Source organism: Euprymna scolopes, chromosome 26 (assembly GCF_053919585.1).
Source record: "Euprymna scolopes isolate OS-2025 chromosome 26, ASM5391958v1, whole genome shotgun sequence".
NCBI lineage: Eukaryota > Metazoa > Mollusca > Cephalopoda > Sepiida > Sepiolidae > Euprymna > Euprymna scolopes.
In genome coordinates, this window is record NC_136507.1 from 13093457 (window position 1) to 13165545 (window position 72089).

The 72089-nt window shown below is 34.5% G+C and overlaps 1 protein-coding gene across 1 annotated transcript; it reads right to left on the reverse strand.

Moving 5' to 3' along the window:
* Positions 1 to 34997: 34997 nt before the first annotated feature.
* Positions 34998 to 36210, reverse strand: LOC145247864 (serine/threonine-protein kinase Nek3-like). The gene has a single exon (XM_080109482.1). The coding sequence runs from the start codon at positions 36093 to 36095 to the stop codon at positions 35169 to 35171; it is 927 nt and encodes a 308-aa protein (XP_079965608.1). The 5' UTR covers positions 36096 to 36210; the 3' UTR covers positions 34998 to 35168.
* Positions 36211 to 72089: the final 35879 nt, after the last annotated feature.

Sequence of the window (72089 nt, forward strand, 5' to 3'; positions counted from 1 at the left end):
TCATCCATATTCCTCCCAGCTCTGTTTCTCCTTTTCTTTGATATTCACCCTGTGGTCAGCTGGAACAGCAAAGCCTACGATTTGACAGGACTATTCTTTCTTGCTAATCATTACGATATCCGATCTTATTGTTTGGGTGGGTTTTTCTATTTGTCTCTCCAAAGGATTTTGTGATTGTCGTTTTCAAATACTGTTGCCGGCTTATGCTTGTACCATTTGTCCGTGCGTTTGAGATGCTGTTGTTTACATAATTCCCAATGTACTGCTCTTCCCACTTGGCCGTGCCTGTTCTTGTATTCCTTTTGGGCCAGTTTGATATGGTTTATCTTTTCGTTTCTTTGTCCACAGTGTCTGCATTTGCTGTTTTATTGTGTTTTATCGATCTTTGCTTAGATGTGATTGGTTCTTATCGAGTTGTCTTGTACTTCAGTAATTAGGGATTCAGTTTCCCGGTTTACCTGTCCTTTTTGCATCCTTTTCGTTATTTTCATCTGTTGTCATCCTGTTGAATCTTCCGTGTAGTTGTTTCTCTTCTCGGTTTTTCTTTTCTCCTCTCATCCTTTGTCTCTCTATTTCTGTTTTGTGGATTTTTTTCGTTGTCTCTCGCTGCCATAATTATCCTTTTAGTGTTCTGTATTATGTATTTTTCTAGTCCTTGTTTGTGTCATTTACACAGTCTTCCACACTAACCAGTACTATCCCGCCTTCTTCCCTTTTTACGTAGAGTCGGTCAACATCGTCCTTTTGGGTGTAGTGCATTATGTATGGTCATGAGTTTCCTGGTCTTCTAGTCTTCTGTCTCAATTCTACTTTAGTGCGGTTCAGAGTATCTTGCTAATGATACTGCCCATGTATTTATACCTTTTATTAGGTTTCTGCGATATAATTTAGTTTCTAGGAGTTGTCTTGTTTTTCTGGCATATTCCTTTCCAATTCTCTCTTTCATTTCTGTTGCTTTGATGGTGTCTGCTTCCAGAACTCCCAAGTATTTATAGACGTCTTGTTCCGTTTGATTGAGTAGTTCCATGCTTTCTGTTGTCTCCAGTTTTCTCATTCTTATAACTAATAGTGCGCACTTTTCTATACCAAACTCCATTAGGATATCCTGGCTGAAGATCCTGGTAGTGTTTATTAGTATCTCTAGTTCCTTTTCGGTCATTGCAAAAAGTTTCAGACCGTCCAAGTACATCAGGTGGTTTATTTTTTCCTCTGTATTAGAGAACTTGTATCCAGCTTGACATTTTCTCAGTATATTGTTTAGGAGCATCATGGCTATGATAAACAATTATGGAGATAGTAAATCTCCTTGGAAGATGCGTCTTTGCATGTTAGCAACATGTTAGTTTCTGTAATGTGTTGTCCATCAGCTGTCAATTCCGGTCTCCATGTTCTCATTGCATTTTCTATTACGTTGCTGATCCTGCTTGGTATTTTATACATTTTTAAGCATTCTATTATCCCTGCTTGGGGGATGCTATCGAACATCTTCTTTTTCTTCTTTTTTTTTTTTTGTAATCGATTCATGCCAGGGCCAAATTCTTTCTCCTTCTTTTTACCTCCTTTAGGATCTTTTGATCTATATATAGCTGATCATGTGTGCCTCTTTTTCCTTTTTGGAATCCTTTCTGTTCCTCGGAAAAAAGTCCGCGGTTATTCAGGGATTGGTAGATTTGTTCCTTCAGTTGTACTGTTAGTATTTTCCACATAGTTGGTAAGCACGTGATGGGCCTATAGTTGCTGGGACGGTTCCTTTGTCTGTGTCCTTCTGTATCAGTGTGGTCCTACCTTTGGTCATCCAATCTGGTATGTTTGCTTCCTGTATATATCTTCTCAGGTTATTATTATTATTATTATTATTATTATTATTATTATTATTATTATTTCATGTATCTACAATAGATTTTAAGTATCTATTTTCAGTATTTACTTTAAAAGTACTGAATACGTGAGTAGAGCTTGGTAGTAAGTTTTGAAAATATATATGGCAATTTAGCTACGTAGAATTTTTCGCGTTTCATTCTCATGAGAATTCGTCAGGCTGTTGCATGTAATTGGTGTTATCGTATGTTTTATATATTCACGTTTTGACAGGACTATTCTTTCTTGATAAGATTCTTTGTTATTGACGAACCAATTTCTTAATATATAATTAATAATAACAAAAACAACAACAACAACAATAATAATAATAATAATAATAATAATAATAATAATAATAATAATAATAATAAACTAGTTTGAACAAAAATATAAGCAACATATCTGAACTAGGTCACCTTCTAACACAAAATGAAATCCAGCCTTGTGAAGTTCTACGTGATTAGTTTTTGTTGAAACGGTATAATCCAGGTTATTGTTAAGCTTTGTTGTAAGTTTGAACAATGTGGTTTTGTGCGTCTTCTCTACAATCCTTTTAAGGGTTCCATGACCTCTTTCAGGCGGCTTCGACTTATTTTATGTTTAGAGGAGAATGTCTTCCCTTCTTTTTCCATCGGTTGCCATCACCTTCAAGATAGTTCCTCTCGATTTGACCACCATCTCAACCACTTTCTGTTTCAGTACCACCTGCCATACGGGAACCAACAAACTGCCTTCTTTGAAAATTCGAAAATTTATCATTTTAATTTTTTTTTAATAAAATGCACCATCTGAAATAAATAAAAATAAATAAATTTAAAAAATTAATTAATGAAAAACAATAACCATAAATTTAAAAACAAATGAAACTAACATTTGGGTAATTTTTATTTTTCAATTTTTATAAGTGTTTTTCAAATTGATGCAATATTCACAAAATGTTTCCATTTAGTCAAACCTGTGTATCTACGCGTGTGTATATGCACACTCAACCGTGAATGTGTGTAAGCGAGTGCGTGTATTCGTGTGTATGTGTTCTTATTTGTTAGCGAAAGTGTGCATACAGTCGTAATTCTATGAATGGTTTTATCATTGCACGTTTTTATGGCCATGCATGAGTGTGTGTGAATGTTTGTCTATGAAATATTTGTGTATGTTAATGTTTGTTTATGCAATATTTGTGCATTTGAATGTTTGTGCATGCGAATGTTTGTGTATGTGAATGTTTATTAATGTAAATATTTGTGTATGTGAATGTTTGTATGTGAGTGTGTGTATGTGAATGTTTGTGTATGTAAGTGTGTGTATGTGAATGTTTGTGTATGTGAGTGGGTGTATGAGAATGTTTGTGCATGCGAATGTTTATGTATGCGAATGTTTGTTCATGTGAATATTTGTGTGTGAATAGTTTTGTATGTCAGTATTTGTGTATGTCAATGTTTATATAAATATGTGACTGTTTGTGTGTATATGTGACTGTTTATGTGTGTGTGTTATGTTAATGTTTGTGTGTATGAATGCGTATTGTGTATGTTAGTGTATATGTGTGTATATGAATATTTGTGTATATAGGTGAATGTTTATGTGTGTGAATGTTTGTGCGTGTGAATGTTTATGTATGTATGCGAATGCTTATGTGTGTATGTTAATTTCTATGCGTGTGAATGTTTGTGTATGTGAATGTTTGTGTATGTGAATTTTTATGTATGTATGCGAATGTTTACGTGTATATGTGAATGTTTATGTGTGTATATGAATGTTTGTGTATGTATGTGGATGTATGTGTATGTGAATGTTTATGTGTGTATGTTAATTTGTATGTGTGTGAATGCTTGTGTATATGAATATTGTGTTTATGCGTGTATGTGAATGCTTTATGTGAATACTTGACTGCATAAAATCGTGTGTGTAAGTGCCCTTACCAACGCGCACATGTTTGCGTATCTATTCTTGCATTCGTTCTGGCACATTTCCATCGATCCAATTCTGCTATGGAATTTCTTTTATTCTCCCTATCTTTATTGTTTTCATTTTTTTTTTTATATAATTTTTTCTTATGATTTTTATACATCGATTCAAATTTCAATAAGCATTTTAAGAGTTTCGAATTAAAAGTAAAAACCCAAAAGATTAAAAGAAAGAAAAAAAAAGAAAGGCAAACGCAAATTATTCTCTTTTTCTCTTTTTATTTCTCCATTTCTTTCTTTTGTTCTTTTTTCTTTTGTTCGTGTATTTTTCTCCTTCGTTTCCTCTTTATTTCCTCCTTTCTTCTTTTCATTCTTTCTCTCTTTCCTTCTTTTTCTCTCATTATTATTTGTACCTGGTACATGGTGTACCATTCGCCCTTGTTGTTTTGTAGTCTGTTTGCTTCGGAAAGAGGAAGTTTCTAGGGATGTTAATTCACAGGCTATTAATTGCACATATGTTTCAGTCAGAGGAATAACGACGTCGTTGTTTGTTTGTTTGTTTGTTTTTTTTGTTGCTGTTGTTGTCGTTTTGCAATTTCTATTTTGCAATGAAATGCACAGCTACACATTCATGAGTATGTTTCGGTCAGCCAGTTGCAAATAACTAGAAACATCTTAGTTAAAAATAAAATAAGTTAACGGCATTTAAATTAGTAAAAAAAAAAGAAAGAAGAAAAAAATGAGGGAATAAATAATATATAAAAAATAATAAAAAACAAACAAGAAAACGTAAAAGAAAAGAACAAGAAACAATAATAAAATAATATTTATTTATTATTATTATTATTATTATTATTATTTTAGTAGTAGTAGTAGTAGTAGTAGTAGTAGTAGTAGTAGTAGTAGTAGTAGTAGTAGTAGTAGTAAATGCCGTTAACTCATTTTAATTTTAGCATTCCAAAATGATTACCCATCTGGTAATGACCGGGCTCATAGTTGCTTCATTTCGGTGATCAAACTAAACTGGTGTGTCAACGTGATTATATCACCTATATGTGTATGCGCGGGCGTATGTGTGTGTGTGTGTGTGTGTGCGTGTGTGTGTGTGTGTGTGTGTGTGTGTGCGTGCGTGCGTGCGTGCGTGCGTATGTGTGTTAGCAAAAGTAATCTGAAAAATAAAAAAATATCCGATATGCGGAACGTTTTTGTTCTAGCATATTAAGAGAGGTGGAGTTGAGCAAACACTGCTGGGAACCATGAGTTCATATACTGTTTTGTTTTTAAGTTTGCAGAAACAGTGTTGTATGGTAAACAACCGATGATCCGTAAAATAATATTAGGACTGCTGTGAATTCTTGAAAGCAAATTAATACATTGATTGCAAGAGATTGACTTACAAGAAAAAATAGACTTTCAATAAAGGATTTGGGATTAAAAGACTCTGTCTGTGTGTGTGTGTCTGTGTGTGTGTGTGTGTGTGTGTGTGTGTGTGTGTGTGTGTGTGTGTGTGTGTGTGTGTGTGTGTGTGTGTGTTAAAATCGATAAAGGATTTGGGATTAAAAGACTCTGTGTGTGTGTGTGTATGTAACATTATTACGGACGTTTTGGATTCATACTGACCCAGAAAAGACGCCAATAATTTAAATTCTGTGACGTTATTAATTATTTTTAATTTATCAAAAGCAATAGGTTTTTGTGTATTAGAAAGTTCTTGAACACAATGATAAAAAATTAGACATTATTAGATAAGTTATATTCAATTTGCAGTTCATTTTCAGGGGAGGTAATTCAAATTAATAAATGATTATTATTTTATTTTTAAAATGTTATCTTCCTTTATACTATTTGCATGTCTGAAAAGCAAATATTTTATGAAAAAATATTTCGAACGAAATTTTAGGAATTTGTTAAAAAATGAAATTTTCTCAATGTGCCGTTTCTGTTTTTATATTTTTGTGGGTTTTTTTTTTTTTTCGTTATCTTTTAACTTAATTTTTTTTTTATTCAAGAATGATTTGAACTAATCTAACTTACGCATAAAGGTGTTCTGAAGAAGATTTAATATCAAAATTTTAAAAATACAACGTATAGCTTGTTCTTTGTTGTTTATTTTTTACATACTAAAGCTGGGTCCTCTAAGTCGCGAGTGATGCCGCTCAGAGTACTAATCATTGCCCTGGCAGTATTGAAATTCGACTTTGAAATCTAGTGGAATGATTTCTTTGTACCTTACAGCCTCTTTCTCATAGAAGAGACGTTGGTACTCTCTCTCTCTCTCTCTCTCTCTCTCTCTCTCTCTCTCTCTCTCTCTCTCTCTTTGTTGCGCTGAAAAAAAAAAGGTTCGTAAGGATAAAACAAACATAATATCCATTAACGTATTTTTAAAAATTATTTTCACAAGTCATACTTTTGGTTGTGATGTCAGAGAGGTTGTAAGAACAGGCCTTAGTAGAATGTTGTTTTGTATCGTAAAATCAAATAAGATGCGATGTGTCGCCATAATTTTATCTCGAGGATGTTTCCTTCAATAATTAGAAGAAACCTTCCCTACCGCCAATAGCAATGGCCAATGCCTCTTTATCTGAAAGTACATCTTTTAAACTCCTCGGCCTAGCGTTCACAGGAAACATGAATTGAAACAATTACATTGAGAACATTGCCAGGGCCGCTGCGAAGAAGGTGGGTTCTCTCTACCGTGCTAGAAAGCTATTAACGCCTGAAAGTATCCTATACCTCTATAAGGCCACCATTCGCTCATCTATGGAGTATTGTTGTCATATTTGGGCTGGTGCATCTGCCATTAGTCTCTCGCTCCTAGACAAGGTTCAAAAGAGAGTCGCCAATCTGATAGGTCATGAACTGTCAGCTAAATTTCAGCCTCTGTCCCTTCGACGAAATGTTGCATCCCTCTGCCTGTTCTACAAGTACTTTAACGGTGAATGCTCTGACGAATTGCAAACACTTGTGCCCCCTTGACGTAAATACCCCCGACAAACCCGAGAAGCAACTAAATCCCACCCCTTCACGGTAGAGATCCCTAGAGGCAAGAGAGCCTTTTACTTCAGTAGTTTCTTCCCCAGAACAGCTAGACTTTGGAATTCCCTTCCGGGTCCCTGCTTCCCCGACTGTAATGACATGCAGAAGTTCAAGCGCAACGTGAACCGACATCTTGCTGCCCAACTTCCTACACAGTACCCTTGATGCTTATGTCCCTGATATTAGCCCCCTACAACAAAGTGGCAATGTGCCTTGTTTGGGGTGAAAATGTAATTTAAAAAAAAATAAATAAAAATAAAAAATTTATAGTGTCTGCGTTAAGCGTGTCAACATTGTTATTATTGGTAAGCATGAGTTTAAAGTGTCTCCCAGCTTGAATATTCTATTATGCTCATATACCATTTTTATTAGTGAGAGCCAACGTCTTTTAAAATCTTAGTCCAGCTTTAATATGTTTGTGTTCATGTATGTTAATTTGCTTTATTTCCATGAACCAATTTTCCACTTATGTATATACTTATGTATATTCATATACATTTTAATTTATTTTGCATAATCATTTATACATAGAATATATACGCTACATATTCATGAGCATCTTTCAGTCAGCCAATTACTAGAGATACCTTAAGGAGTTATTACTAATACAAAAGTAGAGTCCGTAATTAAAATTGAAAAAAAAAATTCCAGCACATTTTAATCAGGAGGTAAGTCACATGATATTTAAAAATAAAATGAGTAAACAGCATTCAAATTAGTAGAAAAGAAAGAAAGAAGAAGAAAAAAATGGGGGAATAAAATAATGATACATAAATAAACAAACAAACAAGAAAAAGTAAAAGAAATAGAAGCAATAATAAAAATAATATTTATATTTCATTATTATTATTATTATTATTATTATTATTATTATTATATTAATAATAATAATAACAATAATAATAATAACAACAACAATAATAATAACAATAATAATAACAAAAATAATAATAACAACAACAATAATAACAATAACAATAACAATAATAATAATAATAACAACAACAATAATAACAACAATAATAATAATAATAATAATAATAATAATAATAATAATAATAATAATAATAATAATAATTCTGATTTCGTTTATGAACGTCTCTTTGGAAAGGGTTGCGATTCATTCCCAGAAGATTTCCCTTAATCCCGGCTTCAAACTAGGAGCTTCAAAGATCAAGGGTTTTCCTAAGGATGTTGGTGGTACTTATAATTGCAGAGGTTTGAAGGCCGCCTAAAACATCGGGGATTTATAGTTTTTTTCAATTGTCCTTCCAAACGACTTGATACTACTCCTAGTGTACCAACTACGATCGGGATTATTTGTGTTTTAACCTCGTGTATACGCCTTATCTCCAAGGCCAATGGAGCATAATTGCTCCACTTCTCATTCTCCTTCTCTCTCACAATCCTGTCCCAGGGTACTTAGAAGTCTACAATCTGCCAGTTTTTGAGACCTTGTGAATGACGACTAAATCCGGACGATTATGTTCCAATTGCTTGGTCGTTATGACACTTTTGTGCCACCATACCTCTACCTTGCCATCCTCACTTGTTCTCACTTCATCAGGCATCTCCTCAAACCATTTTCCAGCACACTTCACCCCAACTCTCTTACACACCTCCCAATATATCCGGAGTTCCGTGCGATCGTGTCTTTTGCGGTACTCTCTCTCTCTCTCTCTCTCTCTCTCTCTCTCTCTCTCTCTCTCTCTCTCTCTCTCTCTCTCTCTGGGCCAGTTCACTACACCCTGCTGCAAGGTGCGCAATTGACTCTGAGGTCTTACCACAAATCCGGCATTCTGCAGTAACTTCCTCTCCTAGAACCACTTTTTTGAACAATCGTGTTCCTAATGCCTGCTCTTGTGCTGCACAAACAAAAGCTCCAATACTCTTAGCCAGATACCCAGCTCTAAGCCATTGCCATGGTTTTTCATCAGACACTTCTGCTATATCCTGGAAGAACCTTCCATGCATTTTCTTCCTAACCAGTATCTCTGCCCTTTCTCTATCCATACGTTTCACATAATCAGCCTTGGTCTCACATACCTCCACTTCATTGGCCACAACCTTCCACTCCTCACTTCTAACTACATGCTCCTTCAACGACATCGCCTCGGTTCTAACACAATCTTTTACACTTTTTAATCCTCTCCTACCATCTTTTGATACTGCCTTGCTATGCTACTTCGAATGTGAAATATACCAAACATTGCTAAAACTTTTCTTGTTTTGATATACATGGCATGCAAATCCTTGTCAAACCATTCTAAAATTCCCGCACTGTATCTCAAAACACTGACTGCCCATGCATTTACTGCTTTCATTAGGTTTCCTCCATACAGTTTCGACTTTGCAATTAGTTTCACTCATCTAAGATACTCCTTCCTGACTTTTTCCTTCATTTCTCTGTTCATGATGCCTACACCCTCCAGCACTCCCAAATACTCATATCCTGTATCTTCTATTTCTTTCATGATTTCTCCATTTGGCAGCACTATTCCATTCGAATGAACCTTTACTCCTCTTTTTATCACCAGCGCCACACATTTACTAATCCCAAACTCCACCCCAATGTCTTCTGAGTATGTCCCCACAAGTTCTACCAGTCTCTCCATTTCCTTTTCATTTCTACCGAATATTTTCAAATCATCCATAAACAGTAGATGGTTGAGGCGTCTGTCACCAGATCCGAAGTTATACCCCAGATACTCAGTGGCATCATTATTATTACAAAAGAAGTGGCGATAACGAATCTCCTTGAAATATCCCACGTTTGATGCCAACCTGTCCCAGCTCCTCTCTGTTTGCTGTCAGCACCGTTTTCCATTGAGCCATACTTGTCTCCAAAAGCCCTGCCACATTCTCAGCAACCTTCATCATCAATAATGTTTCACGTATCCATGAATGAGGAACCATGTCATAAGCCTTTCTGTAATCGATCCATGCTATGCTCAGATTCCTCTTCTTATTATTCGCATCCTGCATTATTGCTTTATCAATTAGTAGTTGCTTTTTAGTGTCTCTTGAGCCTTTTCGGCACCCCTTTTGTTCGTCAGGGAAAACACCATTACTCTCAAGATGTTCATAAGTTTTCTCCGCAAATATTCCAGTCAACAATTTCCACATCAATGGCAGACATGTAATTGGTCTATAGTTATTGGCATCTGTTCCTTTTGCAGGATCTTCCTTAATCAGTGTTGTTCTTCCCTTCTCAAGCCAATCAGGGACATCTCCCGACTCTACAACTCTTGGCAAAGCAGCAGCTATAGGTGGATAAAGGCATGGAAACTGTTTAAACCAGAAGCCCATCACTCCACCTGGACCAGGTGTCTTCCAGTTTGTCATCCTTCGTATGCCATAACGTCATCGATGGTTATTTCAACGGTCTTCATCTGCTGCATTTTTTATAGCCTTTCTCTGACCTTTCTCAACCAGCAAGCCTTCTCATTATATCGCCCTTCGACAGACCAAATCCCACTCCAGAACTTCCTTGCATCTTTTGCATTTGGAGTGTTGTTATTTCCCGCCTGTTTACTACCATTTAATTCTTTATACAGCTGAGACTGATTGTTCCGGAAAAGGTTGTTCTGCCGAAATGCAATACTTTTTTCAACAAAGTTCCTAATTTTCATACCACCAGTGTGGCCCTTTTCTTTTAACATTGTTAGAACGTTCATCGTTCCTTTTTCCAGCAATCTATACCTCCTTTCAAGCTCGTCCTGGGTTTTCTGTCCTAGTATAACTCTTTTTTCTTATTTCTTCGATTCTACCAATATCTTTCCACCGCCGTTTAATACTTTCTTCAAGCCACCTCTGCCAGTGTGGCTTTCTATCCTTCATTTCTCCCTTTTTCCTCTGTAATAAGCCAAGACGATTCGCAATAACGTATGACGCTGTATACAGAAGCTTGTTAAGTTCCGTAATCGATATGTTCTTTCTTATGATGTTCTGAATTACTCCTTGAATTATTTTTACCTCGTTTTTCACTTTCCGCCTATCACTACTCTTCATACTTGGAATCTCTATGATATCGTCTCTAAGAAGAACTTCTCTTAACTTCTGAAGTACTTCTTTTTCTACAGAAGTCAAAGTTCGAACTTCATCACCACTTCTCCATACATCTGCTTCTTTCACTGGCTCCATTGTCTCAGTCAATGATCTCATCTGCCTTAGATCCTTCAAACTCTTTCTCATTACTTCCCCTAACCATAGAATTCTATATCTCCTCAATTTCCGCCTCCCATCATCGCTTACATTTCCCTTCTGCACTTCCACTCTCTCAGTTCTTTCATCAGAGCTAGTTTCATCAATTTTACTTTCGTTATTCATTTCATTCCTAACCATCCATTCAATATCTTCTCTTGCAATCACTGAAAGTAGGTTGCTATTTTTAATACGTTTTAACTAAGATACCTCCTCCTCTCGATTCTCATTCTTCCTTCACTTTTCGGATATATCCACCAGATTTGCTTCTTTCATTTCTTACAAAGCATTCCCACAGTACTCTTCTTTCCTCATCCGTCCACGTTTTTTTACATTTTTTGTTCCAACTCCCTTCGTGTCTTGGGACCCTCTGTGGCAATTCTCACTCCCCCTATATTCAGCCACATCCTCAGAATTTCGAACAGTTGTATGATGACCCACCCTGTTGACCAGTGGGACACCTACCTGACGTGAGACCATCACAAGATGTTCGAGCCTCATTCACGTCGTTATTTTCAATATTTTGATTTGACATTCTCCCATAAATGGGGTTAGTGAATTTAAGGTTACACCACCACCGATAGTTTTATTGAGACATTATCTCTAGGAGGGTTCCCCACCAAGATCAATTATCCCCCCCGACCTTTTTCCTCCATCACCACCACTATTCCCATTACCACCACTAACAGCAATAGAAATAAAATCTACAATAATGGAAACACTAATATCGGTAGCAATAATATTAACAGTAAAAAAAACAATAGCAATGACAGCAAAAAACAACACCTACAATTACAGCTACAGTAATAATAAAAACATACTACCACTACTACCATCACCATCACTAATACTACTACTACTACTACTACTACTAGTAAAAATATTAGTGATAATAGTAATAACCAATAAAGTAAATTTTGTTTTTTTAAATAATAACATTAATAATAATAATGATAATAATGATAATAATAATAATGATAATGATAATAATAAAAATAAAATAATAATAAGTAGAAGAACAATGACAATAATAATAATAATAATAATAATAATAATAATAATAATAATAATAATAATAATAATAATAATAACAATAATAATAATAATAATTTCAGTTAGAAGAACTTACTGTGTTCGTTTTTTTTTTAACTCCTCTGCCGATGTTGCTTTTGGCCTGAAAAATGTACACAAAAACAGAAACGTAAAACATCCAAAGATGTGAAAGGCAATTTCTTGTTTAACCGTGAATTCAATTTTTTAATTCTAATTTCAGTTAGAAACGCTTCTTCCCCCCACCTTGTTATTTTTTAAAAATCCGCCGCTGATGTTGCTGACGACCGGAAAAATGTACACAAAAACAGAAACATAAAACATCCGAAAATGTGTTAGACAATTTCTTGTTTAACTATGAATTTGAAGTTCAAATTAAGATTTCGGTTAGAAACTCTTACTTGTTTCGTTTGCTACTTTTTAAACTCCGTCGCTGTTGTCGCTTTTGGCCGGAAAAAAATGTACACAAAGACAGAAACATAAAACATCCGAACATGTGTAAGACAGTTCCTTGTTTAACCATGCATTTCAAGTTCAAATTAAAGTTTCGGTTAGAAACTCTTACTTGTTTTGTTTGCTATTTTTTAAACTCCGCCGCTGTTGTCGCTTTTGATCGGAAAAAATGTACACAAAGACAGAAACATAAAACATCCGAATAATAATAATAATAATAATAATAATAATAATAATAATAATAATAATAATAATAATAATAATAATTGTAACGGTAATTGTATATATATACATAAAAAAAACAGATGAACTTAATTGGACGATGATGATGATGATATAAAATGATGGTCGGCATATAAAATGATGATGCTGATGATAACGTAAAAGGAAGCGAAAGGGTCACCCGATTCGGAAGGAAAATCAGGCGATCCAAATGGACCAATAAGATGGGAGGAAAAATAAAAAAAATAAAAATATTGGCGTCGAAATTGAGGGGCCAAAAATCGGAAAACTTTGGAGGGCAGTTGCGGAGACGTTTCCAAAGATGATGGACGTCAATATATATATATATATATATATATATATATATATATATATATATATATAGGATACAGCGCGGCTCCGTTGATGGAATATCAACGATAAAAGAAGATTTAAAAAAAGAGAAAACGTTTATCTCAAATTAACGGTTAAAAGAAAAAAAGAAAAACAAGGCCCTTTGCGAAGGTGAGTCGGAATTTCTGTTATTGATATAAACTGTTATCCCCGCCAAAAACAAATAAAAAAATAAAATAAAATAAAAACATGTCATTCCGGCACTACACATCATAAAAAAAAATAGGAAAAGAAAAGGGGACAGAAATTGCAAAGAAATATATACATGCGATAAACAAGGGGAGAGAAACTATATATATAGGGGCCGATACATGTGTGAAAAAAAAAAAGAAAAAAAAAGGGGACGAAACAAAACAGATTTGATATAAGAAAAAGAGGAAAAGGGGTGGAGAAGACGAACTAACCTCCAAATTGAACTATGGCCAACTGGCTGGAACATTTTTCTTTCCCCTGTTTTTATGTCTTCGTTTTTTATACATTGTAAAAATAAAAAAAAATAAATAAATGGGGAAAGCTGTACATACAATGATGTGTTTGTTCTTTCTTTCCTTCTTCCACGAGATCTGGTCACGTTCGCCCACCTACAAATTCACCCTGAGCCTATAAGTATCGTTCCAAGTCAGAGATTGAATATACATACATACCCCATTCAAATAATCTTGCCTGACGGAGGAGGGAACAACGGAATGATACTTGGTGCAACCTTCCATTAACTCTCTCCTAATTTCCTAGAGAACACCAAGTAGGAATCTAGGGGGGAGGTCGTCAAATAATAATAATAATGATAATAATAATAATAATAATAATAATAATAATAATTATTATTATTATTATTATTATTATTATTATTATTATTATTATTATTATTATGACGACGACGACGATGATGATGATGATGATGACGATGATGATGATGATGATGATGATGATGATGATGATGATGATGATGATGATGATGATGATGATGATGATGATGATGATGATGAAATACACAGAGCTAGCCAGAGAGCTGAAAGGGATAAGGAAGATGAAGAAAGTCAAAATAATACCCATAATAGTATGATCACTGGGAACAATCCCGACAAACTTTGAAAGAAGAATGGGAGAAAATTGGAATCAAAGGATTGATTGGAAAATTACAACGAACAACAATAATGAAAACAGCTAAAATATTAAGGAAATGGTGACAAATAAGAGAGTCTTTGCTGGAGAAACATATCTGCTCTCAGCGGCCTTCGGTGGCTTCTGGTGAGCACACACTCAGACTAACTGAGTCTTCCTATTTATGTGTAATTACTTGAGTGTGGAGACTGACACACTGGAGTAACAAACGCGGACCAAACGAACTGCTGCATGGAACCAGGAACATTGAAGCCGCATATCTATAAGTTCTATAATTCCACCCTATTCTCTTATTACCACATCACCGTCCCCCTACAACAAAAAGTAAGACCAAATAGCCAAGTAGAGTCAAGAAGGAAGGAAATACCGAGGAGAGAGCACTGATCAGACCTCTGCTGGAAAAGTGTGAAAAGAACTGGAACTTTGGAGAGGCTTATTATCACCCAAATTCCAGTGAAGACCAATAGCCATTGCCAACGAGAAATCAATAGCAAGCAGCTGTTACTATAATGCAAATTTATTTGCAAAATACTATCGAAAGAAGCGGAGAGTACTGAAAATCTGGGGAGACTTGTTGTCACTCAGCTTCCAGGGAACATCACAGGCTGTTTTTAAGGAGAGATCTTTGATGACCTGTGTGAAAGCTCCTTGTGAACCATAATAATACATTGTATATCGTTATTTTATTCCTTCCTATTTCTTCTTTTTTTCCTTTTTTTTCTCTTCTTTTTTTCTTTTTTTTTTTGCCCTTAGCTTATTTTATTTTATGTCATTAATTTCATGACATTAACTTAATTCATCCTATTGTGGTCTTTATTTATTTACTTTGAGCTATTTGGGACCTTACACGTTACAATAACATTAAAACACTTTAATTAATAAACAATTGAAAACATGTTTACAACATAAAAACAATAACATATATCTTTAAAGTTACATTAAAATAATAAGGAATAGTTTAGTGTTTATTATTTATGAATAGTTTAGTGTTTATGATTTATGAATAGTCTGTGTGTATTATTTATGAATAGTCTGGAAAATGTAAATGACAACGTACATGTAATAAGTGATGAATACAATTCTTAAAAGGTTGTGATAATGTAAATAAACGAAAAGATAAATTTTTAATTTCAATTTTTACATTTGTAACAAACGCGCAGTGTATTATACTGAAAGAAGCATCAGGTTCGATATAATATGTAATCGATGAAAGTCATTGGAATATTTTTTATATGTAAATAACACAGATTAAAATTTACTTAAATAACTAATTTGCTAATTAATTAGAATTAAATATAGATTTATCAGATACGTTGCTATGTAGGTCTAACATTGAAAATGCTACTCTATTATGTATACGCGTGTGTATACCTGTTGCCGCCGTAAGTCTCTGCCAACGAAAGAATGTTGACATACTGAAAGCAAATGGCCCGCGATTATTTTTCGTTTTCCGTCAGCAAATATGAAGCCTGTAAACATGCAAATGTCCATTCCAATAATATGTCAATTGTTTCCGAGAGGGGTTTGTTTCGTTTTCTGTACGTCTCTCTTATTCCTCTCCCTCGTGCGGTATGGTCCCCCTTCTCATACCCTTTTCCTACTGACTCTAATTATGTATTTATATCTCTTTTTCTCTCTTAATGTCTCCTTCATTCTCCGGTGCTTATTTCTATGTCTGTCTGTCTGTCTGTCTCTCTCTCTTTCTCTCTCTCTCTCTCTCTCTCTCTCTCTCTCTCTCTCTCTCTCTTTCTTACACACACTTTTTTATTTATATGTCTTCCTTTTCGTCCTTAGTTATCTATCTTCAGCTCCTTATCTTCCTCCCTCCCTCTCTCCCTATCTCTCCCTCTCTCAAACTATTTCTCTCAAGCAATATATATATATATATATATATATATACATATATATATATATACATATATATATATACATATATATATATATATATATATACAGTGGTCACCACTTATCAAGGCCCGGAAGCCACTCAAGAATAAGGGTTATTGCAAGTACATTACGTTAGTGTGGAGATTTGATGAAGTGTTTACTTAAGGGGGCGGTTCATTAGGAATTTGTTAACGTTGGACTTGAAGACATCCAACTTGTAGTTAGGTGGGAAGCAGGCAGACGGAACAGAGTTCCACAGGCGTGCAGTTCTATATATATTTATATACGCATGCATATATATGTGTGTGTGCATGTCTCTTTCTATCTCTATATCTCTCTTTCTCACACTCTCTCTCTCATTATCTCTATTTCTCTCTTCTTTCTTTTTATCTCTTTTTCTTTTTATCCCCGTTTCTCCATCTTTAAATCTTTATTAATTTACTTATTTCTTCAGTTTTATCAATATCTTCTTCGTTTCCTTTGGCATAATCACATTGAGACACACCGGTTCCCGTTAGATTACCGAATTCGAGTGACGTTGAGCCTGGTTAACATTAAAATGGATTACCATTTGAGAACACCAGGTGCTGTATGTGCTCTCTGCTTATCTCAACATCTTTTAATTCTTTAACTTCTTCTTCCCACCGGAATCACATTCTAATGAAAGCATAATCGGTGTCCCAAGAGCCCATGCAAAATTTGGTGTAATCCTACCTAACAGTTTTTAGAAATATAATAATTATCATTTTTACAGGCAATTATTTATTAATCTGGGAAGATGATATCATGACAACAAACATCATAACCTGTATATATGCCTGGGATAATGTTATCACGACAACAAACAGATACGCATTTAAAAGATGCCTGGGTGTTTTCATGACAACAAAACAAATAATACATAACCCCTAAAAGAGCAAATGATGCCTGGGGTGGTGATATCATGATATGAGAACAGATACAATAGTAAACCTTTAAAGGAGGGAATAATGCCTGGGAGTTATCATAGCAACAAAACAAATAATACAGGGTGTCCCAAAAAAGTCACTGAAGTCTTTGGAACTTAAATAGATTCTTTATTTTTGATGCTTGATTCTGCAAGCTGGCAAACCTCGAAATGTCAAACCCCAAACCCTGCAAGCATTGAAGGAAAACATCAAGAACGAAATAAGGAAGTTAAATCGCAATCCAGAGATTCTACAATCTGTCATGAATAATGTTTTGGAAAGAGCACAAATATGCAAAGCTGAAAATGGGCAACATTTAAAAGACATTATTTTTCATAAATAAAGATTGTTTGAATTTTGCTTCTTTTTTTTTCTTTTTTTTCAAATTCCCAACGTCTTAGTCAGATTGTGTTAAAATTACAGAATCAAAAATAAAAAAAATTATTTAAGTTTAAAACCCTTCAGTGTCATTTTGGACACCTTGTATATTACCCGCAAGAGAGGTGATGCCTAGAATATTGATATCATGACAATAGAACATATACTATATTGCACCTTTCAAGGAGTAAGTATTTTCTGAGGAGTATCAAGATACGAACCCAAAACATAGTTAGATCTTTATTCTGTTCTCTCTTTTAATTTTACGAGTCATGTGTGAATTTTACTGTTAATTTCGGAAACGTTTGACATACAACGTCAATGTACTTGTTTGTCTTTACTTATTTTCTTATTTCAGTCTCATGCCTTTGCAAAGCCTTTGCAAAGGCTTCCCACGCATATCCGTTAGACTACTTTATTGTTGATTACAATTGGTCGTCTTCAAATCCAATGCTAACAAATTTTTAAATCAAATGTAGTATATATTGACTAACTTTTGTACTTCAATAGTATTCCTCATCTTTGGGTTGGTAATCATTAATTATTATTATCATTTAATATTGTTTTTACTTTGTTTTGGATTTTTTTTTTTTTTTTTTGCGGAGAATTTGAGTCAGTTTGAAAATATGACTTAGTTTATATTTCGAAAGATTTTGTGTTTGAGTCACATCAAATAAGCTATCATGCTAATTCCCTCACGTTCAGCTTTTGTGATAAGTTCAGTGTTGATTTTACATATGGCAGCAGTGGAAAGGTCTACTTGATGACAGTTTTCGGTTTTGAAATAAATAAAAAAAAAGTTATTATTTTATGAAAAAGTAATATTTTTGATTCATCGAACTACTGCTCTCATTTGGAATGCCATTTTCACAACGTTTCGGTCGATATAACTTTCGACCTTTTTCAGGTATATCTTGTCAAGCTCACAAATGTTATTAAATCATTCAAACCCTCCCAGTTATTATCTCCCCTTTTGGGATACTGTTCTGCAGTCATGATAACCCCCATGCATTATTTCCTCCTTTAGAGGGGTAGTATAATATCTGTTCTGTTGTTATGATAATCACCATTCCATGCGTCTCATTAACCCCTATCCTCAAATGGCTTTTGGTCTTGATATAAATAGTAAATATTTGTGTATAAATAGTAAAATAAAGAAAAAAAAGCATCATGAAATATATTCGGACATGCAGCTCGTTGTTAAGAAGGGAAATTAATTCGTTGGTTGGTTGGTTGGTTGGCTGGTTGGTTGGTTGGTTGGTTGGTTGTTTTTGTTTTACGACATATCAACCCTTTTCAGGTTATTTAATGCTGAATCCAAAGATTTTGAAGAAAAAATTTTTAATAGAATATATTTGTTGTTTTCAAGTCGATTTCTATTTAACCCATAGTTGGGGCCCTTACAGGTACTACCACTCCGGGTCAGAGTGGACCTGGAAGCAATGGTAATTAAAGGGTGGCACCACACTTGCCAAAGCCCGCAAGCTGGGGCCTCACCATTGGATATAGTTTAAGGTCATATCCAGGACCAATTAATTCGTGACGTAACTTGAACTCTCTGGGTGACGTAAGTGTGGCGATAAGCAGCGAAAGAAATAGAAGAATCACGAAAAGTGTGGCGGAGTTCTCTGGTTCACGGTTGATCTAAATTCGAAAATGTGATCGCGATTCGTACGTCATTTCATGCGACATTCCCCGGGGCCGCCGTGCATGAATCGCCATGGTTCAAGATATAGTGCAGGCTAGAGATGCCGGTTTAACCCAAAAAGAGTTACAAAAACAAAATATGTAATACGTTAAATATTACCGGGGAAAAAAATTATTTTTAGGGAAATTACATAAAATGTGTATTATATTTGTAAATACTAGCTATCCCTATTGACAGTGAAGTTATTTTAGATTGAACCTAGTCAGGACTAAATGGGTGACCATTCGGAATTTCAGTGTTCATACAGTGTTCTCCGCTTATCTCGGCATTGTTTCCAGTCGTCCTGGACTTCTCCTTGCCACTGGACTCAAACAGTGCTGATTCAGAAGAGGTGTGATTGAAGATTGCGCAAAATTTTCCTCACAATTACACACGCAGCTGCCCCTACAGGGAGTATCCTTCGTTCTTCGAGACTGAATGGAGGCATCATCGTATTTTAGATTTTTACATGTTTGTTCATTTTTTAACTTATAAAGTAAAAGAATTAAAATGTTGATTGAAAGGGAGACAACTGGAATAGAAAGGGTCAACCCCCCTCTCTCTCTCCCTTCTCTCTCTCTCTCTCTCTCTCTCTCTCTCTCTCTCTCTCTCTCTCTCTCTAGATATTTATAGAGATATGAAGGAATATTAAAGAGTTGTTGAATCAGAGGTGGTAAGTTAAATACATAAATAGTAAAGAGGGAGATGAGCGACGTGTTGTTAACTATAAATTACGATTTATTGGAACAATTAAAATAGAATTTCATTTCTAACACAATTCAATCATAGAACTATTGTTTAGCAATGTGTGATTTTAAGTATATAGGGAAAATCTAAGGAAAACAAAGGTTGATTAACTCAAGCTTAGTATAATAACAGATATCCAAGGTGGATAGATATTTTTAAGAGGTTGATGTAGTTTGCCTGAAGCATTATCTAGTGTGTATATAAAGGTAATTTATAGAAAGGTAATACAGTGCAGAGGTGTGACAGATAGATATAAACTGAAGCAAAATAGGGTATAAAATGGTGGAATAAGCTCTGTAGATTCACCTTAATACCATCTATATGTATTTTTCTTATATACTTATATTGTGTCCTTACTTGCGTCATATAGAGTTTCGTATTGTATAATATTTCGTAAAAATTTGCCTTCATCAAATATGTGTTTAATTTTACTTCATACGGTCATACTGGAGGCATTGGAAACGTGGCCAGTTAAAATTGAAAATTAATCGTATTTTTTAATCTATTATTATTATTATTATTATTATTATTATTTAAACTTAACTCGGGAATTTGGACGGAATTTCGAACGCTATCCTTTATTTACTTCACGGAGGTAGGATGTTCTTGTTCCATCGTCCATATAGTAATAAAAATTAGTAATAAATAGTGATATTTATAACTAGAAATAAATATAGGTTTAAGGCTCCTGAAATTCGCAAAAAAAAACCGTGGCGCAATGGTTAGAGGACTTGGAAAAATTAATTGTAAAAGGTGATATTCTCCTGAAGGTTAAAGGTTCAATTCTCAGTGTGGGTGACCGAAATTACAATTCCGAATTACTTAGGATCTCTATCCAGTCATGACTGATGGAACAAGAGCATGCTACCCCCATGAAGTAAATAAAGTGTTCTGTTCGAAATTCTGTCAAAATTCCTGAGTTCGACAGAAAAATTCCCGAGTTCGACAAGATAAACCTGAAGAAAAACAGAGGTTACCTCGACCGAAACGTTGTAAAAATGACACTCAATATGAGAACAATAGTCCGAAGAATTCAAATAATATGATTATTATTTATTTATTCATTTATTTATTTTAATTGTTCGATGTTTTGTATCGATGCAATTACTATGAACCGGAACTGATTTGCGGGCAATATCTGATTAATCCCATGTTTTATACATCGAATTCCTCGCATTGTGCAGCTAATATTACGCATTATCGACGAATTCTTGTGTTATGGAGGCGTAGAAATTCTTCATATCGAACTTGAGGGATTGGTTAATTATCGCTTCTGTGTTCTTCCATTGGCTGGCTTTTAGTATATTTCGTAATTTATTGCATAATTTGTCTAGCATCATTTTTGGCAATGTTGCCAATTTCGATTTTTTTTTTTTATTTTGTGAATTAATCAGTCTCAATCGTGATTTCGTATCGAACCCGCCTTTCCGATATTTTATGGTATTGTAGAAGCGTGTTTCAAAAAGTAGTAGAAGCCCCCTTCCCTTTGAAATATACTCTTTCCTCGCCGTAGTATGGTAAACGTGATAATATGAAAGCTAACCAGCTAAGATTTTCAGGCGTTTGATCACTATTGTCTTAAGGTCGTGAGAGTTGATGGTGGCCGAGAAGTAACCTTCCTAGCAAATGGAGTCAAAGGCGAATTTGTAGCTGGGTTCGACTTTCACGACTAATAGCAATCATCACTTTCTTCACACAAACCGTTATTTTCATTTTTCTATCATCAGTAAAGCCATTTTTTCCATATCGTCTCTTAGCAACAATCATAGAACAATGGGCTGTGAAAATTCTACTGTGGATAAATTGATAGCGTGTTTTGTTTTTGTTATTTTTGTTTTGTTCTTTTTGCATGACGTGAGTTTGTAGGTTCAAACTTTGCACGTAAATTTCTTTCTTTTTTTTCATTAACTGCAAAGAATTTTATAAGATTTGAATATATATATATATATATATATATATATATATATATATATATATATATATATATATATATATATATTGAAAATAATAAGCGGAAGTTTCTCAAGAGCTCTTTCGGCTATCATCTCATCAGGAGAGAATCGATAGCGTACAAAATAATATTATGTTGAAAATAAAGAGTTCTAATGGGGAACTTATTAAATGTGCCAAAAATACGAGGACACTAAAATAAATTTATTAACGTTTAAAAAACGATTAAAATATTGGCACAACGAGGGAGAAAAAAAAACGGGAGAAAAGATTCAAAGTTCCCCAAAGAGAAACAATGCGTCGGATGTTTCCTTTTGCCGGCACAAAGAAGGTTGACGCACCGCAATAGAGACAGACTCCAAAATCTTTAAATGGTTTTTGGAGTCCGCTCTATGTAGCACCTCGAACCATTCTATTTTATATCTATCGGCACAGCACGGGTTGTCAACCAAATGCTGGCCAATATATATATATATATATATATATATATATATATATATATATATATATATATATATATATATATTATAAAAAATTCAAATTTTATAACATTGCCATTTTCTAACAGAGTAGAAATCTGGAAAATTTTCAGTTTGAGTCAAATGTATAGTAATTTTGCTTTAATGCGTTTTACCGTTAAAAGCGGTCTAGTTTTTTTTTTTTATTATTATTATTTCTACAATATTTTAAAGTAACGACAAATAAAGTAAGGATTTTCCTTTTATAAAACAGGACATTCTCAACTTACCTGTCTCGAGAAAAGCATCGGGTAAACGTTATTTTCATGAAAATCAGACAATAACTATTGACCCCAATATCGGTCAGTGGGAATATGAAACCCCTGCACGTGTTTACGAATGTGTGTGTGTGTGTGTGTGTGTGTGTGTGTGTGTGTGTGTGTGTGTGTGTGTGTGTGTGTGTGTGTGTGCATACACGGCTGTGTGTATGCGTTTTCTTGTGCTTATCTTTTTATTTATTTTTTTTTGTTTGCTCCATTCTACTCTTTTTCCCCAGTGATTAAAGCAATAACGACAATCAATATAAAAATCGATATATCGATTCCCACGATGGAATTTTTTTCCAATTTGGACGACACGCACATTATTTAAATATGGCCAATGAAAAAGAAAAAAAACAAAAGGGATTGGTCATGCGTCTTTATTCTTTAAATAATGAATCGTATAAAAGGTCATATATATATGTGTGTGTGTGTGTGCACACACACACACACACATATGACATATAAATGATGAAATAAATCCGACAGTATGATCTAAAATGAAAAAGGGGAGCTCTGAAATTCAATGTTTCACCAAACAGTTACGTAGGCTTTTTCAAGAGTGAGCATTAAGGACGTTTTTTCTCGTTTTTAGCTTTCACTCTTGCAGAAACAAAAACAGAGGAGGTAGGCGAAACTTTGTGTTTCGTGGCTTTTTCTTTTTCTATATCAGTTCTCAGCGACACACACATACACACATATATATATATATATATATATATGTATGTGTGTGTATATATATATATATATATATATAGAGAGAGAGAGAGAGAGAGAGAATAGTTGTCTATGTACATCAATATGAGTAACTACAGCAAGATTTGAATCCACAACCACATTGTCAGTAGTTGAATACGTTATTGCTGAACTACGAAATCTATAATTATTTTGAACATTTAAATGCTTTGTGATGTCTATTGTTGTTTGCGATTTGGACTTTTTATTAAACTATTATACGGTAATTCACTTCCTAAATGATTGGGAGAGAGTTAACCTCATTACATACATTAGATCGCCTCGTTTAGAGATGTACATATTTACTTGTACGTATTTACTTGTAAGGATATGCATATTTGTCAATCAAATATAGTTATTCACGTGCGTTTCGCTGTATCCACCGCTCATCAGCGTGGAAAAATTTGACAATATTCGAATGCACAATCACATTATCTGCAGTCACATATTTCAGGCAAGTCTTTGTAGCTCAGTTGTAATATCTCTAACTACCGACAAGCATATAAGAATTCTTTACTTATTCTAAAAAATCATTTCAGAAATACGACTTTCCTATAAAATTTACATAACTATATATATATATATATGTGTGTGTGTGTGTGTGTGTGTGTGTGTGTGTGTGTGTGTGTGTGTGTGTGTGTGTGTGTGGTTTATATATTTATATTTATATATATATATATATATATATATATATATATATATATACATATATATATAAACAAATGACAAAATCTATATTCCAAATTTCATAATATTGATCATTTATTCCTTTAATTATTTAAAATTCTTTGCACAAAACCTTTCATTTAATTATAATATCACTCAATGAATTCATTCTGCCCTTAAATAATCAGAAGAAATAGCACCTATCAATTCATTAAAAGAAAATAAAATGCATTTTGGCATGATTACAATACGTATATAAGAAACTTTGCGTGTCTGTGTGTCGCTATGTAAGTTCGTTCCCTATGGACTTCTGAAACGGCGAGACCGATTTGCATGAAATATAAATTATATATGTGTGCGTGTGTGTTTGTGCGTGCGTGTATGCGTGCATATATAGTGCAAAACTTTGTTGAAATTCAAAGACTTACATTTTTTCTTTTTTGTAACTTTTATTTATTTCATCCTGGATTTCTTCATTACAGCTGTTTCGTTAATGGGATGGCAATTTGATGTTTTTATGTGTCCATAAAAATTTTCTGTCCTCACCAACTCGTCAGATGTTGTTTCCATTTGATGTTACCAACAAAAGGTAATATATATATATATATATATATATATATATATATATATATATATATATATATATATATATATATATATATATACAGTCCTGGTCAAAATCATAAGACAACTTCAGAAATTAAGCGTTTACGCATATTATCGAATTTTTAATCAAACAAATGGTTGAAACCATTGCCAAAAGGGAAAATATGATGGAAAAAAAATGAAATCTACTTCATTCGAAACCTTAACCCTGATCGTATAATTATTTTTTTTAAAACAAACATTTTCACCTGGTCAAAATGATAAGACCATTTTAATAAAATTAGCTAATTTGAAAAAAAATGAATACGAAAAGCTTTTTATGTTACTAAAAGCAACTTGTTAGCGGATATGTTACTAAAAGCAACTTGTTAGCGGATTTTATGTTACTAAAAGCAACTTGTCATCTTACTAAATTATAAATGGCAAAAGTGGAACCATTATTAAAGCTTGAGAGAGGAAGGATCTTTGAGCTTAATAGTGGTGGACTCTCCCATAGATCCATTGCAAACGAAGTGAATCGTAGCAAAACGGTCATCACAATTTTTTTAAGAAATCCAGATCAATATGGGCCCAAAAAGAGTCCAGGTCGACCAAAAAACATAACCCCATCACTGGATCGCCGTATCAGAAAAAGTTTTTTAAAAAGAATCTCCAGTATGAGCTCAAGTCGATTGAAAAGCCAAACAGCAGCAGAATGTAGTCCTAAAACCATCAGAAGGCATCTGAAAATGAAGGGTTTCAATCATTTAAAGCGACTGTAGAAACCACGTCTTCTTGAACAGCACAAAACTAACCGACTTAAATATGCCGCCAAATACCAGACTTGGAATGAAGAGAAGTGGAAAAATGTAATTTTCTCCGATGAGAAAAAGTTTAATCTAGATGGTCCAGATGGATTTCAACACTATTGGCATCATAAAAATTTGCCCAAAGAGACTTTAACTCGGCATAGTGGATGAGGGTCTTTAACGATCTGGTGTTCTTTCTCATCAGCTGGGACCCTAAAGTTGCAAGTAGTGAAAGTCCGGCAAACAGCATTGAAGTACATTTCAATGTTTGAAAATGCTTCTATCAGGACTGAAGGTCCACGTCTGTGTGGAAGAAATTGGATTTTCCAGCAAGACAACGCTGTGATACACACTATTCGACAAGCACGAGAATACTTTTCTTCAAATAATATAGAATTGTTAGATCATCCAGCATGTTCTCCGGACCTCAATCCCATTGAAAATCTTTGGGGATGGATGGAAAAAGAAGTGTTCAAGGATAGAACCCAGTATGATTCGATAAAGGAACTTTCTGATTCAGTTTTCAGTACATGGGATAAAATTCCTTCGCAACTGATAAAAAAAAACTTAGTCGCAAGCATGCCGAAGAGAATTTTTGAAGTAATTCGGAATAATGGAGGCTATACTAAATACTGAGACCCGTTTTAGTAATTTATAATTGCCTTTTGCTAGATAAATTATCAGTGGTCTTATCATTTTGATCAGGTGAAAATGTTTGTTTTTTAAAAAATAATTATTAGATCAGGGTTAAGGTTTCGAATGAAACAGATTTCACTTTTTTCCATCATATTTTCCCTTTTGGCAATGGTTTCAACCATTTGTTTGATTAAAAATTCGATAATATGCGTAAACGCTTTCTTAAGTGGTCTTATGATTTTGACTAGGACTGTATATATATATATATATATATCTTATAATCATTAGATCACTATGGACGGACCTATCGACATTTAATAATAAATGTTTAAATTTCAACTATATTTCCCGCTTTATGTTGGCGGTGTGGTTTATTCCCTGTTAATGGAGTCAGGGATGGCTTCGTGGCCGGGTTTGAACGTGACTGTGTGTGTGTGTGTGTGTGTGTGTGTGTGTGTGTGTGTGTGTGTGTGTGTGTGTTCCATGTGCTACGCACACATTTGCTTTTCGGCATCATCTTCTGCATAGTAATGATATGCCGACACCCCCATTCATAGCAAAATACTCCAATTAAACTGATATCAGAACGATTAACATGTTCCTTCTCTCCATATTGGCAATGCGTGTGTCTCATCTCAGTGTTTGAGCGAAAACCGAGCTAAATGTTCTTGACGAGCCTATCCGGCCAAAATAAATTATTGTACAAATGTTTGTTTGAGATGTTGTTTATTTTATTACTTTTAATTTTAACAATTCGATGGGATAGAAATGCTGAGTCTTGTAACTGTATTTTAAATAAATAATTCAAAATGTAGTATCTGTTTTGTCCGCAGGCAGAAAAGTGCAAATCTTTCTAGACTCTGACATCTTGAATGTCTTTTGTGATAGCTGGATATCTTCCATATTTAAAAAAAACACAAACGAAGTCGTGCCTTACGTTGCCTTCGTTGTGACAGCCATGTTATTGTTATATTGTTGTGTTGTTATGTTATTGTTATGTTTTGTGTTATTGTTATATTGTTATGTTTTGTGGTATTGTTATGTTGTGTTGTGTTCTATATTATATTATGTTATTGGGGTTTGTATTACTGTACACATAGATTCGAAAAAGTTGTCAAAAAACAAATATATAACAAATAAATGTTATCAAAGGCAAGATAAGTTACTTTTCTACCAAACTGGATATATTTTTCGTGTTTTTATTCAATGTAACATGTTTATTTAGCTCGAAAACCATACAGTGTTTACCGATGTATTGGAACATTCAAGATGGAGTCTGATTCTCTCTTTAACACGGTAAGTTTGGGAAAAGATGTTATAAATAAAAAACCGGATAAAATACTGTTAAAAACTCGCTCAATACATGTTACCGTGACATAGGTTGACATATATTCGGCGGGTTTTTAATAGCATTTTGTATAGTTTTTTATTTATAACACCTTTTTCCAAACTTACGGTGTTAAAGAGGGTGTGAGACGCCATCTTGAATTTTCGAATACATCGGTAAACACTGTATGTTTTTCGAGCAGAATAAATATGTTACATTGAATAAAAACACAAAAAATATATCCAGTTTGGCAGAAAAGTAACTTATCTTGCCTTTGATAACATTTATTTGTTATATATTTGTTTTCTGACAACTTTTTCGAATCTATGTGTACAGTAATACAACCCCTGTTATTGTTATGTTGTTATGTTGTTATATTATTGCTATGTTTTGTGTTATTGTTATATTGTTATGTTGTTATGTTAGATGGTGTTATTTTGTTACATATTTTTATGTTGTTACGTTATGTTATATGCTATATTATATTGGTTTGTTATTGTTATATTGTTGTATTGTTAGTGTTATGTTTTGTGTTATTGTTATATTGTTATCTTTTGTGTTATTGTTATATTATTAGGTTGTTGTGTTGTATACTATATTATATTGTTATATTATTGTTATATTGTTGCGTTGTTATGTTAGTATGGTGCTATTTTGTTACATAATGCTATCTTGTTTCATTATGTTGTATGCTATATTATATTGTTATGTTATTGTTATATTAGTATATTGCTGTATGTTATTGATATGTTGTTTTGTTATGTGGTATGTTATGTTAGACGATGCTATTGCTATGTTGTAATGGTGTATGTTATTGTTATGTTCCTTTTTATGTTATGGTGTATGTTATTTTTATGTTTTATGTTTTTGCTATGTTGTTATGTTGTTGCATGCTGTTGCATTTTATTGTACTGCTGTTGTCATGTTTTATGTTATTTTATGTTTTATTACGTTATGTTGTTGTATTTTATGGTGTATGTTATGTGATATGATGTTATGTTTACGTATGTCATTGCTATGTTGTTTTTATATTATGTTATATGATATTGTGCCTCTTGTATGTTATTGCTATTTTGTTTTGTATTATGTTGTATGTAATGTTAAATGATTCTATAATGTTGTCGACAGATAGGACATAAAGCACATGCTAAAGTCTATGTACACGATAAGCAATTGTTTAAAATGAGGTTATTACATTAGCATCTACTTAGCTTATTTAAGTAATTGATAAAGACACCTTAATGAACACTTCGGAACCCAATAAAAAAACAATGTTTAATTAAACATTATTGATCACATGTTTTGCTATTGTATACTTTATTTTATTGCATATCGACTTTCGATATCGCCATTTTATAATAATTCGGTTGAAGACGTGTTTTCTTTTTATGTTATTCATATTAGTAAAGGTCTTGCTGTATTCACGTATCGATGTATCTATTGATCTGCTTGTGTATTATTTATGCATTTATTTATTGAAAGACGTTGGTGTATTCAGTAAATGAATAAATCAAGATGTTTACTATAAAAGAATTGCTCTGATCCTACTTACTTTCCTCCCCACGAGGGCGAAGTTAGACACAAGGCCGGTTTTTATGTGGAGAAAGTCCAGCTCCCCTAAACAGGTCACTATGGATTGGGACAAAATCACTCGGTTTTAATAGTACGAACATGCATATGCAACAAATTATCTACTTTGGGGCAGGATATTCATTCTTTTACGAACTGTTATCACCACATTTCGGACAACTCATCCTTTAGCCTTCTTCAGATGATTAACTCCGACGAGATAGGAATGCTGGATCTTGTAACTGTATCTCGAATAATTACTGCCTTCCATAGTTGTTGTCTCACTACGTTTTGGCCACTTAATCCTCTGGTTTGTTTGCATAGGGCTTGTCTGAGGATAGCGGTTTCAATCCTACCCGAGCATGCCAGAGGATTAGTTGGCGAAAACATGGTGAAGGCAGTAATTACTGAGAATACAGTTACAAGATTTAGCATTCCTATCCCGTTGCGGTTAACCACCTGAAGAACCAAAGATTGGAGCTCAGTCGTGTACCTTCCATAGTAATATCAATGTGAGGAAGTTAATCTTGTGGTTATCTCTATATATAAAATTTTGATTGCAGAAATTCTCTTCTGGACCAAAATATCGTAGGTTTGCAACAACAGATGCCACATACAAATGTATTATGTCTACACTATTAGCCACTCTCTTATATAACTTTAGAACGACATTTTAAACATATTTAGTCGTTATAATAAAATCCTACATTGTATCCGATAAGAGCCATCATCACAATCTCCCCATCTTTCGAGGAAGTAGTTACTACTTTCCCTATAACTCTAAAGTCCTCATACCGACACCAGTCAATATCAGGAACTAATATACACATTATACATATATATACACATTATACATATACAGCCGGATCCGCCTTCGTAACTGGCTCATAAACTCATACACAAACCATTACCTTTCCCTTTTCCCGTCACAAAAATAATAATTTCTCTCTTATACAGTTCCGGCAATTTTCATAGGCTGTGAGTTTGCCAATCGCTTATTCAGGAATATACATCTTAAATAAACGAACATACTAGACCTTGACAAATATGGCCTATCTCTTTCTCTCTCTCTCTCTCTTTCTCTCTCTCTCTCTCTCTCTCTCTCTCTCTCTATATATATATATATATATATATATATATATATATATATGTATATATATGACTACATCTATCTATCTATCTCCACCCTTCAATCCTTTTTACCTGAAAGAAACCAATTGTTTTTTTTTTCTTTTTTCCTAAATATGATACTTCGTTTATTATATAAATGTTTATTACACTTTTTTCTGCATGAACAAATAAGCATGTAAACATAAACTTGGGGGTTTTAGAGAACATCGAGCGTGCGAGCTAGAGATTATGGAAGCAAATATACACGGAGATAGAGAGAGGGAGAGAGAGAGAGAGAGAGAGAAAGATAGCGTCGTCATCATCGTAGTCGTGATAAACTTTTGAACTCATTTTATTTGGTCAAGCAAATATACAGAGAGAGAGAAAGAGAAAATACGGAGATAGAAAGAGAGACAGAGAGGGGGGAGGGAACGTCATCATCATCGTAGCTGTGCTAAACTTTTGAACTCATTTTATTTGGTTAAACAAGTATACACGGAAAGAGAGGGAGAGGGTTACCTTTAATGCATCTAAAACCAAACTCTTATCCTTACATCATCAACGCTCTGATCTCCATCTGGTATCAATTGGGATGGATGGCTCTCGTCTGAGAGAGGCCCCGTGTTTTGACAAGCTTCTGGGTTTGACCTTTACTCCTGATCTGAAATGGAACACGTACATCAAGTCTGTTTGCAAGGTCGCTGGAAAGATGGTGAGATTCTTCTACCGCTCCAGAAGATATCTCACTACTGATGCAATTCTCTATTTATATAAAAGCCAAGTACGTCCAAGGATGGAATACTGCTGCCATATCTGGGCAGGAGCTGCTAAAAACAGCCTATCCTGCCTTGACAGAGTACAAAATAGACTTCGTGGCTTAGTGGGGGATGCCCTTTTCTCTACCCTGCAACCTTTCTCCCACAGAAGAGACGTTGTGAGCCTATCCTTGTTTTATCGTTATTTCCATGGCAGGTGCTCGTCTGAACTCCAATCTCTGGTCCCCCCTCGCCAATCTTTCACGAAAAACACCCGTCTAGCTGAATTCACTTTGAAAAATTTCCCCCACTCTTTATCTGTGCCTAAATCAAAACGTGGATTCCATGAAGAAAGCTTTTTTCTTAGAACTGCACGCCTGTGGAACTCTGTTCCGTGTGCCTGCTTCCCATCTGACTACAACCTGGATGTGTTCAAGTCCAACGTTAACAAATTCCTAATGAACCGCCCCCTTAAGTAAACACTTCATCAAATCTCCACACTAACGTAATGTACGTACTTGCAATAACCCTTATCCCTGGGTGGCTTCCGGGCCTTGATAAGTGGTGACCACTGTGGAAAAAAGAGGTAGAGAGAGAGAGAGGGGAGCATCATCATCATAGCCATGCTAAACTTTTTTACTCATTTTATTTGGTTCGCAAATTCATTCACGTCTACCGATACGTTTTAAAGGCGTTATTTTGAAGACCTGTAACGTCAATCGTTCACCGTGAGCCAATCGACTAAAGTGTTTCCTTTTTCTTCGTCTCCTTTTCCTCTTAGCATTACACGTTTGAGCCTGGTTACTGCGGGTAATTTTTTTACGCTCGAAAATGTACTTGATAATGTTTTCATTATTTATAGGGGGTAGCTTTATTTAAAAAAAAAATGTTTTTGATGGTTCGCACGGGTAATAACTATGGCTAAGACAACAGCATATTCTTTTCATTGTTCTGACTCTCGAATGTGTATCCGTTGATATCTTATATGCTTTTATATAGAGTGATGTGGTTCTCGATTGATTAACTTTGTCTAACTGTGTCGGATATATACTCAAAATCAAAACAATGAAAAGCATATGCTGTTGTCATAGCCCTAGTAATATTAAATGTTTGTTTTTATTTTTAAACGCAAATAGGTCACAAATTCGTATTTTGCTTTTATGTATGCATATATATATATATATATATATATATATTGAAAAATATTTGTATGTACTTTAAAAACATAACTAAATGTTAAATGTTTCGTTTTATTTTTAAACGCAAAAAATTATAGTGTTCTATTTATATTGTTTATAATATAAAAACATCTGTATATATTGTTTCAAATAAATAATAATTGTTTATTAGTTAAAGAAAACGTTCTGTTTATAGTGTTTTGTTTTTTTTTTAATACCGTTTACATGGTAACTACAGGAATTTAATTCGTTTTAAGTGATAGAGGGTTCGATGGTATTTTGCCACTAAAACTCCAGGTTTGACAGCATAAATACCATACACTGAACCATACCCTGCCCGCCAGATTAGTATGCACGGCCCGACCAACACTGCAACCACCAAATTTGTATGTTCGTTCATAGTATTTGCGGGTGGGCATCCAAACATCGATTATCAAAGTTACATTTCGGGCAAATTTTTTGACAACAACAAACCACTCAAAAATGGGGTGTCTATTCCGAAAGCCGTTTTTAACATTTGGTGATTGGGAGTGTCCATTCCTAAGGCCGTTCTTAACATGAAGAGGGTGGTGGTTGGGCTACAACAACAGTCAAACTTTATTTTTTTACGCAAGGGAGGGGGGCATTCTATTACGGGGCAACGCCGGTTAACGGGTCCTGCTAGTTAATATTTATTAGTGTATACACGCTGTCAAAAATAATGGAAAATGTTCAAATTCGCTATCTTAATAAGTATAAAACTGTGGACCGTCCGGCGTCCTTGCTTCAATCTTATATACATGTATGTGAGTATGTGTGAAAATCCAACTGTCTTGTATATATCATATTTAAATCTTGATAAGATGCCTGTACTACTATACTGTAAAGAATCATCGGATACAATTACAAAAGTGTTTAAACACTAGACTTATCTGGTAGCTAAATGTTTTGGTTTCGATTCTAGCTGATGGCACCCAAGTTTATATTTTGGTTACAATATAATAATCAATAGAGAATTGGCTCTATAATAATGAATATGAAATCTGCATAAATTAAAATATATTTCAGCGTATTTTACGACTGAATAATCCTGCGCGGCGTGTTAGTTGAATTCTAAAAGTTCAATGATATACATTTTCTTGCAAGAAATATATTTCAATGAAAATATTACGATCGGAGTTTTGGGGGATTTTTTAACCTTTGGTCTGGGTTTAAGTGAAATCTGGAGAAACGGTGAACACTTCCGCTATTTTAACTTTATTATAAAGACCAACACACACACATGCATGTGTGTGTGTCCTGTCATACAAAAATTAACGAGTAAAACTGTCCAGTGCTTAGTAAGAAGAAGCAAATAGCAATTCAGAGAGCCCTGCCGTCTTAAATGAAATCTTGAAAATCCACGCTCCATTCCCATAATGAGGCCTTCTTTTGTACTCAAGTTTTGGTTGAGTTCAAATTTTGTAGATGCAGTATTGTTTAAAACATCCCAAGTTGGGAATTTTTTTTTTTTTTTTTTTTTTTTTTTTTAAAGTTTACCGATCGAGATATATGATTAAAAGTGCGAACACCCGCAAAGCATTTTTTTCTCTTCATATTCGACGAATAGTGTACACTTGTCAATACAGATTTGTCGCTGATTGGTGAAAGATGAACAGATCGAGTGTTGGTTTTGTTTAACAAAAATATGAAACAATACGACAAACGAAATCTCTTCAATTATTCAAATTACTTGGACTCAGTTTCCGAGGCGATGAAAAGGAATGGTAAAAGACAATAAGTTACATTAATTTTGTGAAACCAGCCTTTGTAGTAAAAGACTTTCAATAAGTAATTGGTCTTTGCTTAGAGTCAATCTACATAAAAACTAAAACATTAATTTTTATAAAAGACGACAGTAAAAGCGAGTGAATATTCAACTGATATTTAAAACTTCAAAATTTATCCAGAAAAAGTCGCTCACTTAACGTTAAAAAAAATGTATGGGTCTCGTTAAATTTGAAGCAAATTTCTTTCGTATTGCTGTAGTGAGCTTAGGTTTAGCTTGGTAAAGTACAGAATAGTTAACACTCGAGAATTTGTAAACCAAGAATTTATAATGCTAATCAGAATTATTTTCTACCGAACCTACCGTTCGAACCTGGATAGATAATTGTTGAGATTTCTACAGTTAAAAACAAAACTCGTTTAAACTACGTCGTTTCGTTCGGTTTACGAGTTCTTAGTTAAATATTCTTATGACCGGCATGTCCCCCGCTAGGTGTGTCAGAAACTTCGTGAAAAATATTGAATTACACACCATGTCTTTCCAAGCTTATAACAACTCGAAAAATGTAGTTCAAACCCTATTTTTTTTCTTCAATTAAAGGACCAAGGTTAAAAAAAAAATTGTTTTAAATTTGAATATTATTTATTGATCTTTTATCTTCAATTTCTGATAAAACTTTGGTAAATTAATTATTTACTTTTTAATAGACATTTCAAAAGGGGTGGGGTGAATTTAAGTTTGTCTAAAATATTATATTCGGTTTATTAAAAAGAGCATAAAATTTCACATTTACCCTGCAAATATCGTAATAGAATCAACAGAAAAAAAAAAAAATTGAGATTTAAGTTTAAAAATTGAAAAATACTGAACTCGTAAAATTCAATTAATTTCATTACTTTTTTTTTTTTAAGTTAAAAAAAAAAAAAAAAAAAAATTTCTATTACTTTTTATACAACTTTAATGGTTTATATAACCCATAAAGAAAATAAACAACCCACTTGTAAAAGAGAAATTACGAGTTTTATTTTATTCGCAGTTTCGTGTTAGGGAGTGTCACAAATTCTGATTCTCCAGACCCCCCCCCCTTTTTTTTTAACTGAGAATTAGAAAAAAAAAAAAAAAAATTTAAAGTGGAAATTTTTTTTCTTTTAGAGAGAATGCTCAAGATTCCGATTTGCTCCGAAATAGGAATTTAAAACAACGACACTAGTTTTAGGCTACACGATATTAAATTCATATTACAAAGTAACAACTCGATTTCTGTAAAATTCAGAAGATAAAATCTTTATTTTAACAGTAGATAAAAGGATGCGAAATGTGGAAAGTCAAACATTTTTAACGAAGCAAAAGAAAATAGAAGACAGCAACAATTTGAAATTAAAGTCTTCGGGGGTTTTTTAGGGTGCATACAAATCTTTAACGAAATATAAAAAATCAAAAGTTACTAAACGAAAAGAAATCCATTAAAAGATTCATCAAATTACTGGGTCCAGGTGGCCGGGGCGAAGACGGGGTTCTGGGAGATGGTGGCGGGCGCTTAACAGGAGGAGTACTATGCAGGTCTTTAATGTAATTGTCTCTAATCTTTGTAATGGCCGCGTCAGACAAAATAGTCACAGAAAGACAACTCTTCGATATGAGAGTCGGCATCGATAGTCTTTTCTCGGGATCCTTCTGCAACATAGACAACACCAAATACTTCAATTTCTCCCCAACCCACAACGGTAAGGGATCGAATTTCGCTTGGATTACCTCCACGAAGTTAATGAACGGAGATTTCAAAGTTATCATTTCGTATAGCATGACCCCTAAGGACCACATGTCAGTCTTACTTGTATAAGGGGCACGGTTTAACACCTCCGGTGACATGTAGATTGGAGTCCCGATGACTGTGTACGCAAAGTCAGCACGCGAAGACAGCTGGCGGGCGACTCCAAAATCGCCGATTTTAATCCGATTGCTGTGCAAGAAGACGTTCATAGGCTTCAAATCACGATGGATCACGTTCTGGCTGTGGATGTACTCGACCGCCACAGCGATCTGACTGAAGAAGGCGAGGATCTGGTAGTCATGAAACAGAGTCTTTGAAGAGCGTTTCCAGGCAATCACCTGGCTGAGGTCTCCCCAGTTGCAGTACTCCATCACGATGCATAATTTTCCATGGCTCTGGAACGATTCTACGTACGATACAATGAGCGGGTGACGAAGCCGGCGAAGAAAGTCGATTTCTTTGAGAGACGAGGCATCTAGAAGACCGCCTTTGATTTCTTTCATAGCATATTTCTGTTCTGAATTGGAAGTGACCAGATAAACAGAACCAAAGGACCCGGCACCTAATAGTTTGTGCTTAGTATAAGACATGACAATAGGAATTCGTTTAGTTGGGACGGTAATATGGTAAACGCCGGCTTCTCATTTGATGTTTGGTAAAACTGAAATAAAATTAGACTCGTAATTGCTTATGCATTTTGAAATTATATATATGTAAATTTACAAACGAAATGTCGTTAAGTAAGGAAATATGTAAATGCACAAGACGAGTCTATTATCTATTTTATTTATCCTTTAAATAAAATGTTTAATAAAATTGGAAAAATTACATATGGAGAGAGAGGGAGAGGGGAGTCGCACAAGGCCAAAATGAATATAAGTGGATCGAGGGTTATCTATTTTGTTTATTCTTTAAACTATTTCCAATCAATTAAACTATAACATTCACCCTATGTGTTAAACTATTTAAAGTATCCTCAGGTGGTTTCGAATAGTTTTATTTACAAAATATTTACAATACGGAATATAAAAAAAAGCCTTTAAACACTTAAAATATATCGACGAATTGTGGCTTTGAAATATAGGATGCTCTCTGCTGTAAGTAATTTTCTAGCGCGGAGAAGGGAGCCCATCTTCTTTGCAGCAGCCTTGGCAATGTACTTAATGTATTTGTTTCAATTAGCATTGCCTATGAATGTTAGGCTGAGGAATTTGAAAGATGACCTTTTGGGTAGGGTATAATTTGTTATTGCAATCATTGGTTGAGAATGTTCTTGTAATTGTTAAAGGAAAGAAGCTTAGTCTTAGTATCATTAAATGTTAAAATGTTCATTTAAGGTTCAATTCCACTACAGACTAAAAGTCATTTTCTCTCATACCTATAATAGAGCGTGGTATCATCTATATAAACATCTTAGACACAATTTCATGATATACTAGCTGGTCGCCCGGCGTGGCCCGATCGTAAAATACACATGAATATTATGTTTTAATTAATGCAGAATTCTTATTTATTATAAACAGAAATACCGTAGGTAACAAACATAACGTTAAATTCCTTAAAAGAAAATAACCTAATAAAAAAACCCAAAGAAACTGAGACCTGTGCATGGGAGTATTATGTTGTTGTTTTTTTTTTTTTTGTTTTTTTTTTTGTAAACAGTTCACTTCTTGTAAATAAAAAAAATACTCGAACTGAAATCAAAACCAAAACCTAAAGAGAGTAAGTACGATAACCATTAGGCCAGTTTGATACGATCTTTAAAAAGCGTTTGCAAACCTACTTATATATAAGGGATCTGTCACGTTAATAATTATTGTCTATATTATGTAATCTGAGCTTATATGTACAATAGGTTTATAAAGTTTGTGGATACAAAACCAATTCCGTACTTTTTAAAAGTATTTACTATTTATAGGTGGCCATCTTTGTTTTATTAGCGAAGCTATCGAATTGTTTATTTTTTGTATAAACAAATTATCGAGATTTTCCAAATATTTACAAAGCACGACTGCACGACTGTGGAACTCTCTTCCGTTTACCTGTTTCCCACCTGACTACAACTTGGAGGTCTTCAAGTCCAACATAAACAAATTCCTGATAAACCGCTCCCTTAAGTAAGACGCTTTATCAAATCTCCAATACTAATGATTACTACAATACTATCCCATTAATTACTGTACAGGCAATAACCCTTATCCCCGAGTGACTTCCGGGCCTTGATAAGTGGTGACTTCCATGTAAACAAAAAAAAAGTACAAAATAAAATAGGAGATTTTATTTTTTAAATAACCCTTGTATGAAAAAAAGCATGCTCCGGCCGCCTATGCGCATCTATAGTTCATCGCTGGCATAATGGTGATAATTAATGTAGAAGAATAAATTTGGGATCAAAAAAGGTTGCTTTTTTTAATGACTCCAGTCTTCATAGCTGTTCAACTTTTTGAATTAAAAAAAAATAGGAGGCTTTAATTTTGGAACAACCCTAATATATATATACTAGCATTTCAGCCCGGCGTTGCCCGGGTGTTTGAAGACGTATGCCGAGCAAAAAAAAAAAACCGGTCAATTTTTTTTTAATTTGACCCCTATTATGACTCCTTAACATTTTTTGTTTTGTGTTAAAATTTAGTTATTAAGTTAGATCCATGTCCAAGAACCCTATATCTAAAATTACAATTGTTTTGACCCCAAATTGTGGGAGAAGTTTGGTAGAGTTCTCGAAGATCAAATCGTTGAATTTTAACACCTTAATAGTCAAATTCCTGGCCGAAAATCGATCACATCGATTTTCCCAAATCTCAGTACCCTGTATATCAAATTTCGAGTCTGTAGACTGAAAATTGACAGAGTTATTGCGAATGAAAATGTACACAGACACACAGACGTTCACATATATATATATATATATATATATATATATATATATATATATATATATATATATATATATATATAAGAGCAAATAGTTAATAAAACACTTTGGAAAAGAGTTAAAAACATATTTAATCTGAAAAGGAAACACTTAATAAGTGGATAGTCCTTAATCCGCAGAGTTTCGAAGAAATACTTTCCTTCTCATCAGAGGGTAGGAAATTAGCAAAATGCGGGATCGGATTTTGCATACATAAGTATTTGATGAAACTGCAAGTAAGTCAAAGATCTTACTTCATAACAAAAAGTGAAGCAGAGGGAATAGGGTGAAGAAAAAGGTGATTTCACGTGACTTCAGAATAAAATTATCTAACAATCAACTGGTAAGGAAACCTGTGATTATAAGTCTTACCAAATATTATTGGCAGTAATATTCTATAAGGACTATCCCACCTAAATAAAAATTGCTCGATATACAGGATAGAGCAAATAAATCAAATTTTAGTCATTCAATAAATTTAAAAATTTATGACGTGAAATGGTTAAAATTCAAATCAAAAGATTTTTATTATTCTATGTAAGACAAAGAATACATTTGAAATATTATATATATATATATATATATATATATATATATATATATATATATATATAGTAAGTTATGAAAATATATATGGTAATTAAAATACACAGAATTTTCAACATTTCATCCCCATGCGGGCTCATCAGACTAGAACGCGTCGAATTCATGTAACTGGGTGTGTTTTATACACACATGATTTTAATTTTGGGTAGCTAACCAATCAAATTCCGTGTTATTCCCGCTCATTGGTTAATGTTTTCACTAGCCAATGGCAGGGTTTTTCTCAGACTTCTATTTCTTCCTCTTTTATTCAGTTTTGAAGAGGAGTGGCCCGCCTTTGTTTGTGAATGCGTCGAATTTAAAAGTTATCTTGTTTTAACATGTTCATGTTTTGTTTATTTTAGTTGTTATATTTGTTTAGTTTTTTGTTTGTTTTATCATTATTATTATCATTATTGTTGTTTTCGTTGTTGTTATCCTAAAGTAAAATTTATATCTGTGGATACAATCGTTTGTTATTTCGCCTCTACATTTCAATGGGTTTTCCCTGCAAAAAATAGCTTTGAAAAATAAAAAATCTGTCAGTGTTCTACAATATGAGCGCCTCAAGCGATAAGCAATAACCCAACCCCTAGGATGATGTACTGCTTGAGATGATGCAGCTCCAACAAAGAAATTTTGGGTAGTTCAGGATAGTTTGTAGGTTTGTAATGTCGCAGGAACAAACAAATAAAAATAAATAGGAAGGAAACAAAAATCCGACACGGCAATTTTTTTTTTTTAAGTGTAAATGAAATGCGTTTATTCATAGTTCTTCTAAAACAATGCATTTCATTATGTTTCCAAAGTCTTTTCGCAAATACACATGCTTTTTAAAAGTCTTTCTCCTCACTATCTCATATTGGCGCTAGCTAGCGCTGTTTCGCCCTCATATTCACACGTCCACATTACCCATGCGCCCTTTGCTTCTCTCCTTGACCGCGTGATGTATTTTTCTCTCCTTTTCTTGCGATGCAAGCTCATGTACGCTTGCTAATTTGCTTATGTGCTTTAATAGCTGCTGCTGCTGCTGCTGCTAATATTTTCGTTAGCCAGTTATCCTTAGGATGCTGCTGATTTTCTCACATATGTCTATACGCGCTCTGTTACAGGGTGTCGGAATGATTATCAAAATGAACTCTGCTTACTATAAAAAAAATTGGCTGAGCCAGGCTCCATCGAATATTATTTAATAAACGAAATGATAAGATCCTCTACATGAAAATCTACATAGACAATTGGATTATTGCTAAACCTGTGTCTTATATTAATGCTAGATTATACTCGTCTAAAAAGGGGTAAAATTAATTCTGAAAAGAGACAATTACCACCACCTTTATTTCCCCTTATACTGTATCCATATGACATAATCACGTTGACACACTAGTTCCCACTAGCTCACAAAAGTTTAGCAATGTTTACCCTGGTCAGTATCAGAGGGGTAACCATTTGAGAATATCAGGCACTATTTGTAGGTGAATGTGGACAACCCCCCTACAAAACCTGTAAAAAAACTAACGTGATTATCTCCTTATCGGAATATACATGCAACTGGGGGTTGCTTGTGAATGTGATATTCCCATGAAACTTCCTCCTTTGAAGAAAGCGGTTTCAACCCACCGAGGGTGAATGTTGCTGTCTTTTTCCCCCCTTATGACAATTAAAATCAACATATAATACTACTTGAACTTCTATCTAGAATCCTTATTCGAATTGTGATCAAAATCCATTACATGATTTTAATTCAAGAAAATTTCTAAAGAAACATAAGGGATCTTTAAATAAACTAAAGTTTGCGAAATATTTATTAATTGATGCTTATTGTTAAAATTTTACAAAATTCACATACTTCTGAATTTTGTATATTATTTTTATTTATTTATAAAAACAAAATTGAGGGCTGGGGCGCAGTGAATAGAAGTGTTAGGTCTTTACGGTTCCAGGCAAGCATTGTCTGAAAATAGCAATTTTAATCATACCCAAAAAGGCCGGAGGATTAGTTGGCCAAAACCGTGGTGAGGCAACAACAACTATGGAAGGCAATAATTACTGGGAATGCAGTTATAAGACTCATCATAATCACCTGAAGAAGACCAAAGGATGAGTTGGCCGAAACGTGGTGAAATAACAGCTATGAAGATGAGGATAACAGTCCGCAAAAAAGAATGAATATCTGAATTTTCATCAAATTTTGTCACCTTTGCATAAAATTAAAGCGAACTAAATATAGTCCACATTACTCACCATTATACCGAGGAGCTGTATCCAAAATTCATAATTATCAGTAAACTAGTTTGAGAGTGAAGCGTACACATATAAATATGTGTACGTTTCACGTTTAAGAAATATATAAACAGTGAACGCATAGAATAGCAAAAGATAGGACCTCGTGATTTCTGGAAAATCTATACTAGTGTAGTGAATAAAGGGCAATCAGTAATTCCTCCACTAAGCAACAACCAGAAGGTTGCATGCACAGCAATGGAGAAGGTGGAACTGCTTGCCCGGCGATTTGCCTCCAACTCCAACTTAGAGCCAACAAACAACTCCCTCCCAAATTTCCCTATGCGGACTAAAGCCACATAAGATGATGTAAAAATCATCCCTTCTCATGTCCGCGATATCATAAAAAACTTGGACACCTCAAAGGTGTGTGGGCCTGATTTCATCCCTGCTATACTAATTAAGAAATATTCAGCCGAACTAGCCCCCATGCTTTTCAAGCTCTACAATAAATGCCTTGCTGAATCTTGCTTCCCTAATAGCTGGAAGATGGCCTCTGTGGTACCAATGTACAAGAATTTTGGTAGAAGGACAGACTCTCTCAATTATCGCCCCATTAGTCTCCTTCCCCTCTTCGCTAAAATCTTTGAGACTCTAATTAATCAAGCACTAGTTCACTACCTTGCAAAAGCAAATCTCTCTGATAAACATTATGGATTCAGGCAATGTCGTTCTACTGCAGATATTTTAACAGTTATCTCTGGACGCATTTACCATGTACTGGATAAGGCAGGCGAAGCCAGGTCTGTAGCCCTTGATATATCCAAGGCCTTTGACAAATTCTAGCACGAAGGGCTGCTAATGAAAATACAATCGTGCTGTATAACTGGATGTATACTAAATATAATTAGATCCTTCTTAGACAATAGAAGCATACAGGTTGTCAGTGACAGACGTACATCCAGCAGCATAACATTAATGCGGGAGTGCCTCAGGAGTTGATCCTTGGGCCATTATTATTCCTGATATTCATAAACGACCTCCCTGATAATATTGTGTCCGAGATGGGTATATTTGCTGATGATACAATGCTCAATAATATGCATGAGGAAAGAACAGATGTACATAAATCTAAGACAATGGCAGAATCGTTAGAAAATGACCTCCAGACTTTAGTGGAATGAGGACGCAAATTAATGCTAGTAAAACTAAGCTGCTCTCCTTTAACAATTGCAAGACGCCTCTCCAACTGCCTATGTCCATGTCAAATAACACCCTACCTGAGAATTCTACCTTCAAACTCCTCAGCCCAACATTTGTGGGCAATATAAACTGGAACAAATACATAGAGGACATTGCAAAGGCCGCTACAAAGAACGTGGGCTCCCTCTATCGAGCTAGAAGACCATTCACACCTGAGAATATCCTGTACCTCTACAAGGCTACAAATGGAGTATTGTTGCCACATCTGGGCTGGTGCATCTACCACTAGTCTCTTCCTCTTGAATAGGATCCAAAAAAGAGTTGTTGATCTAATCGGTCCCACTTTATCAACTAAGCTCCAGCCCCTGTCCCATCGCTGCAATGTTGCATCACTGTGCCTATTTTACAAATATTTTAATGGAATGTGTTCTGATGAACTCGTTTCACTTGTATCCCCTCGACGTATATATCCCCAACAAACATGCTTAGCAATAAGATCTCACCCCTTCACTGTTGATGTCCCTAAATGCCAGAAAGCTTTCTATTCTAATAGCTTCTTTCCTCAAACAGCTAGACTTTGGAATTCCCTTCCTGCTGACTGTTTCCCTTGCTGTACTGATATGCAGAAGTTTAAATGTAACATAAACAAATATCTTGTTAATCTTTCCTAGACATGGCCCCAAATAGTAGCCCCTTACGTCCAAGTGGCGATATGCTTTGTAAGGGGTGAACATGAGTAAAAAAAAAAAAAAAAAAAAAAAAACATATGCAGATACAAAACTATAACTAGGAGTAGATATGTGTGTTACCGATCATTATCTGCTAGATGTGTCCATGACCCATCGGGTCACTGTCACTATTTATTCTACTTTTATTTCATTATTTTTATATTTCTTTTTGCATGACTAAAATAATAAATCTCTTTATTTCCACGGTATTATAATCATTATTACTAGTTGGACCTGAGGAAATTCCACAGGGGAGTTATTCAAATGTAAGATATTGATGTTTGCATTCTGTAGATGTTCAGTGTAAATGGAGACGTCCTGATATTATTGTTGCTTTTTTATTCAAGCTACAAAACTATTTATCTAAGCTAGCACGAACGCCTGGCAAAGCTCGGTCGTAAAGTACGCTTAAATATATTTTAATTCTTGCAGATTTCGTATATATTATTATAGAGTTAATGGTCTATTGATTTTTATATATTATAAAGTTGCGATTTCAAAATTTAAAAAATATATCCATATGACTTGGGTGCGTTAGCTTGAATCGAAATCGAAATAAAAACTTATGGGAAAAAATTTATGCATATATATATATATATATATATAACTTGAGTTCCTTCAGCCATAATCGAAACCGAAACCAAAACTTATGAAGAATTCTTGATAAAATTATTTATAAAAAAATAGATGATTTAAGTGCCATCAGCTATAGTTGAAACCGAAGCCAAAACTTATGAAGAATTCTTGATAAAATTATTTATGACAAGAAATAGAAGAATATAACAATCAAACGACCCGGATGTAAACGTGACACAGGAAAGAACACACACGCTATCGTATTAATATATAGATTATTCACTCACTAGGAGTTTTCACATAGGTTAACATCAAAGATTACTCTTTGAGAACAACCTGTGGTATTCCCTGGAATCTGAGTAACAACAAGCCTCCCCAGATTTCTAGTACTCTTCATCTCTTTCAAAAAGTTTTGCAAATTAGTTTGCGTTATAGCAATAGCCGTTTACGATTGATTTCTTGTTCGTAGCGAATATTGGTCTTCACTGGAATTTGAGTAGATATAAACCTCCCCAAACTCCCAGTTCACTTCCCACTGGTCCAGTGGAGGTCTAGTTAGTGTTTTCTCTCCTAGGTTTTTCCATCCTCCTTGACCTTCCTCAACTATTTGGTGTGATATTGGTTGATACCAACACTCGTTGGGAGTGGATTAACTTACAATTATACTGTTTCAGTTTTTTTTTTATTCCATGTGGTGTTTCTTTGCGTTTAACTTCTGTAGCAGTTTTTACATGTCCGGCTTGTGCCTGTAGCTCGTGTGTATTAGTTTACGCATTCAAGGGTTTTCCTTAATATTTCAGCCGTATTCATTATTGTTATCCATTGTATCTTCTCAGCTATTCCTCAGAGTCAATCTTTTTTCAAAGTTTTTCGGGATTATTCTTAGTGTTCCTACTATTATTGATGTTTGTTTGTTTGTTTGTTTTTGTTTTTTCTTTCTTTTTCTTTTTTTTTTTTTTCACTTTCCATATCCCTGTCAGCTCTTTGACCAGCTCTGTGTATTTGCTCTGTTTCGTCGCTTCTTTGATATTCACTCTGTGGTCTGCTAGAACGACAAAATCTACAATCTGGCAGCACGTTTCCTTGTTGTTAATAATTATGACATCCGGTTTTCTTGCTTGGATGGGTTTATCTGTTTGTACGTCCATGTCCCATAGGATTTTGTAATGTCCGTTTTCAAGTACTGCTGCTGGTTTGTGCTGTACAATTTGTCTGTGTGTTCAAGATGCAGTTGGCTGCATAATTTCTAGTGTACTTCCTTCCTCACCTGATTGGGTTTATTCTTATATTTTTGTGGACTAGTTTGCTGTATTCGCTTATTATGTGGTTTATTAAATCGTCTTTTTTGTTCACAGAGTGTTCATCTGCACTTTTCTTGTGTCGATTTTTGCTTTGATGTGGTTAGTTCTAATCGCGTTATCTTGTGTGGCTGTTATTGCAGATTCAGTTCCTCTGTTTAGGTTTCCCTTTTTGTAGTCATGGCCAAGTGTTTTCGTTCATCATATCTTATGAATCGCCCATGTAGCTGTTTCTCTCCCATTCGTCTTTTCTTATCTCTTGCCTCTCTGTTTTCTGTCTTGTTCATTTTTTTCAGTGTCTCTTGCTGCGGTAATTATCCTTTGTTCTGCATTATGTATTTTTCTAATTCTTTTTTCGTGCCATTCACACAGTCTTCTATACAAACCAGTCCTCTTACCCCGTCTTTCCTTTTCATATAGAGTCTGTCAGCATCATCCTTTGGATGTGGTGCATTGTGCATGGTCATAAGTTTCCTGGTCTTCTGGTCGAGATGACTCAATTCTTCTTTGGTCCAGCCTATAAGCAGTCTAGATGACACTGGTCATGTGCTTATGCCTTTTATAAGGTTTCACCTGTATAGTTTGGTTTCTAGTTTTCTTGTTCTTCCGAGGTATTCCTTTCCAATTTTCTCTCCATTTCTGTTGCTTTGATGGTGTCTGCTTTAAGAATTCCCAAATATTTGTAGTTTTGATGTTTACCTAGTGCCCTCATCTTCGCTTGGTTGGGTAGTTCCATACCTTTCATTGTCTCCAGTTTTTTCTTTCTTATAATTAGCAGTGCATACTTTTCCATACCGAATTCCATTCGGATATCCCGCCTGAAGATCCGTGTTGTATTTATTAGTGTCTCTAGTATCTTTTTGATTTTTTGCAAAAGTTCCAGATCGTCCATGTACATCAGGTGGTTCAGTTTTTCCTCTGTATTAGTGGACTTGTACTCAATTTGGCACTTTCTTAGTATATTGTTGAGCGGCATCAAAACTATGATGCAGAGTAGAGGAAATAGGGAATCTCGGAAAATATCTCTTTGTATTTTAATCTTAATTATGGATTGTCCATCAGCTGTCAGTTCAAGGCTCCATGTTCTCATTGCATTATTATTAGCAGTAGTAGTAGTAGTACCTATTTACTATGCCTCCCCACGGGACAGAGTTAGACACCAGGGTCGTTTTTTAACGTGGAGAAAAGGTACAAAAATAAAAATTGTCTCAGTCGTGAAGGATTTCTCCTCCACTGAAAGAGAACAAGAAATAGAAGTGCAGCATCTGAAGAACAGATACTACACTTTGATCTTGTCCTGAAGAGTAGTAGTAGTAGCATGTAGAGGTATTATTATTTAGTGTTATCATCGTCATCATCATCAGTATTATTTATTATTTATATTATATATATATTATTTATCATTATCATTATCATCATTATTGTTATTGGCTCACAAGGAGCTTTCACACAGGTCATCAAAGGCCTGTGGTTATCCCTGGAAGCTGAGTGACAACAAGTCTCCCCAGATTTTCAGTATTCTCCACTTCTTTCAATAGATAACTTCTTTCACTAAATAAATTTGCATTATCGCAACAGCTGCTTGCCATTGATTTTTCCTTGGCAGTGGCTGTCGGTTTTTACTGGAATTTGAGTCGCAATAAGCCTCCCCAAGACCTCAGTTCTCTTTGTACTTATCCAGCGGAGATATGATCAGTACTCTCTCCTCAGTCTTTCCTTCCTTCTTGACTCTACTTGGCTGTTTGGTCTCTTTTTTTTCTGAGGGGGGGGGGGGCAATGATGTGGTATTGGGGTGGGGATAGGAGTGGGGTTAGCGAACTTATAGATATGCAGCTTCAATGTTCTTGGTTCTATGTGGCGTTTCATGTTTTGCCTTTGCAGCGGTTTGTCTGGTCTGCGCTTGTGGTTCATGTGTGTTAGTTTTCACATTCAAGGGTTTTCCTTGATATTTCAGCTGTTTTCATTATTGTTGTTCATTGTATTTTTCCAGTCATTCCTTTGATTCCAATTTCTCCCATTCTTTTTTCAAAGTTATTTTGGAATTGTTCCTCTTGTTCCTACTATTATATTATTTTGATTTTCTTCATCTTCAGTATCCCTTTCAGCTCTCTGGCTAGCTCTGTGTATTTGATCCGTTTCTCTTTTTCTTTTATATTCACCCTGTGGTCAGCTGGAACAGCAAAGTCTATGATTTGACAGGATTTTTCTTTCTTCTTAATTATTACGACACCTGGTCTTCCTGCTTGGATGGGTTTGTCCGTCTGTATGTCCATGTCCCTTAGGATTTTGTGATTCTCGTTTTCAAGTACTGTTGCCGGTTTATGTTTGTACCACTTGTCTGTGCGTTTGAGATGCAGTTGTTTTCACAATTCCCAGTATACTGCCCTGCCCACTTGGTCGTATCTGTTCTTGTATTCCTTTTGGGCCAGTTTGCTGCATTCACTTACTATATGGTTTATCGTTTCGTCTCTTTGTCCACAGAGTCTGCATTTGCTGTTTTCTTGTATTCTGTCGATCTTTGCTTTGGTGTGGTTGGTTCTTATCGAGTTATCTTGTGCTGTAATGATTAGGGATTCAGTTTCTCGATTTTTTCAGTGTCTCTCGCTTATTATTATCCTTATTTTTATTATTATTATTATTATTATTATTTATATAAATAACATAGTAGATGTGTGTGCGTGTGTGTGTGAAAATATTTAACCGATAAACTCTTAAACTACTGGTCACATAACACTGAAATTAACAGGAAATAGTAATCATACACCAAGGATGGCTTATAACGAGTAAATTCTCTGTTTGGATGGATGAATAACACATACAGTAATATATCGGCAAGCTGAAATGCAAGATGTTCATTTCAACTTACTGAAGCTGAAATGCAAGATGTTCATTTCAACTTACTGAAGCTGAAATGCAAGATGTTCACTTCAACTTACTGAAGCTGAAATGCAAGATGTTCACTTAACCTTACTGAAGCTGAAATGCAAGATGTTCACTTAAACTTACTGAAGCTGAAATGTAAGATGTTCACTTCAACTTACTGAAGCTGAAATGCAAGATGCTCACTTCAACTTACTGAAGCTGAAATGCAAGATGTTCACTTCAACTTACTGAAGCTGAAATGCAAGATGTTCACTTCAACTTACTGAAGCTGAAATGCAAGATATTCACTTCAACTTACTGAAGCTGAAATGCAAGATGTTCACTTCAACTTACTGAAGCTGAAATGCAAGATGTTCACTTCAACTTACTGAAGCTGAAATGCAAGATGTTCACTTCAACTTACTGAAGCTGAAATGCAAGATGTTCACTTAACCTTACTGAAGTTGAAATGTAAGATGTTCACTTCAACTTACTGAAGCTGAAATGCAAGATGTTCACTTCAACTTACTGAAGCTGAAATGCAAGATGTTCACTTCAACTTACTGAAGCTGAAATGCAAGATGTTCACTTAACCTTACTGAAGCTGAAATGCAAGATGTTCACTTCAACTTACTGAAGCTGAAATGCAAGATGTTCACTTAACCTTACTGAAGTTGAAATGTAAGATGTTCACTTCAACTTACTGAAGCTGAAATGCAAGATGTTCACTTCAACTTACTGAAGCTGAAATGCAAGATGTTCACTTAACCTTACTGAAGCTGAAATGCAAGATGTTCACTTCGACTTACTGAAGCTGAAATGCAAGATGTTCACTTCAACTTACTGAAGCTGAAATGCAAGATGTTCACTTCAACTTACTGAAGCTGAAATGCAAGATGTTCACTTCAACTTACTGAAGCTGAAATGCAAGATGTTCACTTCAACTTACTGAAGCTGAAATGCAAGATGTTCACTTAACCTTACTGAAGCTGAAATGCAAGATGTTCACTTCAACTTACTGAAGCTGAAATGCAAGATGTTCACTTCAACTTACTGAAGCTGAAATGCAAGATGTTCACTTCAACTTACTGAAGTGGAAATACAAGATATTCACTTCAACTTACTGAAGCTGAAATGCAAGATGTTCACTTCAACTTACTGAAGCTGAAATGCAAGATGTTCACTTAACCTTACTGAAGCTGACATGCAAGATGTTCACTTCAACTTACTGAAGCTGAAATGTAAGATGTTCACTTCAACTTACTGAAGCTGAAATGCAAGATGTTCACTTCAACTTACTGAAGCTGAAATGCAAGATGTTCACTTCAACTTACTGAAGCTGAAATGCAAGATGTTCACTTCAACTTACTGAAGCTGAAATGCAAGATATTCACTTCAACTTACTGAAGCTGAAATGCAAGATGTTCACTTCAACTTACTGAAGCTGAAATGCAAGATGTTCACTTAACCTTACTGAAGCTGAAATGCAAGATGTTCACTTCAACTTACTGAAGCTGAAATGCAAGATGTTCACTTAACCTTACTGAAGTTGAAATGTAAGATGTTCACTTCAACTTACTGAAGCTGAAATGCAAGATGTTCACTTCAACTTACTGAAGCTGAAATGCAAGATGTTCACTTCAACTTACTGAAGCTGAAATGCAAGATGTTCACTTCAACTTACTGAAGCTGAAATGCAAGATGTTCACTTCAACTTACTGAAGCTGAAATGCAAGATGTTCACTTAACCTTACTGCAGCTGAAATGCAAGATGTTCACTTCAACTTACTGAAGCTGAAATGCAAGATGTTCACTTCAACTTACTGAAGCTGAAATGCAAGATGTTCACTTCAACTTACTGAAGCTGAAATGCAAGATGTTCACTTCAACTTACTGAAGCTGAAATGCAAGATGTTCACTTCAACTTACTGAAGCTGAAATGCAAGATGTTCACTTAACCTTACTGAAGCTGAAATGCAAGATGTTCACTTCAACTTACTGAAGCTGAAATGCAAGATGTTCACTTCAACTTACTGAAGCTGAAATGCAAGATGTTCACTTCAACTTACTGAAGCTGAAATGCAAGATATTCACTTCCACTTACTGAAGCTGAAATGCAAGATGTTCACTTCAACTTACTGAAGCTGAAATGCAAGATGTTCACTTAACCTTACTGAAGCTGAAATGCAAGATGTTCACTTCAACTTACTGAAGCTGAAATGCAAGATGTTCACTTAACCTTACTGAAGTTGAAATGTAAGATGTTCACTTCAACTTACTGAAGCTGAAATGCAAGATGTTCACTTCAACTTACTGAAGCTGAAATGCAAGATGTTCACTTCAACTTACTGAAGCTGAAATGCAAGATGTTCACTTCAACTTACTGAAGCTGAAATGCAAGATGTTCACTTCAACTTACTGAAGCTGAAATGCAAAATGTTCACTTCAACTTACTGAAGCTGAAATGCAAGATATTCACTTCAACTTACTGAAGCTGAAATGCAAGATGTTCACTTCAACTTACTGAAGCTGAAATGCAAGATGTTCACTTCAACTTACTGAAGCTGAAATGCAAGATGTTCACTTCAACTTACTGAAGCTGAAATGCAAGATGTTCACTTCAACTTACTGAAGCTTAAATGCAAGATGTTCACTTCAACTTACTGAAACTGAAATGCAAGATGTTCACTTCAACTTACTGAAGCTGAAATGCAAGATGTTCACTTAACCTTACTGAAGCTGAAATGCAAGATGTTCACTTCAACTTACTGAAGCTGAAATGCAAGATGTTCACTTCAACTTACTGAAGCTGAAATGCAAGATGTTCACTTCAACTTACTGAAGCTGAAATGCAAGATGTTCACTTCACCTTACTGAAACTGAAATGCAAGATGTTCACTTCAACTTACTGAAGCTGAAATGCAAGATGTTCACTTCAACTTACTGAAGCTGAAATGCAAGATGTTCACTTCAACTTACTGAAGCTGAAATGTAAGATGTTCACTTCAACTTACTGAAGCTGAAATACAAGATGTTCACTTCAACTTACTGAAGCTGAAATGCAAGATGTTCACTTCAACTTACTGAAACTGAAATGCAAGATGTTCACTTCAACTTACTGAAGCTGAAATGCAAGATGTTCACTTCAACTTACTGAAGCTGAAATGCAAGATGTTCACTTCAACTTACTGAAGCTGAAATGCAAGATGTTCACTTCAACTTACTGAAGCTGAAATGCAAGATGTTCACTTCAACTTACTGAAGCTGAAATGCAAGATGTTCACTTCAACTTACTGAAGCTGAAATGCAAGATGTTCACTTCAACTTACTGAAGCTGAAATGCAAGATGTTCACTTCAACTTACTAAAACTGAAATGCAAGATGTTCACTTCAACTTACTGAAGCTGAAATGCAAGATGTTCACTTCATCTTACTGAAGCTGAAATGCAAGATGTTCACTTCAACTTACTGAAGCTGAAATGCAAGATGTTCACTTCAACTTACTGAAGCTGAAATGTAAGATGTTCACTTCAACTTACTGAAGCTGAAATGCAAGATGTTCACTTCAACTTACTGAAGCTGAAATGTAAGATGTTCACTTCAACTTACTGAAGCTGAAATGCAAGATGTTCACTTCAACTTACTGAAGCTGAAATGCAAGATGTTCACTTCAACTTACTGAAGCTGAAATGCAAGATGTTCACTTCAACTTACTGAAGCTGAAATGCAAGATGTTAACTTCAACTTACTGAAGCTGAAATGTAAGATGTTCACTTCAACTTGCTGAAGCTGAAATGTGAGATGTTCACTTCAACTTACTGAAGCTGAAATGCAAGATGTTCACTTAACCTTACTGAAGCTGAAATGCAAGATGTTCACTTCAACTTACTGAAGCTGAAATGTAAGATGTTCACTTCAACTTACTGAAGCTGAAATGTAAGATGTTCACTTCAACTTACTGAAGCTGAAATGCAAGATGTTCACTTCAACTTACTGAAGCTGAAATGCAAGATGTTCACGTCAACTTACTGAAGCTGAAATGCAAGATGTTCACTTCAACTTACTGAAGCTGAAATGCAAGATGTTCACTTCAACTTACTGAAGCTGAAATGCAAGATGTTCACTTCAACTTACTGAAGCTGAAATGCAAGATGTTCACTTCAACTTACTGAAGCTGAAATGCAAGATGTTCACTTAAACTTACTGACGCTGAAATGCAAGATGTTCACTTCAACTTACTGAAGCTGAAATGTAAGATGTTCACTTCAACTTACTGAAGCTGAAATGCAAGATGTTCACTTCAACTTACTGAAGCTGAAATGCAAGATGTTCACTTCAACTTACTGAAGCTGAAATGTAAGATGTTCACTTCAACTTACTGAAGCTGAAATGCAAGATGTTCACTTCAACTTACTGAAGCTGAAATGCAAGATGTTCACTTCAACTTACTGAAGCTGAAATGCAAGATGTTCACTTCAACTTACTGAAGCTGAAATGCAAGATGTTCACTTCAACTTACTGAAGCTGAAATGTAAGATGTTCACTTCAACTTGCTGAAGCTGAAATGTGAGATGTTCACTTCAACTTACTGAAGCTGAAATGCAAGATGTTCACTTAACCTTACTGAAGCTGAAATGCAAGATGTTCACTTCAACTTACTGAAGCTGAAATGTAAGATGTTCACTTCAACTTACTGAAGCTGAAATGTAAGATGTTCACTTCAACTTACTGAAGCTGAAATGCAAGATGCTCACTTCAACTTACTGAAGCTGAAATGCAAGATGTTCACTTCAACTTACTGAAGCTGAAATGCAAGATGTTCACTTCAACTTACTGAAGCTGAAATGCAAGATGTTCACTTCAACTTACTTAAGCTGAAATGCAAGATGTTCACTTCAACTTACTGAAGCTGAAATGCAAGATGTTCACTTCAACTTACTGAAGCTGAAATGCAAGATGTTCACTTAAACTTACTGACGCTGAAATGCAAGATGTTCACTTCAACTTACTGAAGCTGAAATGTAAGATGTTCACTTCAACTTACTGAAGCTGAAATGCAAGATGTTTACTTCAACTTACTGAAGCTGAAATGCAAGATGTTCACTTAACCTTACTGAAGCTGAAATACAAGATGTTCACTTCAACTTACTGAAGCTTAAATGCAAGATGTTCACTTCAACTTACTGAAGCTGAAATGCAAGATGTTCACTTCAACTTACTGAAGCTGAAATGCAAGATGTTCACTTCAACTTACTGAAGCTGAAATGCAAGATGTTCACTTCAACTTACTGAAGCTGAAATGCAAGATGTTCACTTCAACTTACTGAAGCTGAAATGCAAGATGTTCACTTCAACTTACTAAAACTGAAATGCAAGATGTTCACTTCAACTTACTGAAGCTGAAATGCAAGATGTTCACTTCAACTTACTGAAGCTGAAATGCAAGATGTTCACTTCAACTTACTGAAGCTGAAATGCAAGATGTTCACTTCAACTTACTGAAGCTGAAATGTAAGATGTTCACTTCAACTTACTGAAGCTGAAATGCAAGATGTTCACTTCAACTTACTGAAGCTGAAATGTAAGATGTTCACTTCAACTTACTGAAGCTGAAATGCAAGATGTTCACTTCAACTTACTGAAGCTGAAATGCAAGATGTTCACTTCAACTTACTGAAGCTGAAATGCAAGATGTTCACTTCAACTTACTGAAGCTGAAATGCAAGATGTTCACTTCAACTTACTGAAGCTGAAATGTAAGATGTTCACTTCAACTTGCTGAAGCTGAAATGTGAGATGTTCACTTCAACTTACTGAAGCTGAAATGCAAGATGTTCACTTAACCTTACTGAAGCTGAAATGCAAGATGTTCACTTCAACTTACTGAAGCTGAAATGTAAGATGTTCACTTCAACTTACTGAAGCTGAAATGTAAGATGTTCACTTCAACTTACTGAAGCTGAAATGCAAGATGTTCACTTCAACTTACTGAAGCTGAAATGCAAGATGTTCACGTCAACTTACTGAAGCTGAAATGCAAGATGTTCACTTCAACTTACTGAAGCTGAAATGCAAGATGTTCACTTCAACTTACTGAAGCTGAAATGCAAGATGTTCACTTCAACTTACTGAAGCTGAAATGCAAGATGTTCACTTCAACTTACTGAAGCTGAAATGCAAGATGTTCACTTAAACTTACTGACGCTGAAATGCAAGATGTTCACTTCAACTTACTGAAGCTGAAATGTAAGATGTTCACTTCAACTTACTGAAGCTGAAATGCAAGATGTTCACTTCAACTTACTGAAGCTGAAATGCAAGATGTTCACTTCAACTTACTGAAGCTGAAATGTAAGATGTTCACTTCAACTTACTGAAGCTGAAATGCAAGATGTTCACTTCAACTTACTGAAGCTGAAATGCAAGATGTTCACTTCAACTTACTGAAGCTGAAATGCAAGATGTTCACTTCAACTTACTGAAGCTGAAATGCAAGATGTTCACTTCAACTTACTGAAGCTGAAATGTAAGATGTTCACTTCAACTTGCTGAAGCTGAAATGTGAGATGTTCACTTCAATTTACTGAAGCTGAAATGCAAGATGTTCACTTAACCTTACTGAAGCTGAAATGCAAGATGTTCACTTCAACTTACTGAAGCTGAAATGTAAGATGTTCACTTCAACTTACTGAAGCTGAAATGTAAGATGTTCACTTCAACTTACTGAAGCTGAAATGCAAGATGCTCACTTCAACTTACTGAAGCTGAAATGCAAGATGTTCACTTCAACTTACTGAAGCTGAAATGCAAGATGTTCACTTCAACTTACTGAAGCTGAAATGCAAGATGTTCACTTCAACTTACTTAAGCTGAAATGCAAGATGTTCACTTCAACTTACTGAAGCTGAAATGCAAGATGTTCACTTCAACTTACTGAAGCTGAAATGCAAGATGTTCACTTAAACTTACTGACGCTGAAATGCAAGATGTTCACTTCAACTTACTGAAGCTGAAATGTAAGATGTTCACTTCAACTTACTGAAGCTGAAATGCAAGATGTTCACTTCAACTTACTGAAGCTGAAATGCAAGATGTTCACTTAACCTTACTGAAGCTGAAATACAAGATGTTCACTTCAACTTACTGAAGCTTAAATGCAAGATGTTCACTTCAACTTACTGAAGCTGAAATGCAAGATGTTCACTTCAACTTACTGAAGCTGAAATGCAAGATGTTCACTTCAACTTACTGAAGCTGAAATGCAAGATGTTCACTTCAACTTACTGAAGCTGAAATGCAAGATGTTCACTTCAACTTACTGAAGCTGAAATGCAAGATGTTCACTTAACCTTACTGAAGCTGAAATGCAAGATGTTCACTTAAACTTACTGAAGCTGAAATGCAAGATGTTCACTTCAACTTACTGAAGCTGAAATGCAAGATGTTCACTTCAACTTACTGAAGCTGAAATGCAAGATGTTCACTTCAATTTACTGAAGCTGAAATGCAAGATGTTCATTTCAACTTACTGAAGCTGAAATGCAAGATGTTCACTTCAACTTACTGAAGCTGAAATGCAAAATGTTCACTTAACCTTACTGAAGCTGAAATGCAAGATGTTCACTTCAACTTACTGAAGCTGAAATGCAAGATGTTCACTTCAACTTACTGAAGCTGAAATGCAAGATGTTCATTTCAACTTACTGAAGCTGAAATGCAAGATGTTCACTTCAACTTACTGAAGCTGAAATGCAAGATGTTCACTTAACCTTACTGAAGCTGAAATGCAAGATGTTCACTTAACCTTACTGAAGCTGAAATGCAAGATGTTCACTTCAACTTACTGAAGCTGAAATGCAAGATGTTCACTTCAACTTACTGAAGCTGAAATGCAAGATGTTCATTTCACCTTACTGAAGCTGAAATGCAAGATGTTCACTTCAACTTACTGAAGCTGAAATGCAAGATGTTCACTTCAACTTACTGAAGCTGAAATGCAAGATGTTTACTTCAACTTACTTAAGCTGAAATGCAAGATGTTCACTTCAACTTACTGAAGCTGAAATGCAAGATGTTCATTTCAACTTACCGACATATCTCTTTTACTTTTGTACATGCGTAAATTCATTCATAGCTTGATGTGGTTTAACTTTAACTCTTTTTTATCTATCTGTTGATAGCTCAAATGGTAGGAATGCGGCTAAAACACTAAATGCTTCGGTTTTGATTCTATCTGATTACACCCAAGTCATTTTATAAAAACTTTTGAAACAGTTTTCGTCTCGCAATTTCATTATTTTCGTTCGATGAAAAAATTGTTTTTTTAATAATTACTGGTTTATTTTGCCCTTTTTCTTTTAAATGGTACAAAAGTTATACTGATAATATTAATTTATAATAAAGTTACATCGTGTTACATATAGGGTGAGGTAATTCTGTGATGAATTTTGGCAGTCCCTAGGTAACGTAAACGCATAAGCACCCTAAAAACTTATCCAGATATGAAGAAGAGTAACCCGTCTTGGCATTTGTTGCATTTATTTGTTTTTTTTTTGGGGGGGGGTAAAACGATAGCGCCATGTTGTTCACTAGGTACCTCCAAACTGTTGTGTACTACGTCATCATTCGAAACAAAAAAACACGACGTCATCAGTTCGTGTGTTTATTGCAATTTCTATGAAAGAGCATTAGCACTATAACATTTATTTGTAAATAACGTTATTTTACTATCGTTATTATTTTAGAATGGTAAAATAAGTGCATAAGTTCACAAAAAAATAATTTATCATATATTACGAAAAACAACTAGTCCGTGTTAATGATTTGAAGATATAAGAAAAACGCTCGCAAAGAATTAAAAATTTATACAGTAAACGATAAATTTATCAGAAATTTCTGAATAAATAAAATATACAATAAAAAAATGAACAATAAAAATGTACAAAAAATAATATAAGACTTATCTTTTGTAAAGCAAATAGATTTTTAATAACGAACTAGACAGACAATAAAATTAATTTAACCTGTTCTGTTGATACATGTATCTACAAATAATTGTCCTTACAGGCTTCCGTATATTTTTGAAAAACGCACAAATTTTGATTTCAACCTTTGTCATTTTAAATAATCAAATCGAAACGAATATTTTTTGGTGGATTTTTCTTTTGCAATTTTCATTATCTCAAGAGTCATATATTATATTATATGAATATATTTTTTTTAATATTGGAAACCTGTTATATAAAAAAATCGGTTTAAACTTCATATCGCGTAATATTTGAATTTAATATCATTTAAAGCTTTTTAAAAATAATTATTTTGTAGAATTCGTTTTTCTTTTTGTTGTTGTTGTAATTCAAATAATTGTTACCGAGAAAAAAAAATCAAAAAAAATTGTTCATCTTATTTTTTTTAACATAATATTAATGATTTTATGTACAATTTTATTTACAACTTTGAGGTAAGTGAAAAAAAATATGGGATTTTATATATATATATATAACTATTTTTTATTTATTTGATCTTTCCAGCTTTAAATAATGCTACAATTTTTATCGACCTACATTTATTTTTTTTCAGTTTTCGTAACATGAAATAAGGGGGGGGGGTAGAACACCTAAAAATAAAATCCTCTCATATATTTAACGAAACCTACTTTTAATATGTAAGTTTATTTAATAATGAATAAATATCGAAAATTTCAGGTAAATATGACTATTACTTAATTTTTGGTAGATTTTTAAAACATAGGTGTGTCAATTAAATGGCTTAAAACACGTTACTACATAAGAACGTTGTTTTAATGCATCGATAATGTAAACACGATTTCTGTCTCGCATTTTCATTAATTTTGTAACTTTAAAAAATTAAAAAAAATATTAGCAGTTTATTTGAAGCTTCTTCTTTTAAATAATAAAAAAAAAAGTTAGGATGATAATAATAAATTAATTACAGTTACAGCGTGTTACATACAGGGGAGGGGTAAACTGTGGCGCGCGTTGGAGATACCTATTGTTCACCCATTTGAAGTCCCGACAATCACTCAAAAAAAAGTCGTAACTAAAAAATAATGACAGGAAAAATGGGGAGGAGATATTTTTAAAACTTTTAGCGGGATTGCTGAAAGCCTGCATGGATCAAAACAGATGAGGCTATGTTATTTGCTGTGACACCGTCCACATAACTTTTCCCAAACTGAAAACGAGGCTCGAATTTCATCTGCGCTATTTGCACCATAATAATACTAAGAAATAAAAAATAGGCGTTTAAACGTGTCCGTTCGTCGATCAGTTACGGTTAAGTTCTAGATAGAATTCTTAAATGCCTTCGTATATATGAAATATATATAAGGTGCTCGGTTCATTGGCCTGTCATGCTTTAGTTTAAAAAAAAATTATTACTAAACGCGCACACTGAATAACAATGCACTTAGGAAAATCCATTCTAAAAGTTGAACATAAATTAAACAGAGTTGTCTCCCTTGAATTTTATTTTTGTGTCAGTGCTTTTAGAGTTATCTCCCTTGGGTTAAATGGTATTTATTTGCTACCCCGTTAAAAGAAAATGTGACATAAGGTCGTTTTTTAATGTGGCGGAAAACCAGTTCCCCAAAAAGAGGCACTCTAGCAGTTGCAAAAATACAGGTTGCCTTAGTATAGAAGGGTTCTTCTACATTGACTGAGGATAAATTAATTAAAGTGTAGCATCAGAACAGATACTACATTTGGATGTTAGGTTAAATGTTTTTGGTCTTAGGAATACAATCAAAATGTGATATGTGGTTTCTGTGTTTGGGCAGATCAGAAGAACACCATCTTGATTGGGACAATTTTTATTTACACACACTCACACTCTATAAATCCAGCCCTTACCATAGTAGCGCCTTATTCTTTAGAGGATATATGCTTTCTTTGGAGTGAACAAATATAGAAAAATAATGTTTTTAAGGGTTAGGGTTATCACTTTTGGTAAACGTTAAGAATCACGGCCAGAACAAAATGTGAGGTATTAAAATGATTTTGTTTTTATAAAATACTAGCAGTTCAGCCTTCGCTCGGGCCCTATGTACTGTTCATCACTTGCACAACGTGTGAATAGACTTCATGTAAGATTTAAAATGTTTAGACCAAAATTTGTCTGAGTAATTTCGTAGAGACTGCAAAGGTCAATTTTTTTTTAGCTTTGACTCCTTAACATTTACTATTTTGGTCTCAAATCAAAATACAAAGTTTTACCCATGTCTAAATTACCTATCTCTAAAATTTCAAGTTTTTAGACCCAAAATTGTCGGATGAATTTGGTAGAATCTGCAAAGGTTAACTCTTTCAACTTTGACCAAATTTTCGCCCCAAAACTGATTAAAATGCTTGCCGCATGTCTGAGTACCCGTTATGTATAAATTTATACCCGTTATGTATAAATTTCAAATGTTTAGACCCAAAATTGGCTGAGTAGTTTGCTAGACACTGCAAAGGTGAAATTTTTTTAACTTTGACCCTTGGCAGCTCAAATTTTCGACCCAAACCGATTAAAAAGTTTGCCCTATGTCTGAATACACTTTATGTAAAATTTCAAATGTTTAGATCAGAAATTAGCTGAGTAATTTGCTAGAGACCGCAGAGGTCAAATTTTTTTTAAACTTTGACCCCTATTTTGACCCCTTAACATATATTTTTGGGGTCTCAAATCAAATTAAAACGTTTGATCCATGTCCAAGTAACCTACATTTAAAATTTCAAGTATTTAGACCCAAAATTGGCAGAGGAGTTTGATAGAGTTTTCAAAGGTTAAATCGTTGAAATTTCTGGCCGAAAACCGATTTAAATAATTTTCCCAAATCTCAATACTCCTTATGTCAAATCTCGAGTCTATAGACCGAAAATTGGCAGTTATTTGGTAGACACACACACACACACACACACACACACACACATACACACACACACACACACGGAAATTTTCACTTTTATAGATATATAGATTATTAATTAATATTATTAATAAATATTATTAAATAATATTATTATTAATAAATATTATTAATTGATATTATTATTAATAAATATTAATTAATATTATTATTAATTATATTATTATTATATATCATTATTAATAAATATCATTAATTGATAGTGTTAAAAATAAATATTATTAAATGGTATTATCAATAAATATGAATAAATGAGAAATCATTTTGACTTAAAATTCGAGTTGATCAAGTTCCATGGTCATTTTGTTTTAATTAACTAATTCACAATAAACAATTCAATTTCAAAACAATGAAAAGAATATGCTGTTGTCACAGACCAAGTGATAAGTTAGTAGTACATTTCTACTGTCTACGGTTGTACTAGTGTGTTAACAGTGTCAGAATTTTGGCGGAATTTTTTACACCCCCCCCCCAACAAAAAACTGCAAATAAAATATAAAAAACTCGTAATTTCTGTTTTTAAAGTGGGTTGTTTATTTTTCTAAAAGACCGTGTAGACAAAATGTTTATTTTTCTAAAAGACCGTGTAGACAAAATGTCCGCGTATTCAATCACGGATATTTTGTCAACACGGTTTTTTAACAAATAAGAAATAATATTTTTATTATGTTTTAAACAACTTTAATAGTTTATTTTGGAAGTATATTCCATAAAGAAAATAAATAACCCACTTTAAAAACAGAAATTACGAGTTTTTTTTTTTTTATTTTATTCGCAGTTTTGTCTTAGGGGTGTCAAATTTGCAATGGCGAATTTCCCAAAGATTCTGACACTGCTACTAGTGTGTGCGTGTGTAAGCTGGAGTCTCCTCTTCTACTAATATCTGTATTAACACTTAGCTTAGATCTCAGAAATCAAAGGGCCCCTTCTTGGGTGTTAACGTTTGATTTCTATATGAGATACGTAGATATCCAAGTTTTCCATTCAGGTTTTCCTTCACCTCTTAACTTTGAGTTGACAAAGTAAATAAAACTAATTTTTCTCTCACTTCATTCTTTTATTGTTTATCTCTAGTGTTTTATTTATTTATTTTTATTTCTTTATTTTATTTTATTTTTTTTTTTTTTTTTTTTTTGTCTCCCGACAAAAGGAGGGCGGACCTGTAAATTCACCCTTGTCCGTTCGTCTGTCCGCACTTTTCTCAATAACTACGCCTTGGAATTTTTTGTTAAACTTGGAAGTCACCACTTATCAAGGCCCGATGGCCACTCAAGGATATTGGTAATAAATGTAGGGTGGTAGTATAGTAATCGTTAATGGGCCCCTTCTTGGTGTCAATTGGGTCGAATGGGGACAGCTTAACAAGAACATTGGATTTAAAGGCTACCATGTTGTATTCAACTGGGAAGCGGGCCAGCAGAACAGTATTCCACAGGCAGGCAGTTTTGGAAAATTAAGCAGTGATCATGGAATCTATGTTTAGATTTAGGCACAGATAGAGAGTAGGAGTGGTTGTATCTAGTCGAGTGTTTTTTGTGAAAGTTTAGCAAGAGAGGAAACCATAGATTGGAGTTCAGTCGAGCATTTGCTATAAAAATAACGATAGAGCAGAGATATATTTGCAAACTTTTATGTGGGTTTTGAACTCTATCAAAGCAGGATAGGTCGTGTTGAGCAGCTCTTGGCCAGATGTGTATTTTTTTTTTTTTTCTAAATTTACTAGATTCCAGGACAAGAATTCATTTTAAAACTGGTGCATATCAGTGTCGAGGGGATCTTCTTTGGGCTTCAAATATTGTGTTATTTTTAATATTTGGCCAGGGTTTACTTGTACAATGAAGTATTTTGGTGAGTGAATCGCAAAGTGATTTCGACAAATGCTAAAAAGCAAATGGTTTGAATTGCTACTCTTTTTCTTTCTCCGCTTCATTGAGATTTACTTTCTTCACCTCTTCAAAAGCAAGTTAGTTTTCATGGGATCATATGAACTCCAAAGCTAACAATCACGTCTGAAATTAAACAAGCCTATAAAGCAGTGGCTTCATAAACTGAAATCAGAGTTCTTCCGGGTGACACCTGTGATGCGTCTCGACTCTTTACATCAACAACGCCCATCCTAAAAAACTGGAATGTTTTATGCTGAAATTCCTTGAAGCCTGCTGTTATATATTCAGTGGACACAGCCACCCAGAAGTAAACTCACACACACACACACACACACACACACACACACAAAACAGAAATTTGAAACAAACTTTCCGGCACTTTTCTCTACTTCTTATGAAAGAACTTTAAAACTTCTGAACAAACTTTGATCTTGCTAAGTAAATTTTATTCGTTAATGGTGTAAATTGGGTAAAATTTGATTATTTATGGGGACGGTTCAACAAGAATTTGTTTCCATTGGACTTAGAGGTTTCCCATTGGAAGTAAACTCTGAGCAAATGTTCAAAAGCATGGTGTGCTGTTTCAAGTCATCCAATACGTTCCTCAGGTTGGGAACGAGGATACCCTCTCTTTTAATAGAGGGCAGTTCTAACGCCAAATAAGAAGCTATGGACAATGAGTAACCAACTAATAAAAAAATGATTAAAAATGAATCTACATGTTGGAAGCTCGGCACCCAGGATAAAAAGGGTCCCTTAACTCTTTTATGCACTAGGCAGGAAGAAGTAAGTAATGGTGTAAACCTTCTCTTCTCTGGAAGTGGCACTATATGTGATAAAAAAAGGCGCAGGCCCCATATATGGGCCGATATATCTCAGAAGGTGAGAGCACCCTTATTAAAAGTGAAGCACTAAGAAAGGTGGAAAGAGACTATCGTCCCACCGTGGAAGAAGATATCAGAGGCTGAATGAGAGAGAGGAGAAAAATGGACACTGCTATGGGCTATGGAATATACTCAAGCCAAACATGTCAAACAAAAACAAAGGACAGAGACCTGAAGGGAAATACCCTTTAACCTCTGTCCAGGCAAGAGAAATCTTCCACTCCAAAAATATAACATGCCAAAGGTATAACAACAGGAATTTGTTCAGCAAGGCTGAGCTAAACCATATGAGGTCAGAAATAGCAGCCCTCATAAGAAACAACAAATGTCATTGGAATATCCTATTACAATTCCTGCAATTACCGTCACCAATAAACACATCATCTCGCAAGTGAAAACAATCCCAATCACAATTCCTATCATTGAGTAAAGCACCATCTCAAGAGCACAGCCAGAACCATAAAACCACTTACTTGTTGATTCATTATGACAGCTCAACAGGGACCCACTTTAATACCACGATCTCCTTTGTTCAATGATTCCTCTGCAGGTATCTCACCACTACCAGGTAGCAATAAATAAAAAAAAAAACATTAACTCACTGAACCTTGGTTCTTCCTTGTGACTACTAGTAAGTAGACTACTACCAGCACCTGTACCAGCACCTTTATTCAGGAACTGCCGGAACTAGATGATGAGTACTTGGCACTGGTGGAAGAGCTATGTAAGATCATTGAGGAGGTCCAGCGGATGTGGGTGGAGGAAAAAAATGGGGGTAGTAGGCCGGCAGGCTCGAACCCATAATGCAAAAGAGAAAAAAAAAATGTGACGTTTAAGCCGATGTCTCCATGGCAAAACCGGAAGCATTGAAATTAAGCATAGTCAATCAAAAGGAGACAATGACTTGCAAAAATGTCAGTGGAAAAAAACGATCCCTCTTTGTAGAAAACTGTCCAGTTGAGGGTGAAAAAATTAATGTTTGCGACCAATTTTTCGATATTTGCCGTCCGAAAGATCGAAATATATATAGATTATCTATGTGGGAAGCTAAGCAGTAAAATGTTTGTTCACATTATATTTAAACTTTTGTCTGTTAGTAGTCTGGGAAACCTGGAGCAGTTTGGGAATTCTAAAAACAAGCAATCCAAGGAAAGAAGCTACTAGAGTAGAATATCCTCCGACATCTTGGGACGTCGTCTACAGAGAAGAGACGTGAATTTTGCTGCTAGTTCAATGGGTAGGTAGTATTTATCTTAAAGGAGTACAGTAACTTCATCATAGCACATTTTGTGGATGTACTAAAACTGCAGTGATGTGACAGGGACTGAGGCTTGGTAGATAGTGCGGGCTTATTAGGTTAAAAATTATTTTCTTGCACCACTTCATTAACCAAGGGCTTTTGTGTGGGTTGTCTCAAACAAAAAAGCTGCACGCTGATGATTTAATACTTGCCCATGAAACAATGGGAAGTCTTCTTGTTAATACTTTTTAACAACATTCACTGTCTTGCTATTGCTGCTTGGGATTTTATATTAGGCGTAAAATTTGGAGGGGGAATATTTCTTAGCTTTTGTTGAATTTAGTCGATATGTAAAAACAAAATTTCCTGCTGCTTCATACGGGTTGTTCAGAAGAGATGTCGAATGCTGATGCTCTAGTACTTGCCTGTGAAACAACGGAAGACTTACTTGTTAAGTTAAAAAAGTTGAAGAGATCTATGAAACATAAAAGGTTAAAAGTGAATGTTAACTAAAGACCAAAGTGATGACCAGTGTTTGTTGTGTTGGAAATCCCTCAGAAAGAGGAAAGTTTCTCTGCTCAGTTCGTGGAAAAGGAATCGTATGCAGCTCAATTTTTAGGTAGACAACAAGTGCCATTTTCCACTGTAATTTATTTTTTAAACATGTAAATAAACATTTTTTTTTTTTAGAGATTAGTTTTGGTCTGTTATCTTATGAAAACAATAAAAATTTAGACATAAACTAAAAAAATAATTTAAGAAGCATGGGCTCCGTTTTTTTTTTGTTTTCAGTTATTTTTGCCTGTACCTACAGGAAGGAAAGAGAAAGAGAAACAGTGTTTGGGTTTTTATATTATGTGTTGAAATTCAGAGTTAATATTTTTGTGCTTGAGATTGGTTGAAGCAAGCTGTAGATTAGTGATCTGTCCAATCGAGAGTTGATATGTTTTAACAACATTCACTGTCTTGCTATTGCTGCTTGAGATTTTATATTAGGCGTAAAATTTGGAGGGGGAATATTTCTTAGCTTTTGTTGAATTTAGTCGATATGTAAAAATAAAATTTCCTGCTGATTCATATGGGTTGTTCAGAAGAGATGTTGTATGCTGATGATCTAGTACTTGCCTGTAAAACAATGGAAGACTTACTTGTTAAGTTAAAAAATTGACGGGATACTGTGAAACGTAAAAGGTTAGAAGTGAATGTTAACTAAAGACCAAAGTGATGATCGGCGTTTGTGGTGTTGGAAATCCCTCAGAAAGAGGAACGTTTCTCTGCTCAGTTTGTGAAAAGAGAGTCGTGTGCAGCTTAATTTTTAGGTACACAAGAAGTGCTGTGGCATTACAGGTGGGTTGCGAGATGGTAATCAGTTTGTGTGCAAGATGTGTAAGAAAATAGAGAGGGATGAGAACTCAGATGTGGAGAAAATATATTTGGATTTGGTTGTTCAGAAATTTTGTTACTTTATTGATATCATTTGCGCACCGGACTTGAACTACTGTTCGTGTGATTGCGAGATGTTGAATTAGATGGAATAAATTTATATGGCATAATCACGTTGACACACCGGTTCCCGTCAGATCACCAAAGTTAAGCAACATTGAACCTGGTCAGTACTAAATGGGTGACCATTTAGGACTTTCAAGTGCTGTATGTGCTTTCCGCTTATCTTGGCTGTGTTTCCAGTCATCCTGGACTTCTCCTTGCCACTGGACACAAACAGTGTCGATTCAGGAGAGATGTGGTTGATGATTGTGCAACCCTCGCATCACAATTACACATGAAGCTGCCCCTACAGGGGTTATCCTTTGTCTTTCAAGACTAAACAGAGGTTTAAAAGTTTTTTTTTTAATTTGGGGAATTTCTGTCATTACTAATCGTGAAAATGTAATTGTTGTCGACCAAGAGAAGAGTTTATTAAGCAGGTGTGCACAGTGTGATGATGGATCGAAGTGAAACGTAGTCAGTGAGGATTGAGTTGAGGACATGCATTGCATGGTGAGAAATGATACAAGAATGATGCAGTGGATATGTAAAAGACAAGCTTAGATTTGATAAGCTCAAAGGAAGGTTACATCTGGATACTATAAAGAAATGTATGCAGAACAGTTGAGGTAGTAGGGTCAGTTGGTAGAGAAAACATAAGACAAAGTGATAAGGATGGGTTTGAAAGAAAAAAAGATAAATTTGTGTAGGGCAATAGAAATCGATGAGAACTTATATGTGGAGAAAGTATAGCTCGATGGTGAAACTATTGTGGTTGTTTACAAATTTTGCTACCTTCGTGATAATATTGGAGCATAGGGAGGAGCAGGTGCTAGTGTGATTGCAATAGCTTGGAGTGGATGAAATAAATTCAGCAAACTCCTGCCATTAATAAGCAGAATGTTACAACTGTTGACCAAGAGAAGAGGCTATCCAGTATGTGCACACAGTGTGATGACTTATGAAAGTGAAATCTGGCCATTGAACATTGTTATTAGAGAAATCGGGGCATGACACTATAATAGTGAAATTCAGAAAACAAAAAAGTCGATTTATAAAAAATTATCTATAAATATAAAAGCGAAAATGTGTGTATGTGTGTTCGCTTTTTCTGTATGTCTACAAAAGGCTTTTTTCAGAGAAGGGTCGGTCGCCTAACAACTTTTAAAACTTTTTATATCACATGTAAATCGTAATATCTCACAGTAAACAACCGAGCTCGCCTGTCTATTTAATTTGCTCGACTTCGGGAAGATAAATATTCAACAGTTTTCGCTCGCCGCATGTGGGTTAGGCCTTTTCCTATAATAAAAGCGACACTAATTGTCTAGGTATTTTTCCGGTCTCGATCGCCGGAAATATCCGAAAGCAATCCGCTTTGATCAATGTGGAAATATTATTTCCTTCGACAAGTGGAGCTGTTTCCCCCTACCCCCAACGTCTTGGAAAAAAAAAAAAAAAAAAAGCATTCCCGCACTAAATGAAATGCTACCCCGCAGTCAAAAGTTGACCTCATTAAGTCATTAAAATGTGCACCTGCTAATTTAAGTAATTAAATAAATTCAAACGTGTTTCTGTTAGCATCTCGCGGTGGCCCAATGGTTAACGTCGCACTCTTTTTTTTAACACTTTAATTTCCAACTTTGCCTCAAGGGTTCGGATTCGATCCTCATACTTACCTACCAAAACATTTTTTTTTTATTTTAACCCCCTCACCCCCCCCCCCCGGAGTTTTGATTTACCCAAAACCACACACACCTCCAAACACCTGGGCAACGCCGGGTACCCCTCGCTAGTCTTTTATAAAAAATACTTTTTTGTCAATTTCAATTAAAAGCAATAATATCTACTTAATTGGTCAGTTGGATCATTCTATCGCTCCAGAAAGCACTTCACTCCTGATGCAATCTTCTACCTGTATATGATCTAGATTCGTTCTACAAATCAGTACTACTCACATATCTGGGGAGGTTCCATTCAAAACACTCTTTCTTGCCTTGGCACAGTACAAAACCGACTTGACAATCTAGTGGGGATGATCTCTTCCCATCCACACAATCGTTTTCACACAGAAGAGATATATCTAGCTTCTCTCTACTGTAATACTTTATTCATGGCAGGTGTTCAACTGAGCTCTAATTGATTGTGTAACGTTGATTAATCAGACTATTATTTTCCTCTTGGGTGTTATTAGCACAACGTTTCGGTCGCTGCAACCCGCAACCTTCTTCGGGAGTTCAAAACATGCTTCTTTTTCTCTACTAAGGAAAAGAGGGTTGGCTCTGCATTACAAGAATTCGAACCATGGGTTTGAGGGTGGGTCCGTAGATCATAAAAAGATTCAGTCTTGAGGTGCCACTAAGATATTTTTTAAAGGCTTTCTTATGACTCAATTTTTCTGGGATATCTATACTAATCGTTAATATTAGTGAAAAATGTTTTACGAAACAGAGGAAATAGCAGTACGGTACAGAGCTAAATATCTTGAACTTTTGTATATGTCAATATTTGAAATCCCAAATGTCTATATCACATGTTTTTGATCTATAAGGATCAATTTCATTGCCAGATAATACTTGCTCATCTCCCAAAAAAAAGTCATAATAAAAAATCTGTAATAGCAAAAATAACAATTTTATTGAAATCCAAATTTTTACACAAAAACAATTTAAACTTTTTTTAAATTAGTAAATATGCAATATTTCAACCATTGAAATACATTTTATTTTTATATTTTAATGTTAAAAACGAAAATAATTTAACAAAATTGTTCAAATATTACAATAAAAATAATAAAATTGAAAACAATGAAAATATAAAATACAAATCAGAATAAATACTGTTTTTTTCTAAATATTTCTCTCTCTTTTCCTTTCTCTCACACACATTATATATAATAACAATAATAGTAATAATAATAAACACAAATAACCAGATAATACTAACTAACCACAGGTAAGTTGTAATAGAAATATAAGAAAATATCTAAAAAGAACATCATACGAAATCATAGAAACTGAAACTGCTAAAAGTCCCATAATCTGCCCCCCCCCCCCATGCAAAAAAAAAAAAAAAAATGGTGACACCAGCATCTGGTACAATACAAAATGGTCATGAAGGATCAAGGAAGACGGAAATACCAAAGCGGATGAATACCAATCAGCTCTCCATTGGAAGAGCATGTTGAGTAGTAGAACTTTGAGAAAGTTTATTATTATTATTATTATTATTATTATTATTATTATTATTATTATTGTTATTTTTATTATTATTATTATTATTATTTTTATTATTTTTATTATTATTATTATTATTATTTATTAATTCCTACGAAAGCCAACAGTAAGACATCAATAGTTAATGGCTGTAGCGATAACACAAAATAATCTGTGATGGTTATTGAAAAAGGTGAAAGTGTTGAATATCTGGAGACTTGCTGTCACTTTGACTTCGTGAAGCATATCGCTTGTTATTGCCAGTGAGCAATCATTAATAATCTTATGTGAATAAATAACAATAAATATGGTGAATACCTCCACAGACACAGTCATAGTTCAATCATCAATTTTATCAGACCACTGATTGAAATATGTTTGCATTTGTGTAGCCATTCACAATTTCATCTAACATATAAATTTTTTGCATGAGATTTGGAAAGTTAAACTTAAATAGCATTTAAACTGACATATCAACCTTTGATTTTGACTCGCCAATTGTCATGTTTTATTGTTGTACCATGTTATTTGTGCTGTATATTTTACTACAGTTTATTTTTTTCAAAAATATGTAGTCCTGCCTGGATAACTAGAAAAATGGAAACATTTTTCAGTTATGACCAAATAAAATCAAAGTACTCAAGGAGAGCAACCCATTTTTTATTTACATAACATAAAAATCAGTCATCTTCCTTACAACAAAAATTTATTTCTTTTTCTGTTTAACAATTGTGCAAGCAAATAGAAATTAGAAACTAAAATGACTTCACTGTATCCCTGGCAGCGCCAGATAAATAAGCTAATTTTGATTACGTTTTGTAATTTTTTTTTCAGATGCGGATTAATATATATATATATATATATATATATATATATATATATATAAATCCAAGCTTGAGATGTTCAAAAGTAGGGACTAATAAATATGAGGTTGTTAGATAGTGCTCGATAACAAGAACAAAATATTCTCATATTATTTATTCAAAGGTAAACAGTTACATTTGGTCGCTACAAACAGCCATCTTCTTCAGTCAATGCGACTTCGTCAGGCAACCCTGAACCATTCGACGCTATAGAATAAAAAAAAGCATCAAATGGTTCAGTCGCCTGACAAAGTTTCATTGACTGAAACAGAGGTTGTTTGTAGTGATCAAATGTAACTGTTTACCTTCAAATAAATAATCCAAAAATATTTATATTTATAAATTAAAAAAATACATGAAAAGTTGTATAGCAAGTCTTTCATTGAAGGACTGAACCTCATCATTTCCTGTGCACTTTTCTATTTCTTAGCCGATCTGATGATTACGTTTATGGATAATTCAATATAATTGGTAAATTGTAAAGCTCAAGCGACAATGGTTGACAGTGAGGAAGTAAAAGCTTTGACTTCAACTATCAATTGAGGATTGACTATAACGCAAATCAACATGTCAATAACATCAATAAAACATTCAAAGGAAATAACAAAAGTATGGACTGGTCAGTGTTAGTTCAGTGTTGGATGAAAAAGCAGACATCTTTTGTTAAGCTAATGTTGTTAATCATGATGATGTGACTAATAATTAGTGAACAATGGTTTGAGAATTTGTTCATAAGTGCATGTTTCAACAGTGACCACATCTTATCATCTTATAGCAATAGATGTGTTGCCATATGAACATAATGAAGGCCAGAGAGTGTGCCATCTTGAATTCAATAAAGACATTCCTCTATGAGTACTGTGGCTAAGCTTGGAGAACTGCGATCTAAAATTTTACATCATCCCAGATATTCTGTTTCTGGGTTTTTGAGATGAGGATTGATAATTTGTATTATTTACATTAATCGGACTGTTGTTCTCATCTTGTTATTTTCACGTTTCGGTCGATGTAATCTCCAATCTTCTTTAAGTATATCTCGTCAAACTCAAGAATCTTTTTGTCAAACACGGGAATTTGCACGGAATTTCAAACAGAAGCCTTTATTTATTTCCCAGAAGTAACATGCTCTCATTCTGTACGCCATGACTGGGTAGAAGTCCAATTGCAATTATATTTTGAGTGTTGCCTGCGCTGTGGATTAAACTTCCAACCTGTAAAAGAGCGTATCTAACCAGAGTTCCACTCGAAGAGTATTTGATACTTTGGGAAGGATTATTGCCATCAAAATCCCAGAGCCAGAAATGAATGATAAGCAGCTGCTGTGGTAATGAAAAATTGCAATGGTTATCGAAAGAGGTGAAGAGTGCTGGATAAACTTCTTGTCACTCAGATTCCAGGGAACATAACCAGTAATTATCAGTAATCACTGATAATGACTGGTGAACTTCTATACAGTAGAACCCCAGTATACGGTAGGCCAGCGATACAGTTTTTTCAAGTTAAGATGTGGAATACAATTTTTTTTCCAGACCCTGCTTACAGTGTTTGCCCTGCCTTACGATGTCATTTATAATGTTATTTGATTACATACATGTATAATATATACTGTACTATATTTTGTTACTAATTTTTAATATGTACTGTATAAAATTTTGCTTAGGCCATGCCATACAGCGATTTCACCAACCCCAGAATGAATTAATATTGTATCCCGGAGTTCTACTTTATATAGAAGTTAATAGACTTAATATATTAGCTGTGCACGAAAAATACCTTCAAACATATGCCACAGTTTATGAATTTTCAAATTAAAATCCACGTAGAATAAATAACAGTTGTAGTAATGGTTATGACTCAATGGATGATAGATGCATCTGGTATTATTTAAAACGAAAAGAGTAAATATGCAGTATATTTAATTCTAGGCAGAATTTTTATTATTTAATGTTTGACTTATGTCATAACTAGTCAAACGGAAATTAAATGCAAAGATAATTATATTTTCCCCACTTGAACTATGCATTCGCTTTCATAGTCACGACAACAAAAGAGACAGGTGGGTGAAGGGAAAAGGAAGGGTTAATTTTAGGTTAACACAGACTAAACCTCGCATAATGCCAGTCTGCCTCCCTCGATCCCTGCCATCCTCACTTTCATGCAAACTTGTCTTGGCTTGATTTCCAATAAAACCTCCGACATTGAAACGTGTCTTGTGTCGAAGGTTTTACGTACCTGGACGTTGGCCAGCCAGCCGGCCAACAAGTGGCTGACTAAAAATAGTGCTGATAAAAAAAAAATAAAAATTAGAAAATGTTTAAAACAATAAAAGAAAATGAAAAGATGCCTGGTCAGCCGAAAGTGACAGATGGGAATAAAAAAAAAGTGCTCTTACATCAAGAATAATTGCTATCAACGTTATCGCAAGAGACAGGACGAGATATTGAACATTTTTAAATAGAACGCTATTTTTTCTACAGAAAACTCATGTTTTTCAATAACTAAACAAACATATATATATATATATATATATATATATATATATATATATATATAGTTCCAGGTTAATATTTTTCAGAGATGAAGCAACCAATGAAGTTTTATCGAGGTTAATGCAAGAGTGCTCAATACTGAAGTAGGGCAAGATATATTTTTTATTTGTTCTACATAAGCATTTATATGTCGCTACACATTCATGA

Coding starts and splice junctions, on each gene's coding strand:
- LOC145247864 (XM_080109482.1), bottom strand. CDS start 36,095: ATGTCTTATACTAAGCACAAACTATTAGGTGCCGGGTCCTTTGGTTCT.